This window comes from Lemur catta, unplaced genomic scaffold (assembly GCF_020740605.2).
Source record: "Lemur catta isolate mLemCat1 unplaced genomic scaffold, mLemCat1.pri scaffold_43_ctg1, whole genome shotgun sequence".
NCBI classification, from domain to species: Eukaryota; Metazoa; Chordata; class Mammalia; order Primates; family Lemuridae; genus Lemur; species Lemur catta.
This window is the reverse complement of record NW_025423850.1, coordinates 1,706,475-1,777,095: the sequence shown is the minus strand read 5'-3', so window position 1 is coordinate 1,777,095 and position 70,621 is coordinate 1,706,475. Positions and strand designations below refer to the sequence as shown.

At 48.1% G+C, this 70,621-nt stretch overlaps 2 protein-coding genes across 10 annotated transcripts; one reads left to right on the top strand and one right to left on the bottom strand.

The window, feature by feature from the left end:
* Positions 1–15,278: 15,278 nt before the first annotated feature.
* LOC123629800 lies at positions 15,279–21,091 on the top strand. The gene is made up of 8 exons (XM_045539184.1): positions 15,279–15,427; positions 16,335–16,386; positions 17,039–17,340; positions 18,269–18,320; positions 19,106–19,267; positions 19,783–19,934; positions 20,168–20,219; positions 21,061–21,091. The coding sequence occupies exons 3-6, from the start codon at positions 17,061–17,063 to the stop codon at positions 19,904–19,906; spliced, it is 618 nt and encodes a 205-aa protein (XP_045395140.1). The 5' UTR covers positions 15,279–15,427; positions 16,335–16,386; positions 17,039–17,060; the 3' UTR covers positions 19,907–19,934; positions 20,168–20,219; positions 21,061–21,091.
* A 5,248-nt stretch (positions 21,092–26,339) lies between these two features.
* LOC123629799 (neurotrypsin-like) lies at positions 26,340–59,152 on the bottom strand. 9 transcript variants are annotated; one of them, XR_006732267.1, is made up of 6 exons: positions 58,888–59,152; positions 55,086–57,988; positions 51,696–51,768; positions 47,173–47,784; positions 29,697–29,961; positions 26,340–26,500 (listed from the first exon to the last, which is right to left on the bottom strand). XR_006732267.1 is itself a non-coding variant. In XM_045539182.1 (4 exons), exons 1-4 carry the CDS (start codon positions 58,980–58,982, stop codon positions 51,750–51,752), a joined length of 399 nt encoding a protein of 132 aa, XP_045395138.1. In that variant the 5' UTR covers positions 58,983–59,150; the 3' UTR covers positions 51,526–51,749. The 9 variants fall into 9 exon arrangements, 1 of the variants encoding a protein (XP_045395138.1); XR_006732263.1 differs by lacking the exon at positions 26,340–26,500 and having other exon boundaries at positions 29,624–29,961; positions 55,086–55,164; positions 57,783–57,988; positions 58,888–59,150; XR_006732262.1 differs by lacking the exons at positions 26,340–26,500; positions 29,697–29,961 and adding an exon at positions 46,047–46,677 and having other exon boundaries at positions 55,086–55,164; positions 57,783–57,988; positions 58,888–59,150.
* Between the last annotated feature and the right edge of the window lie 11,469 nt (positions 59,153–70,621).

The following is a 70,621-nucleotide window of genomic DNA, read 5'->3' as shown; positions in this document are numbered from 1 at the left end:
GAGGACACAAGAGGCTGGAGAGGTCGTGGTTTGCCTGGACAGCAGCGAAACAGGCCTGTCTGAGGACTGGCAGTCCCTCTGCTAGGTAAAAGGAGCGCTCATTCCTATAGGCCTTTCCACGGGCAGAGTGACAAATTGTGATACAGTCCCCTAGAAAGTACAAAGACGTGTAGATTGTACTTGTGGTAACATACAGATTGTTTGAAGAAGGAAATTGCTGCTTTTGGCAGAGCCGTGCGGCCGGTGCCTTCTCCCGCTGGGCAGTCGTGCCGGCTGCAGAAGCCTCGTTGCTCCTTCCGTCTCTCCAGTGGATTAAGTGCTAACACAAGATGGCAGCTGCTTTTCAGAAAAAGTTAGAATGCTTCTAACATTTTAAAAAACATAACTGACACATATTGATTTTGTATTTACAGAATTACATAGTTTTATGTCATATTTTGTCTGCTGTTCTAAGAATGCTAAATGGGCTCCTAGTAAGTGAAAATTATGATTCATCTTCTAAATGTGGTGTTGTATTTTGTTTGATATCAATTTCAGAGCTGATGTTTTTGGAGACAAGTACGCTGATGAGAGAATGTGGAAGAGGCTTTTGTACAGTGTGCAAGAAAAATACTTAACAAAATTGAATAAGGTAAAAGCCTTTCCATTAATAAACTTTTCATCTGCGTGTTTTTACTCTCTAGCTCAGTAATATCACCTTTTAATATTTTCAGGAGCAATTTGGTCAAAGAATATTCTCTCTGCACCTGCCAACCTAAAACCGCCACTTACGGGTTTGCAGGTCACATCCCGTGGCTGCGGTGAAAGCTGCCCTCTGGCCAGGATGGTTTCCACAGCGATGAAAGGGACGGGAGACCAGCTCGACTGGGGGGGGCAGTCAAGGTTTCAGCCAGTGTTTGCCCTTAGAGCCACAGTCTCCCTGGGCTCCTTCGCTTAAAGGAGGAGGAACAGGCCTTTGTCCACTCTCTGTCAGCAACATGCCGGTTCTGTTGGGCCTGGGCCACATGTAACGGCATGATGAGAGCATCCTGGAATGTTGGCAGTTGCAGATGGGGCATCATGGAGCTGTGCAGTCAGGAGTCATTTTATTTCTGAAGCTAACTGAGCATGCCTCGATTGTAACATGCCTCGTTGTTATATTTGTTGCTTTGGTAAAAATAACTTGAAATAACTCTAATGTGGGCAACTGATGAAATACTATGTAGTTGTCCCTTACTAGAGTTTTTATTTAAATATTACCGAACATATTTGGGTATTCACTTTTTAATCATTCAAATATCTGAGTGCCTATTCTTTGCCAAGTGCTAGGATACAAAAATTAATCACAATTCTTGCCCTCAAGAAACCATCTTTCAAGGGAGACAATCAAAAGATAATGATAATCCTGTGAGGCTGATGCAGCGATTGAGAGATGCACAGGTCCCTGGCATAACAGAGAAGCGGGGCCTGCCCCACCCAGTGTCTCGGGGGGCCTCCAGGAGGAGGTGATGGCTGAGCTCAAACTTTCAAAGTATAAGTAAGAGTGAGCCAGCAAGGGAGTGAGGGGGAGGGAGTGGCAGGAGAGAAGGTTGAAGAAAGGCAGGAGCCAGCCAGTGGCCCTAATCGAGGATCTGGAACTTTTTCCTGTAGGTTACGGATTCTCAGTGCTGGCTGGGTGCTAGAGTCGCTGGGATGCATGGGAAACTGTAATCCCAGGCCCCACCTCTAGGGACGCCAACTTCACTGGGCTGAAGTGTGGTTTAAGCATCAGGCTTTTTACATGTTCTCTCCTGTGATTCTAATGCTCGGCCAAGACTGAGAATCACTTCAGTGGCGGGGTGGGGTCAGCTGGTGAGTGACGTGGTCAGGTTGTGACTTGACATCAGTCATGTAGCAGGTGGTTATGTTGAGGACAGATTGAAGGGAGGATAAGGCTAGGGGCCAGGATATCAGTTAAGGCATTTTTGAGTAATGCGAGTAAAAAATGACTGATTAAAGCTCAACAGGGGCCGGGCGTGGTGGCTCATGCCTGTAATCCCAGCACTCTGGGAGGCCAAGGCGGGAGGATCATTTGAGCTCAGGAGTTCGAGACCGGCCTGAGGAAGAACGAGACCCCGTCTCTACTAAAAAAAAAAAAAAAAAATAGAAATTAGCTGAACAACTAAAAATATAGAGAAAAAAAGATTAGCAGGGCATGATGGCGCATGCCTGTAGTCCCAGGAGTTTGAGGTCGCTGTGAGCTAGGCTGACGCCACGGCACTCTAGCCCGGCAACAGAGCGAGACTCTGCCTCAAAAAAAAAAAAAAAAAAACAGGGAGGAGGCGTCCCTGCCGTCTTCATTGCGGGCCCAGCCTGCTGGCAGGGTCTCCACAGGAAGAAACGTAACTAGACAAAAGAAAGTTCATGTCAAGAAGGCACAGCAACTAGGCACACGATGTCCCAGATATAAACCTACCTTTGCAGACATTTCAGAAAAACTGCTGCACATTCAGCAAACATGTTGCAGGATCCATTGAAGAGCTGCCTGGGGCCGTGGGGTCACCCAGGGTTATGGGTCCCTGTGTGCTGTGGGTCCTGCCTGCACCTGACAGGGTGTCTGGGGGGTTCTCTTCCTCCTTAGCTCCTCACTTGTCAGTGCACTTTGCACTGCCCTGTGACCTCTGTCTCTCTCTCTGTCTTTGTCTCTCTCTGTCTGTCACCCCCATGGCCAAGGCAGCCGAGCTGTGCCCAAAGCAGAGGAGGGGGTGTCCTGCCTCCTTTGCGAAGGGAGGCCACACGCCATTGGACCCCCCCTTGTGCTTCCCATCAGGCCCCACGGGGTGCTCAGGGGTCTCACCCCTCCTGCCTTCATCTTTGGTTCTTCCTCTCCCCAGTGGGCCCAGTGAGCTGCAGGAGGATGCAGGGACTGCAGGGCTGTCACAGGCACTGACGGAGCAGGGTTTCCCTCCTGGTGGTGCTGACCTGTCTGGCTGCCGAGAGCCGATCAGAAGCGCCGCCTCCCTGTCTGCCGAGCCTGAGGTCCAGTCTGTTCTGGATGGAGCAGGTGAGTCCTCCCGTGATGAAGCTGGTCAGTCTCACTGGCATCCCAGGTGGCCTCACTGTGCTCAGTCCTCTGCCTGGGCTGAGCAATGTCCCTGCAGGCTGACTCAGGAGACCCTGTTGGTTCCCGTCAGGTGCTTGGGCAGAGTTTCCTGCACAGAGGGGAGGTGGGTCTGAGAGCTTTGCCGTCTTCCCAGCACCTGGCCGTGTCTCTGCCAGCCTGGCCCCCACTGCCCTGTGCAGGCCGCAGATGCACAGGCAGGTCCCAGCCCCTGCAGCATGTGCACAGCAGGGTCTGCCTGAGTCTCCCCTGTGAGTGGCATCTCATGTCCCCTGCATGTCCTGGGCGGGGCCTCCACTCTGCAGGTGGAGCTGCAGCTCCATGAGACCCATTGGCAATCAACCAGGGGCTCCAAGGTCCTTGTCTCTCCCGCCCTGTCCCCAGGGTCTCTGCTCTCACCTTGGCTGTCCTGGGGCCCTTGGAAAGCTCCAGGCTCAGTCGCACAACCACCCCGCCAGGCCTGGGCTCCCGTGAGGAGGACGGGAGATGCTCAGACACAGGTCTCAGAAGGGAGCTGAGTGTGGGAGGGGACGGCCCTGCCAGGCATCACTAATCACGGGCCAGGAGAGGCCAGTTCTCCTCTGCAGTGGGGTCACAATCACAGAAGGCCACCTCCTGCGTGGCCTCCCTGCGATAGTGTGAACCGTGTGTGTGTGCAGTGCCCAGCCGGGCCCGGCAGCGGTGGCACAGGCGGTCTGCCCCGCCCACCCTCCCCCTGCAGGGAGAGCCCCGGCAGACACAGCACGAATGTCACCTAAATGACACGTGGATGTTTTAGCAAGGATTTTCTCCACGTAGCCATGCAACACCAGGCACGGAAGTCGGGAGTGTGATGGACGCTGTCCCTCGCCCTGTGCTGGGACAGCATCTCCGTCTCCGCAGCGTGGGTTGCGCAGGCTCCGCCCGGAGGGAGGAGGCTCTGGGCAGCAGCAGGAACGTGCCACATGCCCAGCCGTGCTGTAACTGTCCGCTGTGGGACCAGGCTGGGGAGACCTGGCTCTGCAGCCATTCAGGGGAGGGCGGGAAGAGGGTCCACGCAGCTCAGGGCCACCAGCAAGACCAGGCTGCGTGGACAGCCCCTCGGTCTGCGTCTGCAGTGGTGCAAATGGAACGTCCCCGCGGGAGGACAAGACTCCCCGGGGCAAGGGTGGGTTAGGGACACCTGTCTAACAGTCTATGGAGGAGGGTCCGGAATCCATGAGGGCCACACGGCTGGACACAGGAGAAACCTGACAATGATCACCCTTGACATTCGACACCATAGTGTGGTGACGCCCAGCTCAAATATTTGAATGACCTAAGGGAGCCGAGGGGAGATGAGCTTTGTGACAATCATGAGGCTAAATAAGTAAAAACGTGAAGGAGCCTTCAGGGCGTCAGGAGTTGGCCACATTCCCAGGAAGGTTCCAGACCACCACGACCGTGCAGGGAGGGAAAGGCAGGTGGGGAGGGAGTGAGTTCACCTCCAGGGACAGTAGAGAAGGGACCAGGTGACGTGCTGGGTCCTGGGGGAGATTCCTGCCTCAGTGCCCTTCAGTCCTGCCGAGTGTGCGACGCTCGTCCCTGGGCTTCACAGTTCCTTCCGCAGACAGGCGTGTCGGGGGGAGATGTTTCCCCAGGAGCCCAGCAGGAACTCTCACCAGCTCTTAGTGAGTGTCCCACTGGAGTGACGGTTCGCGGTGGCAAACTGTGCCTTCAGTCACTATGGGGGCCACCAGGCCAAGGGAGGAGCCTGTGCACAAAGACCTGGATGCTGGAAGGTCCCTGGTGCAGGGCTGGGGGGGACAGCCTGACCCCAGGGGACGATCTGCACAAGGACAATTTGGGGGGAAGTGATGTTGGGTGAGAATGTTGGGCCACAGTGAGCAGGACCACAAGGTGGGGGGGGTGACGTGCGTCGTGTCGTGGGCCGTGGAGAGGAAGGTCTTGGAGGCAGAGCAGGACGTGGTGAGAGGACTGTGGGGGCTGAGCCCGGTGAGGGACTGACAGTGTGGAGGTGGCAGCATCAGGGTCCCAGTCGGGAGGACACTGGGGAATCCAGGCGGTGATGATGAGAGTCTGACACAGTGTGAGCTCTCAGGAAGGTGACACAGAACACTTGGGGGTATCTAAGTTTGAGTGTCTTCCCCTTTTGCCAGCAGAACCAGGGAGCCCCTCGGCTTCTTGCCATTTTCTCATGCAGCCACCAGAGGGCAGTGTGGGACTGCTTATGACAATGCCATTGTTCCACTTCAATACTTTTTTTACAGGTTAGCATTCAGAATGACTTCTACTGTCTTAGAGAATTTTTTAAAAAATGTTTACTTGCTATTATGCTTTAAATCATTTGGAAATAATGAAAACTTCGTAGAAGAAACAAATATAAGTTTATCCCACTGACTGGAAGATCTCTTTACACATGTAGACATGTAAAATTATCAATCAATGAGTCAAGGTGGATCTTAACCAAACAAAATATTAAAAATTAACTCAATATGGATAAAATAATTAAATTTAAGAACTAAAACTAAAGGTCTTAGAAGAAAATGTAGGGGGAAATCTTTATGACCTTGGATTTGACAGTTTTGTAAACATGTCACCAAAAGCTTTAGCAGTAAAAGAAGAAAGAAAAAAACAGATAAATGGGGCGCCAACAAAATTAAAAACTTTCCTGTCTCAAAAGACACTCACAAGAGATTGTAAAGACAGCTCATGGGATAGCAGAAAATACTGGCAAATGATAAACCTATTAAGGATTTTATACCCAGAAAATATAATGAACTCTTATAATTCAAGTACAGAAACACAAACATCCAACTAAAATGGGCAAAGGAATTATATAGACATTTCTCCAAACAAGATACATGAATTGCAAAGAAGCACATGGTAGATGGTCAACAGCATTAGATATAAGGGAAACGTGGAAGAACCCAACAATGAGACCCCAGTCCATACCACTAGGACGGCTATAATTAAACAGCATCAATAGTTGTGTGAGTGCTTGATTGAGGTCAAAGCCTGGATGAATCCTCTGTGACGTGGGGCTTTGCCTCTGGGCTCTTGGCTCTGCACATATTTCATCTTCATTGGAATCATTACTTTTCTCTTTCTTCTCACACTCATTGCTTCTTCCTCTTCCTCCTCACGACAGCACCTTCCCTCAATGGCTTGGGACATGCTTCCCACCCAAATTGGTCTCACACTGACCATGGCATGGTTCCCACTGTCTCCCGTGGGGGCTGCCCTCGTGGTCTCAGGCTCCTCGGGGTCCTCTGTGCTGAGCTGACTTCTGCCAGTCCCGACTGCTTTCACCTCACCTGGATGGTTTAAGGGAAAGTCCAGGACTGCAGAGAACCAGAACCAATCTCTGCCCGGGCTATCTCCAAGGGGGAGAAAATCAGAGGGATGTTTCTAAAACAATGACCCACATGAGAGCTGAGGTTCCCCAGCAATTAAATCAGAGGGAGAAACCTAAAGGAGAATGGAGGAGCTAAAAGCCAGGCTGGGGAAGTGGGGTTCCCACTTGTGTCCCCTACCAGGTGGGACACCTTATGTGGAAAAGGGGACAGTTCCCAAAGGAAGGCCACCATGGACATGGACGTGGTCTGCTCTAGCTGAGTTGTTCCTGTGGCTATCAGAGTTCTGGGGACCTTTTCCCAGGATGTGCATTTAATGGTGGCCTTTTTTCTTACGTGAGAATCTCTAGGGATATTTCTCTGAAATAGATTCCTGGGCCTTATCTCCAGAGATGTTTTAACAAGTGTCCCAGTGACTCACATGCATGTTCTTTAGCTCTGTGTCTAGTAAAGTCCGGGATGCCTTTCAGATTCATGTTATTCTATTTAACCATCCCAAACCCTAGTGGTGACTGCTGCCCTATTTTCCACATGAGGATTATAGCCTCAAAGAGGGTAGAGAAATTCTCCTTTGAAGCATCCCTGGCCTGCGAGAAGGTGCATTTGAATCTCAGATCTGCTGAGCCGAGGCTGTGCTGCTGTTGCTTCTGCACTGACCCAGGATGGAATTTGGCTGGGACGGTGGTTGGGATGAGAGGTCTTTGGTAAAAGTGAATGACTCTTAGTGACGGGGAATGATTCACTTGATTAGTACTGACTGTTTACCGTAGCAGGTGCTTGTGGGGACACTGGAGACCTGTCATCACCAGGGCGGACAGAGTCCCTGGTCTGCTGAAGATCATCTTCCTACTGAAGAGATTATAGATAATCACCTAATATACTTCTTTTGTGATTCTGTTACATATAATTTATCCTTTGTGTTTCTTTGTCACCTGAGACCAGTCATTGATTGAAAACTGAGTATAAATAATAGAACTGGATCAGGCATAGTGGATCCAGCCTGTAATTTCAGCACTTTGGGAGGTCTAGGAGACAGATCACTTGAGGCCAAGAGTTCAAGACCAGCCTGGGCAACATAATACCACAGCATTTCTACAAATAATATTAACAATAATAATAATAAATGAGCTCTGGGTACTGGTGGGCACCCGTTGTCATGGCTACTCAGGAAGCTGATGCAGGAGGATCCCTTGAGCCCAGGAGTCTGGGGCTGCTGTGAGCTGTGTTCATGGCCCTGCACGCCAGCCTGGACGACACAGCAAGACCCTCTTCTTAAAGAACAAAATATAGGGCTAAGAACTATAGAACTGTGATAAAAGATATGTCCCAGGATGGAGACATCTGAGATGTTTTAACAGTGGAAATAGCCATGTTGGATCCCAAATCCCAGAAACAGAGATGTGAGTTCCTGGTGGTAGAGCTCGGTGCTTTGGACAGGGAAGCTGAGGCCCAGGCTTGTGAGGTGGCCCTGCTGCCAGCAAGGGGTGAGGGAGCTGGGGAGAATCTCTTAGTCCTTCTGGGCCTCAGTTTCCCCATCAGGAAGTGAAGGTTCCAACTGCACCTCTCCCAGGGACCTTCCTGCCGGGTTTGCTCTGAGTCTCTGTGGGCAGAGCTGTGGTAAAGGTGCCCTGCGACCCGCAGTGGAGACCTGACCTTGGTCCCTACTGTGACTATCTCCTGCAGGGCCCTGAGCTGAGGCCACACCCTGAGAACTCAGAACTGAGGGAGCAGATGGAGGAAGGGGAGCCGGCAGGTTGGGGGATGAGAATGACCCAAACAAGGACACGGGAACGGTGGTGCAGGTGGACACACACGGGGTGAGAATGAGGACAAATTGGGTTTAGAGATCAGGAGTCACTGAGAGACGCCTGTCATCACCCAAACCCTCCAGGGCCAGCCTGGACAGAGCAGTGGGGATGGGAGAGGAGCTCAGGGCACTGGGGTCCTAGGCACCTGGCCAAGGACACCCACAGGCTGGACTCAGAGCTGGTTCACACTGAGGGAAGCACCAACCCCAAGAGGAGGAAGAAGTGACCGTGAGACCCTGCCCAGCTCCAGCAGCCTCGTCCTTGGGGCTGCCCTGGCAGTGGACGCCCTCCAGGTCAGGGTGGGCTGAGCAGGAGAAGGGTGGACATGCTGCTCTAGGCCAGTGACCCGGGGACAGGGGACCCTTGCACATGAAGTAGTGACACTTGGCTATTCTCTGTGCCTTTCAGTTGAGAAAGGTCTGGTGGCAGCCCAGGGAATGGGTGGAGAGGTCACAGACACGTCATCCCCATGACGCAGTGAACAGGAAGGGAATTCCTGAGAGCAGTCCCGGTGTCACCAGACCCCCACAGGGGACTGTCCCTGAGTTCTGATACTGTAGGGCAGGGGTCTCTCTACAGAAGGAGACGTGCAGCTCCCTGGCAGGAAGGAGGGTGTCCCTCACAGAACACTCAGGGAAGGAGTGTAGACGGGGTGCTGGAGTCAGAAACCACTTTTATTCAGTCACTGACGACCACTGCGGGGAGCCCCCTGGTGCCGGGCCTGAGTGGGAACCGTGAACACGGAGTTGGTGAAACTGTGTCCCAGCATCCACGGAGCTCTCAGGCCGGTAGGCCGTGCATCGTGGCAAGTGTGGTCACGGTGAGGGAGGGTCCCATGGGGTGTGGGGGTGACCTCAGTGGCTGTCCTGGTCCCCCTTCTGTTTGTTTCCAACAGCTGGTGGGCCCTGGGTGACAACACTCCTGACCTCCCAGGACACCACCAGCATCTGCCTCCAGGTCGTGTCAAGGTCAACAGAGCCAAGGTCTCCAGGGGAACTGCTGACTCCGTCATGGCCACCTGGAGACACCATGAGGCCAGTTTAGTGGGACCCTTAAGTCCATGTCTGCCAGAAAGGTGACGCTGGTCCCTGTTCTTGTGGATAATTACATGTTTCCACACCTTCCTAATCTCCCATCACATCAAAATTAATTAAACGATGACTCTATTTTTAGAATTTCAGTAGCTCATAATTTACTCTCAGATCTCGCAGTAAAGAACGAGTGTGGAGGGAATAAAGCTGTTTCCGTGTTTGCAGGGGACACGCAGGGACTGGGGCTGGACTGGCTTTCTGCATTCACAGGCTCGGGGAACATCGTGACTCTTGTGCTCAGAGACACAGAAATGTCCCACACCCTTGTTTCACTGTCTGTCCACCCTGTCCCTGTGTGAAAAATCCGACATCTGTGCTCACCTAGGGACGCTGAGCTAAGTCAGTTGAGCTCAGCGAGGGCAGTTCCTGATCCCTGTGGGTAGTGTCCTGTGCTCGTCACACTGGGGGGCAGAGGACAGGAGCTCCGGTCCCCACTGAAAGGAGCTGAGAGTTGTCTGCTCTGAATTCAGCCAGGGGTGTGTGTAGGTGGGGAATCAACAGCTCACCCCCTCGCTCCCCTGCTGATGAGGAAGAGGATGATGAGGAGCAGTGACGGCCCTGGGCTTTATGCCCCTCCTCCTGATTCATGCCCACAGCATGTGGAGAACGTCCTGCAGGGAGGGTCCAAGCTTCCTTTGTCACAGTTGACTGTCACACATCCTCAGCATGGGTCCTCTCCATGTGTGTACGTCACAGATCATGTCTAGATTGTAGCAGCAAGAAGAGAAGCAGCACAGTGACGGACTGGAAATCCTTGCACGATGTCTGCTTGGGCAACGGGTCTCTACAAAGGTCAAGAACCTGCTCAGAAAGTGACGCTTTGCGGAACACACGGATGAGCCGGGTCCAGTGTCCTGTGGTGGGAGACAACTGACTGCATCTCGCAGCACCTGGTGACTTCAGGAGCAAAACCACTCTCCACTTGCCCCAAATGGTGGCCCTGTACACCAGATCAGAAGGTCTTTAATGCAGCAAATAAGCTGGGAAAATGGCTCTGCTTCTACGGCCAAGGAATGACATGGGTCTCCTGGGGATGACACAGCAGGAAGCAGATGGAACTTAGCACAGTGGCCACAATACAGCACATGAACTGGCTGCCTGCTGTGGAGCTGTGAGTGAGCTGCTTAGAGAAACAGAAATATTATCTTTTCAAAAACTGTGTTTGGTTGAAATGGGGACCCAGTGGCCACTGGGGCTTAACATACATCTCATAACTGACATCATCCACAGTGTAGTGTGGGGGTGTTTTAGGGTGGAGGGAGACACTGTCAAACGTGGCCGAGCAGTCCTCCTTCCTTCACTCTGACATGAATGCTCGGGGCCCACGATGACATGAGTTCCTCCCTCAACTCAGGCAGGTCCAGCAGGTGAACTGCAGAGACCTGGGCCACAGGGCGTCTCCCAGGTGTCAGGCTCACCAGACCTGGGTGGGACTGGAAGCCAAGAATGTGAGGAGGTGGCGCAGGGGTCCCTCTCCCCTGCCTGCCTGTCCCTCTCAGCTCAGCCTCACCTGCTGTGTCCCTAAACCACATTGCATGTGGTCACCATGGAGGCTCATCACCCCAGCCAGAGTCATGACCTTGACCTTCCCATGTTCAGTTAGTGGAACACAACCACAGCTCAACCGTTTCAGGTCAACACACAGAGCTACAGAACAAGGTTTCATAAAGGTGCTCTGGATCCTTGTCCTGTGCAGCATGTGAATGAAATGACCAAAAATGTAAAACCTGCCATGAGGTTGACAAGTCTTTTCAATAGAGATGGTCACGTCATGTATTCAAGCACCTGCACATGAACTAGTTTAATCACTGTGACGGCTGGGAAAGGGAACACAAGGAAGTAGAAAGAAATCCATTAGCAGCAAATATGAAGTTTAATGTTCAGTGAGAGGAAGTAACAACCCAAAGCACCCCACACACGGGAGGACATAGGTGGTGGGAGGTCACACGTGACGCAGGTACAAGGAGAGACACAGCCCCCTGTGAGACGACTGAAGCCAACGTAACCCTGGAATGCAGCAGGGACACTCAGACAGGACAGAATTTTGTTCTATACTTTCTAATGGATTTGGAGGGATGGGAGAAGATGCAGAGAAGAAAGTCACGAGAGATTTACATTTTTACATCGCAAAAGTTTGACGTTATTTAATTTAGGAAAAGTCGTAAGATCTGTTTTCATGGTAAAGAAATGGTTGGGTGACTACACAACCATGAAGGAAATAAAACTGGGGGGGAAACTGTTCCTACCTAGATATTTCCATACAGACATGGGAATGGACAAGAGGAAACGTGCTGAGATTTACTGAGAAATGAAGGGGTCTGTGGCATGAGCACGTGTCGGGGGTGTCCCCATCAGTGGTGTCCCCTTTAGGCCAGACCACCTGGCTTGTGCATCGGCATGGCCCAGGCACCTGGGGGGTAGGGCTCCTAACATTCCGTGCACCCGCACAGAATTCTGTTATGGCGACTGAAGACCGTTACGTGGCTCGCTGAGCTCCACTGGCTCACTTTTCTTGGGCTCTGAGCTATAGTCAGTGACTTCAGCTCTGAGCTCCGGTGTCCTGAGCCTGATTGACTACAAAGTGAAGGACTGTTGAGTGCTGTGGGGTGTGGATCACGTTTTTCCAATAGTAAGTGAAGAAGTCCAGTGTTGGTCCTCCCTCAGTCCTGATGAAACCTATTGGATTTGATTTGTTCACCCACCGTGTGTTTGGGTTTCTTCTCCCCAGTCCCTGGCTGTGCCTCTCCTGCCACAGCGGCCAGCATGGCAGGGTCCCTCTGCTCTCTGTCCAGGCAGAGGGCACAGATCGACATCTGGGAACAAAACAGGGAACTGCGCTCCCAGCTGGTGGAGGCTAAACAGCAGGTTCTGGACCTCAGGGAGAAACTGAACATTTCCGAATCAAGTGCTTTCTCCCTGGCCAACCAGCTGCGGAAATACAGTAAGTTCTGTAGGTTCACCATGTTCAGTGACAGATGGTTGTGTGTATTCTCTCTGAGGAAATAAAGTTTCTAGACTTGGTGCTTCTCTTCCCTTTATCAAAATAAATTTCATCCTGCTATATTCCCAAGAAGGGAAAAGGGGGTATTTTAACCCTGTTTTTCTGAGGATGGAGAAACTGAGGCACACAGAGTTTGGCCATGATTCCAGGTGAGGAGTAGGGTGGGGCATGAGGTAAAATGTCAGTTATTTATTTCTGCAGCTTCCAAGGAAGTGCCTGTGATTTGGGCATAAGCTACACCTGTTTTTCTTAGGAGCCTGTGTACTGCACAAAATCCTGCAGTCACATAACGTCACTGTGGTTGTAATTTCTGGGACTGATGAGCTTCCGTTCAATTGTGGTGAGGCCCAACAGGAAAGCACTGAGCTGCCCCCTGGGGAAGGTTGGGATGGACACAGCCCCTGCTTCAGAGGAGCTTCCAGAGGAGCGTGCTCCTAATGGCAGTTGTGACAATCCTTAGTGACCCTGTCCAGGGGGCTGACCCTGGTGGGAGAGAAGCTCTGCATCCTGGGACACCAGTTCTACTTTGAGTCCAAGAAAGTGATTTGAAACTTAGCTGGAAGGTAGATGGTGCTTCTGGTTATGTCAGGGACACTTTCCCACCTCTGTGTGTCCCCTGAGCTGGGGAACCTTCAGGGACACAGGACAGCCAGCAGGTGCACGTGGACCATGATGGCCTGATCTAGCAGATGTTGGCCCACGTGTGAACAAGGGATGAGGAGGACAGCAGCAGCCCCTGTGACAAGCAAAGCAGTGTGTGGGATGGGCCCCCACCCCCACCCCAGTGCGCCTGGCCACTGCCAGCCCTTGTCCTGCCCAGAAAGAGAAGCCTGAGCGACTGAGGGGTCCTGGGAGCAGGGCACGCGCACAGCAGCAGGATTGGAAGGAACCTCGCAACTCTGAGGCTGAGCTTGCATCCTTTTCCTCCAAATTATTTTCCAATAAATGAGAGGATTATTTTTAATCAAAAGGAATTAAAGAGAAGATTAAAAATTGAAGCCTGTTATGGAGGTGAAGAGATGAGTTCTGGGAAAGGACAAACTGTGTTTTATTAACACCTTTCCATCTAATCATAACATAAGCATGTGAAATACTGTGAAGAGGAAGAACATGGAAGAAGGCTGAAGACCACGTGTACAGCAGGGACCCTGGGAATGTCTCCGGGCACCAATGCAAGTTGTTTGTCTATGGTGTGCCTCAGTTTCCTCCTCTGTTTACATGGTGCTATTGTATCACCTATTAATTGGAGTTGCAATGATACATTCATTAATTCCTGTGTCGCTTTTACAGCAGAGCCTGACAAGAGGAGCCACTGTGAGCTCGCAGGTCTCTCACTTCCAGTGTGACCCGAGCCTCACTAGCGTGTGGGAATTTTCTCTCGGGTCCTCGTGGTCTAATGCCTGATGTCTCCCACAGGCGCATCCGGATGCGATTTCCACCTGTGAGAGGCTGGTGCACTCTTTGCATTCCCAGCACGAGAGACCCACAAATCGTGGGGTCCTCAGGGCCTTCCTAGCTGTGCAGGTGTCACTGCATCGTGCCCAGTTCAGTGATTTCCGTCACAGGCTGCAGCTTGGTCATGAGGCCCGTGATCAGAGTCAGACCTTGGGGGAGAGAACTCCGACTGTCCTAAATCCCAATTCGATTTTTGCCAAGTACCTTTATGTGCCTTTCAGCTTCTCCTTCCTCATCTTGCAATAGGAATTCTCAATGCCATGGAGACGGGAGGGTGAGAATTAAAGGTGTAGAAATCCCCACATAAGACCTGGGACTGCGGACACTTTGGTCCCTTGGAGGGACCCTGCCACCTCCCCTGTGGGCAGTGGCCACAGCTTCCCACTGAGGCCAGCGTGTGTATCTTTCTCAGAGTGTGGCAAGTTCAGGGATGTCCTGGAGTCCGTGCTGGGGGTGAGGCTGGACTTCTGGGAGGAGGAGTGGGCAGAGATGCCGACCCTGGAGGACGAGCTCAGGTAAGGCTGCTGTGTGTGGGGCAGACAGGGGGACGTGTGAGTCTCTGATGTGGGCAGCTCAGCTGGGACATCTAAGAGCCCACCTTGCCAGGGCAATGGCAGGAATGCACGAGGCCGGCATGTTTTTCACAGATATTAATAAAACAAGATGAAAACAAAACTAAGGATGTATTCTGGCCCACAACTGTGACTCAGAGCCAGGTTTTCTCCTTCCAAACAAGAAGTTGTTAGGGTGAAAGTCACGCAACATAAAGGTAACCAAAGGACAGTGACAACTCAGCAGCATTGAGTGTAGTCACACTGCGCATTCAGGTGATGGAAACACTAAAAGCCCTGACTCCACACTGTGCAATATATCCCTGTGACAACACTGCACTTGGACCCGTCACAGACATACAATTAAAACTTTACAGTGTTGTGCAGTCATTGTCCCATTCACTCTGAATCACACTCACCCTGACTGAATGTGGCTTCTGAGACTGTCACCCAAAGAACATTGTCCCCTTGGCCTGGTCATCCTGTGTCTTTCATGCTTTCAACTGGCCCCAGCTGGAGCTGGCACATTGCTTCCTGTGGCTGCGTGTCCAGTCGCAGCAGAACGTGCTGGGTGTGTCTTCACGTGGAAAAGGCCTTGGCCACAGTGAGGGACTGAGGGACACCGTTGTGAAGCCCATTCAGGAAGACACCTGGCTCCTCTACAGAAGGAAACAGGAAGGGAGCATCAAGGATCTCACAGGGACACTCTGTGATGCACGGGAGGCTTTCCCTGCACATTCTTCTCTCTCTTTGCCACAAGCAGGTCACCAAATACGTGCTAGAATTGCACTTGGAAGGCTTCCTGGGGACACCTTCACAGAACTGTCTGCTACTGTGCATATACTCTATTGTCAACTGTGCCTTTTCATATTTGCTTTTGTTCCCACCATAGGGAAGCCAACAGGCTCATTGACCAGCAGGCCCGAGAGCTGACCCGATTGAGGCAGGTGTTGTGAGAGGGGAGAGATGGCTCATTTCTCCTCAAGCAGCACCTGCAGGCCATCCTCCTCCAGGACAATCCTGACAGCTGCCAGGGCCAGGACCTCCGTGAGCACCTGGCAGAGGGGCACAGGCTGGCAGAGCACCTCGCCCGCACGCTCAGCCCAGGTGAGTGGCCACAGGCCCTCAGGACTCTGAGCTGCTCCCAGGTGCCAGCTCGCAAGACACTCCACTCACAATGTGGCTCTTCACCCAGCTGTCCTGGTTTGCACGTCACATTTATGGCCAAGACAGGATCAGGGCTGGCCAGCGGGAGCAGAGGACAGAATACTCAGGGTGGAGGTCCCAATGTCCCCACTCTGTCCTTCCTCCTGATGCACCGTGGCCTTGAACTTATCAATTCTTTTTTCATGGGTTTTGCTTTTGTGTGTTGTGTCCAAGGACCCAAATCTAGGTGACCAATCCCAAGGATTTGTTCTGTAAAATTGCATTCAGTCAAAAGGCCACACTCAAGGATCTGGAAAGACACATGTGGCCCCAAGGTTCCCCACTCCTCAGTGGACCTTATACATATGTAATTAGCTTCATACTTAAGAATGTCTTTTTTGAGCTACCTTAAATCGCATTGTGTATTAATTTGAAATTCCAGCTCTTCATTGCTGATATTTAACTCATCAATTGATTGCATATATTAGCTCTGTATCCTGCAACCTTGCTACCAATGGCTTATTCATTCCAGAAGCATTTTGTTGGTGCCCTCATTGCTAATTCTTTGGGATTTTTTAATATAGACATTAGCTTTTATTTCCTTTCTTTGTCTTATTGAAACAATTAGACCTTCCAGTGTGATGCTCAGTAGGAGTACACTTCTGAGGGTTTGGGCACTTCTGTGACTGCAACTGCCTATTGTTTTATTTCTCAAATTTCTGCAGACTCATACTCCAGCAATTGGTCAATTATGCCTTAGGTTTTCTTACCATAGAAACGGTCCACATGTAGAGATATCTGCTGGTGTTTGTAGGGGTAGTGTGGAGCTACTCAATGTCTGACTGGACATTTCTGAATTTCTATGCAGAAAACCACAAAGATCAGGAGGAGGAGAAGGAAGAAGAACCACCAGCCCCCAGGTAGCAATGAGCAAGCACGGCCTGGAGGAGGGTGGGTAAAATATGGGAGGGCCCAGTTGCACTGGTCAAGGTGTCAAAGTAGCCACAAATTTCACAGCAAAGGTGCGTGAAAACTGTTTGTTCTTTGATGACATTCTCACAACCAGTGAAAAATTCCTTCCATTAACAAGGTTGTTCACTGTCTTCAAGGCATTTCCCATTAACTAGGAGAAAAAGTCAGTCTTAAGAATTTCTACAATCACAGATTCTACCTGTTCTCCCTCCCATGGCTGAACTCAGTATGAGATGCCCATCTGCTTTCTGTGTGGTTGGCCTTCAAATGTTGGAAGTGACTCCGTAGCAGGGGATATGAGCAGACTGAAATATTTGCACCATGTCACCGTATTGCTAGACAGGGTCCTAGAAGGCACAAGAGCTCCTGACCTACACTGTCAGGAGCCTGTGCCCACTGTGCTGCTGCGGGAACAGTCAACACGGTCCACGCAGGAGGCTGAGCCACTGCGTGGTTCTCTGTGTGTGCTGCCTGCCAACACGGTACCAAGGGGACAGTGTCCCCTTCCTCACCATCTCCTTACGTGGCCAGTGCACAGAGCACTTGCTCCTCTCTCACTCCTGCCCTCGAGGCTCCCACATTCTTCCTTTATCATAACAGGATAGCTTTCTTTCTCTTCAAAATGAAAGCCCCTTGCACTCTGTGGCCAGTCCTTCATGCCTGTCATCAGCACCGCCTTGGATCTGGTGTCCAGTCCCTCTTGGTTGGTCCTATTCTTTATCCCACGAGGTTGAGCAGTGTGGAACAGGAGGAGAAGGTGAATGGAGTCCTGCAGAGCCAGTTGGGTGAAGGCCACCTGACTTCTGCCAGTCACCGTGACCTGTGTGACACCGACCAGCCTCCCTGCACCGGTGCCATCCTGTTTGATGAGCAGGGAGTCTCCAGGGCACTGGATGCAGCTAGTGAGTGCTCTGTTATAAGGGAACGACTCCACATTGTCCTGTGGGTAGGCTCTGTGCCTGCTGGGCTCCATGGCAGGTTCAGGGTGGTGAACACAGGGCTCACAGAGTAGGGAGACTGAAGAAATTGTGACAAACCACAGCCACCACTGACGCATGTGCACACAGGTGTCTGCAGGAGTCCATTCTTTGCAGATGGGATGTCTGTTGTCTCCTGCAATGTCCTTTCTAAATGCTGATCCGAACAGCGTACTCTGAGCATTAGTGACTGTCTGACTGGGTGGATATTCTTGCCTATGTCTTTGGAGATAGTGTTGACTCCTCAACTCTAGACCATGGTCTCTCTCTTCTCTATGTTGACCTGTCCTTGATAAATGGCCGTCTATCCACCAGAATACAAACACCTCTTGAATGAGTCTGGAATTATCCCTGAAAACAGGGCAGGGCCCTTGACACCCTCCGTATCCTTGAATGAAAAGTATCCTGTTCTCTAAGTAGCAGCAAAGATCTTTCCTATTTGAGGGTATGGAGATTGCACCCATCACCTGATCTCAGTGGATCATCCCATCTGTACCCATAGCAACCACAGCAGCTGATGACTAAAGACGGCGTCTTGTAGCCACATGTCTAGAGCCACTAGGCAAGCTCTTCCTGTTCACTGGGAAAATATGTTTCATTGTTTGCCCAGACACAGGACAGAGGACAGTGTGACACTAATGGACCAATTCAGGGACAGTCTGCCCAGGGACTCAGAACAGGAAGCCTAGCCGCTTCTCAGAAGACATAGCCTGAGGCCTTCTGGAATATTCTCCAGGGAAAACTGATCTCACACCAGCAGTACTTTCCTCCATGCATTACACAGGCCCCTGGGTTTGTGTTGACCATGAGGCAAGTACCTGTGGTGACTGGTCCTGTCTGACTGTATTTGCAGCAACTCGAGGTGACAGCAACACACAGGAAGGACAAGAGCCCATGGAGACCAGGTGAGCATGACAGTCATGAGCTATGAGCGCCACAGCACCCCCTGGAGATCTCGCTCCAGGGAGCAACAGAGGGTGCAGCCTAGATCCCCTCACCCGGCCTGCCTGGCAAGATGCGTCTGTCGACCTGGTGGTTCTTACACTGGTTTCCACTTCCCACCAATTTCTCCAGTTTAATAAGCTGGAGTCCTGTGACCCCAGATGAGCTAACCAGTCTCAGGTGTCCCTGCACTCAGGGTGACCACCTCCCTCTCCCATGGGAGGTGACCAGGAGGACAGGCGCAGCTTCTCTCTGCAAGGGTGGCCTTAGGTTGTTGGCAGGGATTCCACAGCAGGTAGTATACGGAGACAAGAAAGAAAAAGAAAAATGTCACATCATTTCCCAGTACTGAGAGAACAAGGCCTAGAAGGCCCGAGATCTCCTAAAGGCCACGCTGCCTCAGGTGCGTCTATTCCCTGCAGCTGGGCAGGGAGAGCGGGACTCAAACGCACAGCAGCTGCGGCATGTGCTGCGGGTCGCTGCGCTGCGTGTCCTGATTGCCCCGTGCAGGGGAGGGCGGTGTCTGTCCTCATCACTGTGCCCTGTGGCCGGTGCACTGAGCGCCTGCCACTACCTCAGACCCCACGGCAGCCGCCCTGAGCCGCAGTCCGAGGAGGGCTGTCTTCCTGTTTCAGGGGTGGCCTCGCCGCCTCTGGGACCTCTGCCTGTGTCCCCTGATCAGGACCAGCCGGGGATGCCGCGGTGCCCGATCTCTCTCAGCTTAACCTACTCTCCTGTGCACCCCCAGGCTCAGCGGGGAGGAGGAGGAGGCGAATCCCACCCAGCAGACCTCACTGCATGAGCAGCGTGTCACCCTCTCCAGTGGCCAGGACCTCTCTGAGTCCCGCTGCCCTTCCCGCTGTCCTGCTGCCCGATGCAGGAGACGACTGCTCCTGCCCGGGTCCAGCTGGTGAGTGTGTCTGGTATAAAGTAGATGAGTCCCAGTGTCCTCCCAGGGAGCCTCCACGTTCTCTGTGCCCCGCACCTGTCACCAGGTAGAGAGATGCCAGCAGACTCTGGAAACACACTGATGTGGATGAGGGTGGCTGCCTGAGCGTTAGGCACAGACGTCAGGGGTGTCAGGCAGCCAGGTGACTCCCGAATCCCAGGCCAAACACTTACCCAGGGGACACAACGACAAGGTCACAGTGGGCACCACAGAGCTAGGCAGAGTGGGGAGACTGCAGAAACTGTCACCGACTCTCAGCCACCGCTGATGGCCATGCACGGCAGGGGTCTGCACGAGCCCGTTCTTTCATGTTGGGACTTGGGACCTGTCCTGCAGGGTCTGATAATTGTTACAAAAGCACCAGTGACTGTCCCAGTAGGTTGGTGTCTTGCCTGTGTCTGTGCAAATGGTACCGTAGTTCCTGGATTCCAGGCACAATCTCTCTGTCCACTCTAATTCAACTGCTCCTTGCCCAGGGTGTGTCGGAATACCAGAGGAAATACACCTGTCATGGCCACATGTGGAGTTGTCCTTGATATCAAGAGAGACGGGACACATAGCTGGAGAAATCCAGAAAAAACCCGTGCAAGTGTCCTGTGACCTTGAGACCGAAATATAACTTTTCCCAGTAAGTTCAGAGCTCACCATGACAACGATCCGCCATGTTGGGGGCATTTTACAAGATGGATCAATACGTGGTCCCTCCCTACTTCGTCAACGTCTGCAGACGAGATGGGCACAGCTCTCTAAGGGTGTCTGAGGTCACATGGGTCATCTGTCTCCAGGCACAGATGGGCCCAGCGTGTGTCACGGTGGGAATGGCACTATTTAATGTCTGGACATTTCTCAATTTGTTTGCAGAGAACTATGAAGAGGAGGAAGACGAAGAAGATCTAGAATCACTGGCCTCCAGGTGACAATGAATTATCAGGGGCTAGAAGCAAGAGTACGACATGCCAGGGCAGGGTGGTGTCTAAGGACAGAATGTGAGGCCAAAGTCACCAAGATTTCACGCTCGAGGCAAACCCAGCCCACTGGTTGTACTGATGCCTTCACTGCCCCGGAGGTGGCAGAGCCTTGCAGCAAGGGTGTCACCTCCCCCATGGTCCGTCTCCTTCGTGGCCCTAGTAGCGTGAGTCTGACCAAGGGAACTGACCAGTCTCAGGGTGTCTTGCCCTTGGATAGATCACGTGGTCTACTGCATGAGGCTGAGACCAGCAGGGTGTGCCTGTCTGCTGTCCACACTGTGGCCTTGGGTCATTGACAGGAATGTCCTCGCAAACAGTCTCCCCATGGCACAAGTTTGGAACAGCAGACCTAGAACACACAAGATCTCAGAGAGTCTATAGGGCCTCAGGCCCCATGTTCCCTGCACTGCTGCATGTGAAATTCACCGTCATCTGTCCCCAGGGTTGACCCAAGGTTATGGGTCCCTGTGTGCTGTGGGTCCTGCCTGCACCTGACAGGGCATCTGGGGTCTCTTCCTCCTTAGCTCCTCATCTTGTCAGTGCACTTTGCACTGCCATGTGGTCTCTGTCTCTTTCTCTCTTTCTCTCTGTCTCTCTGTCTCTGTTTCTCGCCCCCATGGCCAAGGCAGCTGAGCTGTGCCCAAGGCCGAGGAGGGGGTGTCCTGCCTCCTTTGCGAAGGGAGGCCACACGCCATTGAACCCTCCCTTGTGCTTCCCATCAGGCCCCGCGGGGTGCTCAGGGGTCTCACCCCTCCTGCCTTCATCTTTGGTTCTTCCTCTCCCCAGTGTGCCCAGTGAGCTGCAGGAGGACGCAGGGACCACAGGGCTGTCACAGGCACTGACGGAGCAGGGTTTCCCTCCTGGTGGTGCTGACCTGTCTGACTGCCGAGAGCTGATCAGAAGCGCCACCTCCCTGTCTGCCGAGCCTGAGGCCGAGTCTGTTCTGGATGGAGCGGGTGAGTCCTCCCGTGAGAAAGCTGGTCAGTCTCACTGGCGTCCCAGGTGGCCTCGCTCTGCTCAGTCCTCTGCCTGGGCTGAGTGATGTCCCTGCAGGCTGACCCTGGAGACATCGTTGGTTCCTGTCAGGTGCTTGGGCAGAATTTTCTGAACAGAGGGGAGGTGGGTCTGGGAGCTTTGCCATCTGCCCAGTGCCTGGCCGTGTCTCCACCAGCCTGGGCACCTGGGATTTTTGCTTCCCCAGGCTCACACCTGACTGGTGACATCTCCTTTATATACTCAATGTGTTGCCAGAGTCACTGGGTGGTCTCACTGACCCACAGGGACATCAGAAGTGGGTGTTCTGGGAGGACGTAGCAGAGAGAGCACTAGGATTGTTCCCACTGAAGCCTCTTCTCCTTTCAACTCCCACGCAGGAGGCCTGTCCCCAAGGGCCTTGGAGTGGAGACTTGAGCCCCTGCGTGTCACAGGTGCAAGCTGCAAACACACAGCTGCAGCCAAGCGCCCTGGTGACTGACTGTCTGCAGCTCCAGCTGGACCAGCAGTGGGGTCGTGGCTGTGGCTTTGCCACATGGAGCCTCCCCTGCGACCCCTGGATCCTCGCAGCCAGCGCTGACTCTGGGCACCAGTGGCTGCTCCTCCCAGGTGGGCAGGACAGGGGAGCAGGAGGCTCTGATGTTGGGGTTGCTGTCACCGTGCAGGGGTGGAGAGGACTTTGGGGCCCAATTGTTCAATGAAAGCTGTGACCATGTCATGTCTAGTCCTTATATCTTTCGGTGATTTATCACTTACATAGTGATTTCACATGGATTTTTTTTAACAGTGTTGATCCTGGGCCCACAGGTCAATTTGCTCACATATCCAGGTTTTATTCCGTTTCTTTAATCTTCTTTTTGAAGCAAAGCACAACCTTTTTTTAGAAACTGTCCAAATCAGTCTCCCCTGTGACTGCCCCTCTAGTTCATCACCTGCAGGCATGGCAGGGCCATGTCCTCAGTTTCCTTCTCAGAAGGACCCACTTTGCTCAGACTGTCTTAACACAGCCCTCCCAGGCCCCACATCCTGTCCTGCCCCTCCTTGCTCTCTGTCCCCTCTATCTCCTCCTGGAGCCTGTGGCCTGGGCCTCCTCTGTCAGGCCATGCCGTCATCTGAGAGGTGACAAGCCCCAGGTACCCAGGATGAGACGAGAGTCACGAGAGGTCAGGAGCCCCAGGCTGGCCCCATGGGGAGGGCTCCTGAGAAGTGCCCAGTGCTCACAGGATGCGAATCCCAGACCCCTGTCCTGGTAACTTGTATCATCTGAGCCTCTGCCCTTCCCTCTGGTCTGTCTTCTAGTTCTTGGATTCCCAGGAGCCCAGCCAAGACTCCCCGCACTGGCCCAGACGATCTCTCCCCTGCTCGCTGGCCCGAGTGCCCTGAAACCGAGGATGAGCGAGAGAAAGTTGCTGTTCAGCAAGTGGAGAGTCACGTGCAGTTTCTCAGGCCTGCAGCTGTGGGTGCAGAGGTAACCCCACCTGCGGTCTCACACACACACACTCCTGCTGCTCTCTGTGCAAGCGGACAGCTCCTCTCCCGCTGCTCTTTCTCTGCCACGTGTGTTCCCTCCAACAGCCGCTGTAACCTCCGTCTGGTCTCGATGGTCAAGTTGATCATTGACTTTGCAAGGCCAGCCAGGTCCCTGGAATGCGCCTGCCAGGACTCAAGAGTTTTCCTTCTTTTCCATCCTTGGCGACCTGTAGCTCCCTAGGAGCAGCCTCTGCTGTGACTCCCTCCAACTTCTGAATGAGAACAGTTAAAAGTGAGCACATTTATTGCTCATGGCAAAAAGTAACTTAGAACCTGGTCCCAGGCAGGAGACCTGCAGTGGCCTTGTCAGCTTTGTGTTCAGCCCCAGAGGTGCAGGGCTGTGTGACGAGGGTGGCGTTTGCAGGGACTCAGTGTCCAGGCACTGTGGACTCATTTGAGCCGACATTAGCTGAAGGACACTGAAGGGACCCTAAAGTGACGTCAGTGCAGAAGTAGTTGCACAGGGCGGGACATCAATCCTCATAGACCATGGGGTCCTTAGACATCTGCTCTCTGTCCATTTCCTTCCCGTTTCTACCTCCACAAGTCCAGGCAAGAGTCCCTGCTCTCTCTGTGCAATTCCATTTGGAATCTCTCCTTCTTCCTTTCTTTGCCGACCCTCTCTAGGAAAATACTTTTGCTGTTTCTAAATCCTGATCCCTGTCCCACCCAGCGTGACCCACAGCCTGCAGTGGCTTGTTCATTTCTCCATTGGACCCTTTCTCTCCTCCTTCCAAACAGTGTGGAAAGGGCCTCAGGCCGGGGTTCTAGTTCCGGGGTTGTCAGCAACAGGTCACGTGGCTTTAGTGGAGTCTCAGCCCTTCGGCACCACGCTCTCCTCGTAGTCCAAGGGGGACGGGACGTGGAGGAGTCCGAGGTCCCTGCTGGCTCTCACAGCCGGGCTCTTCCCACAGCCGCCCCCCCCTCCCTGAAAGTCTGGGGCGTGGGGGTATAAGAGGGCCTGTTACTCTGCCAGGGCCCCTCCCCCTGCAGTGTCTGTCTCTGAGTCTGGTGGTTGACACTGAGCATGTCCCCCACCAGGAGGCAGGAAAAGCCATCACTTTTCTGCAAACAAGGGAAGAAAGTGGCTGATAGAACCAGGTCCTGGTAGGGCAGGGACAGGGTCCCTATATCCTGCCCCTCAGGGTGACCTTAAGTTCAGGGAGGTTTCCTTCTCCCCTGTGGCTGTCACTGTCCACTTCAGCCCAGCCTCCTGCAGGAGCCCAGTGTGGCCCTGGGTCCGTCCCCCTCAGCCACCCCTCCCGACTCAGCCACCAGTAGGACTTCACAGACTCTCACTGGATTTTTTTTTCTTTTTGCAGATACCAAGTACTGCTGGAACTATGAAAAAACTAAAAGTGTTTCAGAAAAAGTACCATTTCTACCTGAAAAAAAAAAAAAAACTAGGCCGGGCGTGGTGGCTCACACCTGTAATCCTAGCACTCTGGGAGGCCGAGGCGGGTGGATCGCTCAAGGTCAGGAGTTCAAGACCAGCCTGAGCAAGAGTGAGACCCCGTCTCTACTAAAAATAGAAAAAAATTATCTGGCCAACTAAAAAAATATATATAGAAAAAATTAGCCGGGCATGGTGGCGCATGCCTATAGTCCCAGCTACTCGGGAGGCTGAGGCAGGAGGATCGCTTAAGCCCAGGAGTTTGAGGTTGCTGTGAGCTAGGCTGATGCCACGGCACTCACTCTAGCCTGGGCAACAGAGTGAGACTCTGTCTCAAAAAAAAAAAAAAAAAAAAACTATAACAGTTGACATAGATAATATTCAGAATAAATATTTTAATTTCCCTATTTATTTCTGTACAGTACCCTTTCCCATATTTTACCCTGTATTTATCATAAAGAGAAAGCATAATATTTTATGTTAAAATATTTTCTTTGACCTCAAATAAAGTTATTTAAAATAAATTAAAATGTGCTCGTGAGCCTATTGTGCTAGTCCCTGTCACCCCCGTCCTAGCTTATTCCAGCTGCTGCGACAAAACCCATGAACCGGGGGCTTATGAGCAAATGAAATTCGTTCTCTCCCAGGTCGGAGGCTGACAGGTCCAAGGGGCACCAGCAGGCTCGCTGTCTGACGAGGACCCCTTTCCTGATTCGTCCATGGCCCTTTCTCTTTGTGTCCCCACGTGCTAGAAGGCAGCTCTCTGGGGTCTTCTATGTGGGCCCTCATCCCATTCAAGAGGGCTCTGCCCTTAGGAACGAATCATTCCCTAAAGGTCCCATCTTCTATTGATATTACCATGACACTGCAGGTTAGGATTTCAACGTAAGAAATGGGGGGACCTGGGCCTTCTGACCATAGCACCCCCGTGTGGCATCCTGAGATGGAGGGGGAGCCAGAGGGGAATGGGCAGGGAGGGTTTGGGCCTAGGAGGGGGGAGGAAGAGGAGGAAGGGGAATGTGAGCTGAACAACAGGTGATTCTCTTCCCTGGCCCCTGCATGGCAGCCCGTCTCTCTAGGTCACCCCTGGATCCCACTCTCTGCTCACAGCTCACCCTGGTCCTTCCCCCTGCAGCCTCTGTCTTCCCACAAGAGCAGCATCTCACCCCGCCTCCTTTCCCTGATTCTGGGGACTCTTCCACGGGGACTCCCCAGGCTTAGGGCACATTCTACATGATGCACAGAACTGTCCCTTTGCACCACCCACCTCCCCAGACCCCCACTGGCCACACCCTTACCTTGTGGTTCTGGAGAGTCCAAAGCACAAGAATGTCCCCCATGAAAGGGACATGCAGCCTGGAGCCCTTGAGGTCACACCATCCCACTGCTGAGCCTGACTCCAGCCGCAGATGTATTGGTTTATATTCTGGAGATGAGAAATCTGACATGGGTCTCACTGCACTAAAATCAAAGTGTCAGCAGTGCTGTGTTGCTTTCTGGAATCTCTGCAGGGGGATTCTGTTTTCTTGCCTTGAATTTGGGTACCAAAAATGCCTGCCTTTGCACAAGATGGAGAAACATTTTCCATATGGCTTTTTTTAAAAAATCATTTCCTGTCAATTAGCTAGAGGTGTAATAGCCATTCGGCATACACTGGTTGTCACTATGAAAAGTATTCCCCTGAGGATGTGTATTCTTATAGTCCCAACTTAAAGCACAAATAGAACTTGGACATTCTAGTATATCCCTTAGTACACAAACTTTTGGAGATATCACGTGCATCAATCTCTCTGACAGATGCGGGATAATAGTTTGTGCTTCAAGACAAGAACCAAATTGTTATGTAGCTGGTGGAAAAGAGTCACGTGCTTCAGGAGCAAATAGAAAAACTGACATCTTACCATGAAGATCAGAAAGGCTGACTGTCATTTGCTCTCCAATTTGTCATGGACTTAGACTATACAAAACCCAGCTGGCCAGTCCAGGGCTCCATTTTGCATCTGCTCACGTGTCTGGAGAGGTGCTCGGTAGGAGCTTAGAACTCTGTGATGTCTGTGATGTCATCAACCACAGCAATAACAACTGCAATAGTTAGATTGGCTTGACTCATTTATTCATCAAAAGTTATTGGTAAAAAAAAACCCCAAAAACCAAACAGAACCGCCTCCCCCCAAAGTCATCCAGAGTCTCCAAACTTCTTCCTCCCACTCTGATCCTCCTCTCCTGTGTGCTTCCCTCTCTTGGATCCTCTTGGGCTCCCAATGGTCATTCGGAAATGAAATGTCAGGCCAGAGCACAAAGTCAGGAGGCCTGCACACGGGTTATTATTGCACATTAATGATCTAAAACCAGACACACCCACACACAGTCACTGATAAGTGGATTTTCAATGCGCTTAATTTATCTACACAATTTACCTCCTTGTAAAGGAAACCCATATACACTGGTGGAGGGAATGTAAAGTAGTACAGCCACTATGGAAAGCACAACGGAGATTTCTCAAAAAACTAAAAATGGAATTATCATTTGATCCAGCAATGTCACTACTGGGTACCTCCCCACAGGAAAAGGAATCAATGTGTCATAGGGACGCCTGCTTGCGCACGCTTATTGCAGCGCTGTTCACAGCAGCGAGGACATGGAACCAACCTCAGTGTCCATCAGTGAATGAGTGGATGGAGAAAATGTGGTGTGTGTGTACACAACACAATACTACTCAGTCACAAAGAGAAGGAAATCATGTCATTTGCAGCAACATGGATGGAACTGGAAGTCATTATGTTAAGTGAAATAAGCCAGGCACAAAAAGACAAATATTATGTGTTCTCACTTATAGGCGGGAGATAAAAATTTTGAATACCTGGAGGTAGTGAGTAGAAAAATAGATAACAGACTCCAAGCATTGGAGGGGGATGGGGAAGGATGAAGAGAAGTGAGTTAAAGGGTACTAACGTACAGTAAGATAGAAGGCATAAATTCAGTGTTTGATGGCAGATTAGGATGACTGTACTCAACAAAAGTGTACTGTCCTTGGATGACACACACCCTGAATACCCTGACTGGACTATTACATGTTATGTACATGACACAAAATTTCTCATGTACCCCATAACTTTGAACAAATAAAAAACCTACCTTCTTTGTCACTTTATTTCAGTCTAAGGGGTGGGAATGAGAGCAGGGTCATTATGTGAGTAGTTCTTACTTTTGTGACAACCCTGAATAATTTTTATGGTGGGGCCCGTGTGCCCAAGTGCCTACCCAAAGTTAGACAGTCCACTGCGGCCTGGCCACATGGTTAATTGGCCCATATCTCCAATTCAGCCCCCTTTCTTTTCCCTTGCCCCTTGTCTAAAGCGCCTGACCTTCACCCCCAAAACTGATCAGGTCCTGCTGAAAGCCAAGTGTTTCTATTTCAAAGTGGAAAAAGTTGAAGGTGATCAATCATTAATTAGGCTAATAATTATTTAGGTAAAACAATACAAATGTTCCTTATGAAAATGTTGGTAGAGAAGACTAGGGAAAAGAGCGAGTTGATAGGTGGAGAAAATATTTTGGTAAACACTGTACTATCTGAAATTTATGAACCACCTTTGCTTATGGGGCATGAAAAACATTTCATCTATTGCCCTAACTTGCCTAAATCTTCTTTCAACCAAGCTGTGATATAAATGAATGAATGAATGCATCATCCCTTCTAACCCCACACGACACATGCTGGGCATGTATAGGATCGGTTGCTATTATCCTTATATAGTGGAGAGAGAAACAAAGAGACTAATTTGCTAAGGGACTTTGCCTGAGGAGGTGGCAGAACCATTACTCCTTGAGGATATTTTTTCAGCCTTAATTTCCCCTCTCCCTTTCTGCTCCTGTACGGAGAGGATACAGAAGAGCCCCTTACAACCCCCAGTAGGGGGTTAGTGCTGGTTCAGTTGCCTATTTCTGAATAACAAGCCACCCCAACGTGTAGTGGCTTCGAGCAGCAGCTATTTATTCCTTCTTGTGCTCCTGTGGGTAGACCAGGCTCTGCCAGGCAGTTCTTTTGCCCCATGTGTACGTGTGTGGTTGAGGGATGTGCAGCGGGGAGTCTGACTCTGGGGGACCCTTTGTAGGCTTCCACCTTTAGATCTTCCTGTCTGGGGCTCCGTGCCTGTGCACCCCCATCTTCAGCAGTCTAGGCTGACTTTCCTTGCAGCGTGGAGACTAGCCAGACCTCACCGGGGAGTGTGCCAAGAGAGACAGCTCCGGTGTGCGAGGGCTTCCCAAGCCTCTGTTTGCATCCCACTTGGTAATGTCCGTGGGGCAAAGCAAGCCCAGAGACAATGTTTGCGGGTGGGGGAAGGCGTTGCACAGGTGCATGAGCACGGGGAGGTGGTTTGCTTGGGGCCTGCCGACTAGATTAATGTGAGACCGGGAGGTGGGGGCTGTTAGGGCTGACACAGTCCATTGCTCGTGTCTATTTTGGGTAAAGAGAGGTGGAGCACGTACACTATTGTGTAGGTGGAGAACACAACCGGTTTAGCAGCCAGGGATGCTGGTGGTAAAACGTACAGTTGTGGCAGTAACCTATACTATTTTTGCCAGTGTCTGACTATGCACAGGGTGAGACAAGATGTTGCCTAGACTCTCCGCTGGGTCTTGCTGCGCTGGGGAGGGAGGGCGCTTACACTGAGGGAAATGGTGCCTGCTCATGCACAGAGGCAGCCGGCTGAGCTAGAGGCTGGATGTCCCTTTGATGGCAGACTTATGTTGTTTCCACCTGCTCCTTTTTCTAGCAAAATTAACAGAATTCAGGCTGCATTTGGACAATTGGAACAATGTAGAGCACAGGGTACAGGAGGCCATTTTTAAAACCTTGTGTTAAATTTATTACGATTATCAGCGTGGCCCTCCGTAGCGGTGTTCCAGCAGAACTGCAGCTCCTCTGAGCCACTTCCCAAAGCACCAGAATGGGTTCCCAGAATGTGATTTCTTTCCCCACTCTGTCCCTCTCCCTCCCCAAAGGCATTTTCCTGGGCAGTTGTGCCCCAGGATCCCATAAGACACTCTCTGATTTTGACTTCCATTGTTCTTCTGACATGCACTGTCTGTCCATACTTTTGAGACATTTCCTTTTCTCTTGCATACAATTTGTGATATGCCCACATCTGGGGTTTCAGCAAGGGTGGTTGCTCTAGGGCAGCGTGTGTTGGCAATGCCACCAGGAGGGGCTGCATGGAACAGAGCTGAGAGGACCGCCCGGCATCACCAGGGTCCCAGGAACCCTGAATCCTCACCCTGCCTTTGCCAGGACGCACTGTGTACATTTAGAGGATGAGTTTAATTTCTCTGGCTTTGAATTTTTTCATCCTCACCAGGATCTGAAACCAAGAAATCTCTACTGTCTCTTCTCTATAATTTTAAGATAATCAAAATTCTCTTCACTGTTGGTTGACCTTTACCGGCTTAGGATTTTTTATTTTAACCAAATTCAATACGAGGTTAAGAAATTCATAGTTCTCACCAAACTCCAAGTAGAGAAAGTTATGTCTTGAGACCACTGGGCTGGGCGTGAGTCTGGAGGCCCGACCTGGGCGAGCCCATGTCCTCCTGGCCAGCGGCCCGTCAGCAGCGTCCGCGCAGAGACGAGGAAAGAAGAGGCAGCTCTGGTGCCTAAGAGCGTGGCAGGCCAAGTCCATTGCAAATAAAGGGTTTCCAGGAGGATACAAAACCTCTCACTTCCTGACACACGGGCAGTTCAGTGAGTGAAATCCTTGCTAATCCAAACCCTGTTAATGTGGAAAAGAAATTAAAAAAGAAAGGAGAGAAGGGAAATGAAGATGATCAAATAGTACAAAACAGAGAAAATAATGAAGCTGATTAAAGTGAGTTTGTGCCACGAGAGTTTGTTGGTTTTTATCTGTATCAAGAAAAGATTTTATTATGCCACTGTGTGTGCATGTGATGGTCACTGCACAGAATTCTTGCCTCCCAGGGACTCACCCTGCTGCTCCTGGAAAGTCGCCTAGAGACAAGAATGTGCTTCTCCTTGCAGCGGGAGCTCTGCTGACGCTTCCCAGTTTAATCAGTTTCTCTGCTGGAGCCAGAGTTATCTCTTATTGACTCAGTAACAATTAACTTTTTAACATAAGCATAGCCTTCAACCACAAATATGCCACAGTTTCAACACGTGATGTGTCAGCCCTTGAGTACTTGTTGACTAGGGACTTTTATCTTGCCAGGCCTCCCAAGAGCTTAACAATTCAGTGCATAACAAGTATCAGAAAATTTATTACTGTGCATTTGGCTTTTGTGTATGGCGAGTAAAGAATGGGTCATGGGAATGGCACGTCTCAGAGTAAGTTACATCTGGAAACCACCATTAACAGCCATTTATTTTTATACTTTCTAATCGTAAAATTAATATATTCTCATTAAAGAATATTGGGAAAACTAGAAAGGAGAAAAATAATCACAGTTCCCTTATCCAATGGCAGAGACTATTATATTTCAGCATTTTCACCCCAGCATTTGCTTTTGTGCAATTATACCTCCTCCTCACTGTCCCCCCCCTCGCCTACTTATTGTTAGGCATTGTTACTTATTCTATGTGTGTTACCCAGATAAAGCTGGGTCGTTCTGTCCTGCTCTTTGTGACTTTGATAAAACCAACTCCAAACTTCTCTTCCTACATCCTATGGGAAGTTCAGGGACCTCCTTAGGATTTCTGGCTTGGATTTCTCACTTCTACTGAAATGTCAGTTTCAACTTTTTGTCTTGTGAATATTTTTTAATCTTTCACACTACTTTGATCCAAGTGAGGGACTAGATGCGTCTCCGCAGTTCTCTTTGTGTGTGAACATCTGTCTCCTCATTGCTCTTTAGAGCAGGAACAATGTGGTTTTGGGAATTGACTCCAGATCCAGCCTAAGCCAGTCAGATAATTCCATTCTTCTGCTAGGAATTATTTTAGGAACCCAGGTTTAAGCCAATCAGTGTGTGGCATTTCCCTGGTGACAGTTCCTAGTTCAGGGACAAGTGCATATACTAAATGATTCCAATCAGAATGAAGAGGGGAGTTTAATTTCACAGTTAGATAAGAGACTTTCTCTCCCACTTGTCGTGACTATTGTCTCAGTTGGCAGCTCCCTGCATCTGTAAGAATAAAGGTCTCCAAAGGAGGAGGACAGAGTGCGAGAATCGCAAAGCCCAAACTTCTGCATCTCCACTTCCGTGAGCCAACAAAGTCCTTTATCGCTTAAGCCCTTTTGAGACAAACTTTCTGTTACTTGCTGCCAAAGCATGTTAACTCTTATGTAATCTTTCCTTTTCTGTCCCTACACCCAACAATATTCACACAAGTTAGCTAGGTACTAGTGTAGAACAGGACTGAAACAACATTTTAGTTAATTCTGTGATGGCTTGCTTAATTTATAGCTAATAGCCAAAGTCCGCTTTTGTATACAAGGCCTGCTTGCCTAACTTATAGCTAACAGCCAAAGTCCGCTTTTGTATACAAGGCCTGCTTGCCTAACTTATAGCTAACAGCCAAAGTCCGCTTTTGTATACAAGGCCTGCTTGCTTAATTTATAGCTAATAGCCAAAGTCCGCTTTTGTATACAAGGCTTGCTTGCTTAATTTATAGCTAATAGCCAAAGTCCGCTTTTGTATACAAGGCTTGCTTGCTTAATTTATAGCTAATAGCCAAAGTCCGCTTTTGTATACAAGGCTTGCTTGCTTAATTTATAGCTAATAGCCAAAGTCCGCTTTTGTATACAAGGCTTGCTTGCTTAAACGCTTGGTTGCGATAGAGAGCTAAAAAAAAAAAATATATATATATAAAAGACCTGTACTCCCGCTGCGCGGGGTCCCTGCCCATAGAAAGAGACCACTGCGTTGGTGCTCGGGGCTTGGACCCTAGTTCGAACTAGTCAATAAACTCCTTTGCCTTTTACAGCCTCAGTGACTCTGTCATTCTGTTCCCGGGGCCGAGGGAATCTGGCTCTAACATTTTGGGGGCTCGTCCGGGATCCCAAATCCCCCGGAACAGAATCCGGATCCGAGGAGGAGTTGGAACTCTTGAAATCCGTACGGTGTAGGTGATTGGGCCCTGGAAAGAGACCGGCAGAAGACTTAGGCGGACGCGCTGGTGGGTCGCTGGTCGGGAGTGACAGGAGACGTCCGTCACCCCCACGGTTGGTTTTGCTTTTTTTTTGGTTTCCAGTCAGTGGGAGGCACTCCCGAGAGGGGAGATGAGTCCGGGGCCACTCGGCAGTCAGTGGGAGGCACTCCCGAGAGGGGAGGTAAGTCCGGGGCCACTCGGCAGTCAGTGGGAGGCACTCCCGAGAGGGGAGATGAGTCCGGGGCCACTCGGCAGTCAGTGGGAGGCACTCCCGAGAGGGGAGATAAGTCCGGGGCCACTCGGCAGTCAGTGGGAGGCACTCCTGAGAGGGGAGATAAGTCCGGGGCCACTTGATGGAAACGGTGTTTGGAAAGGCGAAACCAGGTGGATCCGTTTGACGAGGAATCCAAACGGTAGCCGGCTAAGTTGTGTGTTGCGGGAGGCACCCCCGAGCGGGGATAAGTCCGGGGCCGCTGTTTGTCATTCTGTCTTTGTTTGTTCCCCCGTTGTCGTTACTTTGTCATCTCGTCTGTGTTTTTCGCTTCTATGACGCGCCTGGTCTTGGAAGGTGCAGTGTTCTGGGTGCAGCTCTTCCTCCTCTGTTCACTAGCCCTGGTGTTTGGTGTCGGTCTATACACTGTAGCACCCCAGTCTTGGAGTACTCCACAGAAGTGTGCATTTACATTCTTCTACTGGGTCGTAGTGGGAGTCCTAGCGTGGCTCCGGATCGACCCTCCCTTCTAAGAGGTAAAGTCTGTCTGTCTGACTGAGTGAATGAAGTGTGACTGTATGAGGTTCCACGGCCACGGCTACGGAATCTGAGTGGGTCCTAACCTGCGTTTCTGTGGCGACGTCGTACGGCATAACGGTGATTCACTCCCCTAAAAAGGAGTGACCGGGCCCGGGCTTTATACGGGTACACCTTAGCCAAGATGCGCCTAAGTTCCCGCGAGGGACGCAGCCAGGCGGACACCTGAAAGAACTCCCTCCCCTGATACCCTTGTGAGCATGGGTCAGACTCAGACAACGCCTCTATCTATCCTCATTGATCATTTCAAAATTGTTAAGGAAAGGGCACACAGTCTTTCCTTGGATATAAAGAAAAATAAATTTATCACTTTGTGTGAGGCAGAGTGGCCAGCCTTCGGGGTAGGATGGCCACAGGAAGGAACATTTGATGCTGAGCTTATTAAAAAAATAAAAGGGATAGTCTTTGGTCATCACGGTCATCTGGACCAAACCCCCTATATTATAGTCTGGCAAGACTTGGTCCAGGATCCGCCACCTTGGCTAAGGGCCCTCCTGCCAGCATCAAGGAAGAGGACACAAGCCCTAGTTACCAAAGAGATAAAGAAGAGTGGGGTGCAGGATCCTCAGCCCACAGGGTCACCTGTGCTGCCAGACTCTAATCTATATCCAGATTTAATAGACCTAGAGTGGCATACACCCCCACCTTATGATCCCAGGGTGGCCCAGGGGGCCCAGGCAGCTCCTGCGGCTCCCGCAGCCCAGGGGAAGACGGGGCCTCCGACGGGGGGGCCGGCGTATGGCACTAGACAACGGACTGGACAAACTCCAGATCTTGAACCAATGAGGGCGCTTCCCTTGAGGGCCGTGGGACCCCCGGGAGTGGATGGGGAGCAGGCACATCAGTACTGCCCCTTCTCCACCAGTGATCTTTATAATTGGAAATCTCAAAATGCAAATTTCTCTGATAATCCGAGAGATCTAATTAACCTTTTAGATTCTGTCCTTTTCACTCATCAGCCCACATGGGATGACTGCCAACAGTTACTTAAGGTTCTCTTTACCACGGAGGAGAGGGAGTGAATCCAGGGGGAGGCTCGAAAGTTAGTTCCTGGAGAGGACGGCAGGCCTACTGTCAACCCTCGGGTCATCGACCAGACCTTTCCCCTTGAACGGCCGCCCTGGGACTACAATGAGGCTGAAGGTAGGGAGCGTCTCCGGGTCTACCGCCAGACTCTGATGGCCGGTCTCCGGGCGGCGGCACGGAAGCCGACCAATTTGGCTAAGGTAGGGGATGTTCGGCAGGGGCCCGAGGAGAGTCCAGCGGCTTATCTAGAAAGGATTATGGAGGCTTTCAGACAGTACACTCCCATAGATCCCACTGCAGAAGAGAGCAAGGCTGCAGTAATGATGGCTTTTGTTAACCAGGCAGCCCCGGACATTAGGCGTAAAGTGCAAAAAAATAGAAAGGCTGAGTGAGAAAACTTTGAAAGACCTGCTGGAAGTTGCGGAAAAAGTCTATAACTATAGGGAGACACCGGAAGAAAAGTTAGAAAGAATGAGACAGGAAGATAGGAAGTTCCAGGCCGGTGAGGCACGTAAGGCAAATAAGGAGATGGCTAAGATCCTACTTGCAGCCATGGGAAGGGGACAGTCAGGGGCAGATGGCAAAGAACGACCCCGGAGGGAAAGACTAGGCAAGGATCAGTGCTCCCACTGCAAGGAGCATGGACATTGGGCTAGAGAATGTCCCAAGAAAAAGGGGGGCCCAGGGAGCAGAGCATCGCCTAAGAGAGTCTTACTAGCAGGGCAAGGAGAAGATAGTGAATAGGGAAGACGGGGTTCGGTGCCCCTCCCCGAGCCCAGGGTAACTTTGCAAGTGGAGGGGAACCCAGTTAGCTTCCTGGTGGACACAGGGGCAGAATACTCGGTGATTACCAAAACTACTGGAAAACTATCCAATAAGACTAGCTGGGTATAGGGGGCGACTGGAATTAAGCCCTACCAATGGACCACTCAACGAAAGTTAGATTTGAGCTCGGGGCAAGTGAGTCATGCTTTTATGGTCATTCCAGAATGCCCCACCCCATTATTAGGAAGGGACATACTCACAAAATTAAAGGCCCGTATCTACTTTGAAGAAGAAGGAATAATAATAACTGATAATAAAGGCAATCTTATCAGTAGCCCCCGGGTTACTCAAATCTTGACCTTGGCTCAGGCAGACGAGTACCGACTGTATCAGCCCATGAAGATCAATCAGGAAGGGGAAATGAGCTACTGGCTTCATGAGTTTCCTGAAGCCTGGGCTGAGACAGGGGGAGCAGGATGGGCAAAGCATCGGCCGCCTCTCTATATTGAACTGAAACCAGGAGCTGAACCAGCCCGGGTCAGGCAATATCCTATGCCCCAGGAGGCCAAGATGGGCATAATGCCCCACATTCGAAGGCTTCTAGATGCTGGAATCCTCCGAAAGTGCCAGTCAGCTTGGAACACTCCGTTGTTGCCAGTGAGGAAACCGGGTGGGAAAGATTATCGGCCTGTGCAGGACCTCAGGGAGGTCAACGCGCGGGTCCTAGACATCCACCCTACGGTTCCCAACCCTTATACCCTGCTAAGCACCCTTCCCCCGACACAAACCTGGTACACTGTCCTGGATTTAAAGGATGCTTTCTTCAGTTTGGCAGTAGCCCCGCACAGCCAGGAAATATTTGCCTTTGAATGGCAAGATGAGGAAAGGGGAATTCAGGGGCAACTGACCTGGACAAGGCTGCCTCAAGGGTTTAAGAACTTACCCACCTTGTTCAATGAGGCCCTTCATGATGATTTGGGTGAATACCGTGCCAACCACCCAAAAGTGACTTTGCTGCAGTATGTAGATGATCTGCTACTAGCTGCCCCAACCCCACAGACCTGCTTGAAAGGCACTAAGGACCTGCTTAGGGTGCTAAGTGAACGGGGATATAGGGCCAGTGCTAAAAAGGCCCAGATCTGCAAAGAAGAAGTCACTTATCTAGGATATAAAATAAAAGGAGGTCAGCGATGGCTGACTGAGGCAATGAAACAGACTGTGTTAGGGATTCCCACCCCAACTTCATGTCAAGAAGTGCGAGAATTCCTGGGGTCAGTAGGGTACTGCCGTCTCTGGATCCCAGGTTTTGCAGAAAAAGCTCGGCCCTTATATGAAGGCTATAAAATGGGCCAGAAATGGGAATGGACTATGCAAATGAAAGACGCCTTCCGGGCCCTAAAAAAAGCTATGTTAAAGGCCCCGGCCTTGGCGCTCCCTGACCTCACAAAGGAGTTCCACCTGTTTATAGATGAGAGAAAAGGAATAGCCAAGGGAGTGCTTACACAGACATTAGGACCTTAGAAACGGCCAGTAGCGTACCTGTCCAAAAAGCTAGACCCGGTGGCAGCAGGGTGGCCTGCGTGCCTGCGAATCATTGCAGCTACTGCTTTGCTGGTCAAAGATGCCGACAAGCTCACCCTGGGCCAGCATCTGCACATCACCACCCCTCACGCCATAGAGGGGATCTTGAAGCAGCCGCCAGGACGATGGATCACAAACGCGAGGCTGACTCACTACCAGGGGCTTCTGTTAGACGCCCCTTGCATCGGATTCCGGACTCCTGCCATCCTGAACCCAGCCACGCTTCTGCCAGATCCGGTGCCAACAATGCCTGAACACAGCTGCCTTGAGATCCTGGCCGAGACCCAGATGGCCCGGAGTGACCTGCAAGACCGCCCCCTCACAAACAGCGACCTGATCTGGTTCACGGATGGGAGCAGCTTCGTCCGGGACGGACACAGGTATGCAGGGGCGGCCATAGTAGATGAGCAAGGCAGGCTTATCTGGGCCACACGCCTTCCACAGGGGACCTCGGCCCAGAAGGCTGAACTGGTTGCATTGACAGAAGCCCTTCGTCGGGCCCAGGGGAAGAGGCTGACGGTGTATACTGACAGCCGCTATGCCTTCGGGACAGTGCATATACATGGAGCTCTCTATAGGGAAAGGGGCTTCATTACAGCTGAAGGCAAGGAAATTAAGCACAAATCGGAGATACTCCAATTACTGGAAGCCATCCTGCTACCCAAGGCAGTGGCTGTAGTCCATACCCCGGGGCACCAGAGGGGGGACTCCCTTGAGACCAAGGGCAACCGGGCCGCGGACATTGAGGCAAAAAGGGCTGCGGAAGGGCTGGTACTAACCGATGTTCTGCATCTAAGCTTGCCGCCCCCTGGGATGGGAAAGATGCCCCCCCAACCGGACTATTCCAGCACGGACATAAGGTGGGCCACAGAAAAGCTGCAGGCGACGCCGAACAAGGACGGCTGGTTCCAAGACGGAGAACATCGCCTGATAGTCCCTGAGGCCTTAGGGAATCACCTACTAGGGCACTTGCACCAGACAACGCATCTTGGCAAAAAGAAGATGTTACAGCTGCTGGCCACGGCACGACTCAGATTCAAATCACAAGAGAAGACGGCAGAGGACATTGTCAAAAACTGCCGTGTCTGCCAGGTTATGCAGCCGGGGAAGGTCAGAGGGACCCATACAGGTACCAGGGAACGGGGGAGGCAACCTGGGTTGTTTTGGGAAATAGATTTTACAGAGATAAGACCAGGGAAATATGGGTACAAATACTTACTGGTCATGGTAGATACCTTCTCAGGGTGGGTAAAAGCCTTTCCTACTAAAGGAAAAACTGCTTTAATAGTGGCAAAAAAAAATATTAGAGGAAATAGTTCCCAGGTATGGGCTGCCAGAGAGCATAGGGTCTGACAATAGACCAGCCTTCACAAGTCAAGTTAGTCAGAGACTAGCCCGGGCACTGGGGACAGATTGAAAATTACATTGTGCATATAATCCCCAGAGCTCAGGGCAGGTAAAAAGAATGAACAGAACCCTGAAGGAGACTTTGACTAAATTGGTCCTAGAGACTGGCGGAGACTGGGTGACCCTCCTTCCCTTCGCCCTGTTCCAAGCACGGAACACCCCCTATCATTTAGGCCTAACCCCCTTTGAGATTGTGTATGGTGCTCCTCCACCAGTAGTGCCAAAAATAACTTTTGGGGCTGCGCCTAAAGCCCCAAAAGAGGTGCTACAGGCTGTGCAGGCTCTACAGCGAGTCCAGGGCCAGATTTGGCCTGCGCTCCAAGCTTTTTACCAGACAACCCAAGAGGGGAAGAGAGAGGATACTGGGCACCTTTACCAGCCGGGAGACTGGATATGGGTGAAAAGGCATAATAACAAAACCCTAGAGCCCAGGTGGAAGGGACCTTTTCAGATTATTCTTATCACCCCCACTGCCCTAAAGGTTGATGGTGTGGCAACCTGGATACACCACTCTCACGTGAGACCTGCCAGCAAGGATGAACAAGAGCAGCAGCAAGATCAGTGGAGGGCCTCAGCAGATCCAAAAAATCCCCTGAAGACCAGACTGACTCGTGTGGCCCAGTGATAGAAGTGCCTGGAACAAAGATGCTTGTGGATTTAGAACAAGAAAAATGAGACGCACATGCGGGGGAATTGAGTCCCTCTACTGTGCATCCTGGAGATGTGTGACCACCAATGATAAAGAGTGGAAATGGCAGGTCCAATCTCTTCTCATCGAAATGTCTTTTGTCCGGCCGTGCTCACGAACCAGAAAAATCCCTAAGCTCACTGTCTGAGGTGGTGCTGCAAAACCGGAGGGGACTGGACCTTATATTCCTCCAACAAGGAGGGCTATGTGCGGCCCTTGGAGAAGAGTGCTGCTTTTACGCTGACCACACTGGAATAGTTAGAGATACTATGGCTAAAGTCAGAGAGGGACTAGCAAAGCGAAAGCGTGAGCGTGAACAAAGAGAAGGATGGTTTGAGTCATGGTTCAATAGCTCCCCTTGGCTAACTACTTTGCTTTCCACTATACTAGGACCCCTAATTGTAATCCTGCTCATTCTCACTCTCGGGCCATGTATCCTAAATAGGCTGGTTGCCTTTGTAAAAGAACGGGTTAACACTGTACAATTAATGGTTTTGCGACAGCAGTACCAGAGCTTAGAAATAAAAGACATAAGAGGCCCATAAACCAAATACGAGCAGGAGTGCTCGTATAAACAAAGAAAAGGGGGGAAAATGTAGAACAGGACTGAAACAACATTTTAGTTAATTCTGTGATGGCTTGCTTAATTTATAGCTAATAGCCAAAGTCCGCTTTTGTATACAAGGCCTGCTTGCCTAACTTATAGCTAACAGCCAAAGTCCGCTTTTGTATACAAGGCCTGCTTGCTTAATTTATAGCTAATAGCCAAAGTCCGCTTTTGTATACAAGGCCTGCTTGCCTAACTTATAGCTAACAGCCAAAGTCCGCTTTTGTATACAAGGCTTGCTTGCTTAAACGCTTGGTTGCGATAGAGAGCTAAAAAAAAAAAATATATATATATAAAAGACCTGTACTCCCGCTGCGCGGGGTCCCTGCCCATAGAAAGAGACCACTGCGTTGGTGCTCGGGGCTTGGACCCTAGTTCGAACTAGTCAATAAACTCCTTTGCCTTTTACAGCCTCAGTGACTCTGTCATTCTGTTCCCGGGGCCGAGGGAATCTGGCTCTAACACTAGAAATTTTCTCGAGCTGGGGGTTTATATCTCAGAACCATAAAGCACAAAATTTGACATTGAATATTGGATCTAACACTGTTCTGTAGTCATTTCTGTCCACATTTTTGGTTATTTCCTAAGATGGAAGTCAGTTGATGATTTCAAGCGCTTTTTGCTTCAAAGCGCCCGCTGACGACGGTGTGGAGAGGAGATGCCGGGGGTGTTGCGGGGCAGGATCCGGACATGGAGAAGCTGCATGTGGAAAAGCCCTGTCGGGCCACAGTCCTGGAGACAAGACGCAGAGGGAGCGGTGAGCCTGTAGGCGCGTGTGGCTCGGAGTCCCCAGGGGCCACAAGCTCCGAGTGGCTGTCTGTCCACAGGGAAAGGAGCTGGGGGAGATGGCTTTATTTCATGTTGTGGCCTTACTATATTCCAGATACCACGGGAAGCTTGGGGACAAAGATTGCAGATTTCCTATCGCCCCTGCTCTGGAGAGGTTCATGGCTGAGGTGAGCGGCAGGCACCTGGCAGAGCAAGGGCGGAGCTGAGCCGTCAGCTGTGTGATCTCCGGGTCACCCAGGCCCCCGGTCAGTCACAACCAGGGGTCAGCAGCCGCCCCGTGTGTTAAAACCCCTTCGGCCCTGGTGTCACGTGGGGTTTTTCTGAGTCCTGTTTGCTCTGCTTAAGATCCACGTTTATCCCGGGTTAAAATCATTCTGAGATGAGTCAGGGCCACCCCCGACGCCCCACCCCTGCTTGTCTGCAGTAGGTCCAGGTAGACATCCGCTGTGTTGTCACTTTCCTGCTTAACGCCCTTCGGTGACGCCCTTCCTCCCCCTCACCCCACACAACCATGTGGGTAGGTCGGTGGGTTCAAGTGTTTTGTGTGGCTCCTCCCTGACCCTGGAATTCTGCAGACCCCACCCCTCTCTCTGCTTCCCCCTCCTGTGACCCCTCGGGCCAACCCTGCGCCCCCTGGCTGTCCCCAGGGCACTCGCCACGGCGGCAGGCCCTCGGCTCTCGTGCTGGCGGAAGTGACCTGCGCCTGTCTGGCGACCCTCTGTGTTTCTTCTGCACAAATCACATCCCACCGGCTGTGCTCGCTGAGGCGTGTTTGCGTGCTTGAGCTACTCTTCCAGGCAATGAATATCTTTTTTATCCTCACCCGTGAATGTGCGCTGGGCTGGGTGGGGGACAGAAACAGAGAGTAATGGAGGGATAACTAGAACGCCTGTGAGGGAGAAGAATGCGACACACAGCAGGGGACAGAGCCTGTGCACTTGGAGAAACAATGGAGTGAAGGGGAGACCCGGCGCCAGAAGCAGGAGAAAAGCAAAGGGAGAAGAGGGAGCTGAGCAGAGAGGAAGGGCGGGGACGGGGAGGGTGCGGCCGCCAGAAGCAGAAGTCGTCCGCGCGGGGAGATGCTGCAGACTGAGAGGGGGGGTTAAGGAGTGACAGGAGCAGAGGGGGACCCAGAGCAGGCAAGGAGCTCAGCAGGCTGAGGGAGGCCGAGTTCAGGGTACGGCAGAGCAGGGGAAGAGGGACCAGGACAGGGAAAGCGCAGGGGGACAGAGACACGGAAGAGAGAGGCAGAAACACACGGAGTTAGCGGACAATTCAAACTTGGGAAGAAGGAATGACAGGAAGTGGGACAGACACTGCAACAGAGCGGGGGCCGGACACCCCGTAGGAGAAAGAGAACGATGAGCAGACGTGGGGAGTGGGAAAACGCAGAAATGGAGAAAGAGGGAGCGAAGGAGAGAGAGACATATAAGGAGAGAAAAAGAAAAAGAAACGAACTGGACAACGTACACGTGGACTCCAGCAAGACTCAGACGAGGCCTGAGAGAGCAGATCCCCAGGGGTGAGGAGTCCACATCTTTGCAGGGCACTGAGCAGAGGCTGTGTCACCATGAAGCTCTGGGGACATCACGCGGGTGCTGAGATGTGTGCCATCCAGCCCATGGACACGGGGACAGGAAAGACCCTACACCGAGCTTCTCTTTCACCCCAACTACTGAAGAGGGGCTTGGGCTGTGTATCCCTGGTGGGGGAGTGACCGTCTCCAACACTGGAAATGATAACTGATGACCGTGGAGCTCACTGTGGGAAGGACCGGTTTAGTGCTACCCTCTGTCCTGCTAGGGGCCTCCAGGACTTCTCTCCTGAGCTGCACCCCGACTGACAGGAAAGGTGCCCCTGGGCATGTTTTAGAGACCAGAAAACAGAGGCTGGAGACTAAAAACTTTACCCACGGTGACGCGGATTATCAGTGGGAGAGTGAGATTCTAAAACAAGATCTACTGAACTCTCAAATGTATGCTTTTTCCAGGGGTAAATAAAATGTGAAGCTGGATAAGAAGAGAACCTCAAAAACAATTTGAGAAGTAAGAATAGAATAAGTAAGGAAAGATGAAGCTTGGACCAGATGGGTCTCTGACTAAGGATTTGTATCAGTAGGGAACAGAAGCCACCTTTATGTCTGTTACTCAGAAAGGGATTGAATACAGGGAATTACACGCTCACACAATCGTTAGGAGGTTTGGAGGGGTGAGCATCAGCCCAGGGTTTCAGGAATGACTCTCAGCACTTCACAGAACGGACTCATTCTTAGGCAGCCATTGGAGCCAGAACTTTAATCCCCAAATCAGGAGTTTCCTGCCACCTCCCAAACTGCCTCTCAACCTCTCAAAGTGGGAGAATTAACACTGGAACACACAATCTTAAAGCTGCTTCTGCTTCGACTGCCTCTAAAATCCCAGGAACTTAGAGAGTGCTAGCTGCAGGGGACTCCAGGCAATGCAGTTTTTAGTCTTCCAGACTCTCCTGTATGGGAAGACCCTCCGGAAGGATGTAGCCAGCCAGTCAGCCCCACCCACCACCGGCCGGTCCCAGGTACTCGGGTAAACAGATGAGGGCATTTGTATTTATTCCAGAGGCAAAACCTGCTGACTGTCTGCCATGATTTCTCTCAAATTCTTCCTTTTTGTGCCGTTTTAAAGTTATTCTGCTTATATAGGGGAGAAACCTGCTCTTCTGTTCCTCAAGTGCTTTCTTTGGAAATTAAGATCCTTCTTTTATAGCAAAAAGGCTATGTCCCGGGCTTGCAGTCTGGTGCAAGGTCTTGGGGAGCCGGGAAGAGTCAGGGTTGGTGAGCCCCTAGACAGCCGGACCCCGCTGAGCACTAGCGCAGGTGGGCCGTGGCCACGGGAAACACCATCAGGCCAAGGGGAGGCTCCAGCATCTGCACTTGGGTCTTGGAGGTTGTTCCTGGAAGACCTTTACACAGCTTTCTGGCCTCTCCTCTTCACTCCACATTTTGCCAGGATCCCTGGAGGAGAAATGACTTCCTTTCCATGTTCCATGAAGTGACTTTGTCACAAGCAACTCTTGCCAGCCCTCCTCCCCATCTCCAATGCCCCCAGGGCTCACAGGACCAAGGTCCCCCATGGCCTGTCTATCCCTGGTAAGTGTCAATCATATTGTACAAACAATTGACAAACATAGGACATTTTATCAGACCCCATTTCCTTATTTCCAGTAGTATAAGAAAATTGAAGTCAAGGCTAGTTTCTGCATAGACAGGATGAACTTTAGGCAGGTGGATTTTGTCAGGCTCCATCTCACGAGGCTAAGCTTTCACTGGACCCTGCTTCACAGAGGCCCTGAGCAGGGGAGAATGCAGTTACTGGGACGGAGGGAGCAATCCCTCCCATACATTTGCAATCCCTAAAGGTTTGTAACCTATTAGGCTGTGGTTGTGCTGAGAATAAAACACAGTTTCAGTTCCATATAGAGCTGGCAAAACATTCAGGAAGCACAGTTTTCCAAGAGCTGAACTAATTATGCAACTGCGGCACAGCTCAGTTCGAGCTTCCTGTGGTCGTGGAGAAATGGACCGTAAGAAGCAGAATATTTTGTGACGGTTGGGGGCTGGCAGCAGAGTGGGCAGCTCACAGGAGGTGGGTCGCGACCCTTTAGCACAATCTGCTGAACAGGCTACATGAGCAACACAAAGACAGTCTCCACTGGCCTGTTAATCATGAGATGATTCTGGCTGGACTTGCATCTGCAGATACTTTCGAGAGGGATGTGGGAGCTGGGAGATCTGTGGCTCCAAAAGTTTACAAGAGCAGAAGACTCTCTGCCCGTGTGATCCATAGACGGGGCACGCAGGACGCAGCCAACGATGGGCAGAGCTGACAAAGGGGGGAGCAGGTGCAGAGTCACCGAATGATAGGCCACCTACAGCCTGTGACTTTGTCAACAAGATTGAAACTATAAAACAGTTTTGCATTGAAATTGCTCACTTTCAGACTGGTTTGGGTTTAACTGTAAAGGATAAACCTTGTTCCTGCTCTTTTGTGCATCAGAGATTTAGTTCGGGTGTAAATACCTTTGCTAGTACAGTCTCCCTAAAGGGACACAGTGTAAGAGTGGTCAGAGGTCAGACAGAAAAATCTCAAACTCATGGCTCTGCTACTTAATTGCGGTAGAACTGGGACAGGTTACTCAACTTCTCTAGGCTATAGTTTCCTCAATGAAAAAAAAAATCCTTCCTTAAAGGACAACTGTGAGAATAAGACAAAGTAAGGAACCAGGCAGGAGTTCTAGATAAGAAAATCTCTCATGCTAATAGTTGCTATGGTTACCAGACTTCTGAAAACCCGCCAGATACTGGGAATTCAGAGGCCCAGGGCTGGCTAAGGTATGGGATCAGGAGTTCAGCTCAACACAGTTTTAGAGTTCTAGCCGGGCATGGGATACAGTCAACAGGTGAAGTTCTACTGCTTCGGCTGAGACTCTGAGCTCTTCAGTAAAGAGCTCAAGGGGTGAATTCTGGAGCAGGGGTACCTCCTTTTCTCCACATTGCTTCCTTCTCGGGTCTCTCTCTCTCTTTCTCTCTGTCTCCTTCCCTCTCTCTCTCTCTCTCTCTCCCCCCACATACATATAGGTCTTTGCTTGTTAACAGTACAGTTGACCCTTGAACAATGCTAGGGGTAGGGGCACCAGCACTCCCCACACACAGTCAGAAATTCATGTGTAACTTTTGATGCCCCCAAAACAACTGATAGCCTACTGTTAACTAGAAGCCTTACTGATAACATAGGTGATTAACTATTTTGCATGTTATATGTATTATATACTGTATTCTTACAATTAAGTAAACTAGAGAAAAGAAAATGTTATTAATAAAATCATAAGGAGGGGAAAATATGTTTAGTATTCATTCAGTGGGAGTGGATCATCCTAAGGTCTGCATCCTCATGGCTTCACACTGAGCAGGCTGAGGAGGAGGAAGAGGAGGGTGAATCTTGCTGTCTCAGCGGTGGCAGAGGTGGAAGGAAATCTGCATGTGAGTGGTTCCTTGCAGTTCAGACCTGTGTTGTTCACGGGTCAACTATTAATCCGACCCAATCCTACCATCTTTATTCCCTTCCAGGTGTACCAGGCGCCATCACTGTGTGAACTTGTATTTGAGCGTGGTGTGTATGGGGGACTTGTCCTCGCTGTGTCAGTTCTCCAGGAAGTACACAGCAAGATGGGGTAAAGAGAGTGGAAGGCTCGTGGTGGGAGTAACGTGTGGGGAAGATAAAGGGGAGACAGTAGTCTGGATAGGGTGACCGCAGGTGGTGACACATACGGGACACTCTATCAATCCAAGGGGAAGCTCCAGAGCCAGCTGCCCTTCAAGGCAGCCCTACGGTGGGCAGGAGTAGCCAGGCCTGAGTACCCTGCCCTGCTCGGTGACTGGCTGGGGCTGCCTGGACGAGCGTGGCCTCGGCTCGCGTGGCTGCCCGGCAGCTGTCCGCTCCCTGAGCTCGTCCCGCCGCCCCGCATGCTCCTCCCCAGAGGGAGACAGGGCGCCCCTGACTGAGTGAGTCTTAGACCTGAGAGCTCCACGTGCTCACAGCTCCGTAGTGAAGACCATGACTCTGTCATAGCCTCTAGCACGTGCTCAGCAGTGTTTAAAATGATTTTCTTTAAGCCTCAAGACAACTTCAGAGATAATTTTTATTTTCTACATTTGAAAGGTGAGAAAACATAAGAGGTTAAGTTACTTTTTCCAAGTTCAACCAAAGGCTAGAAATAGCAGAGCCAGGGGATTTGAAGGTATGCAATGAAACAATCGTCCACGTAGAGTAGAAACTTGTCTTATATTCTTACAAAAACAGAGGGCACGCATTCAGCTTACCTAGAGAATGTAGGGATTTTGCCCTGGTCACAGTGGGGGGAGCAGGTAGGAGGAGAAGGGGGAGACAGGCTTTTGGACTAATCACGTGAATATGTGACACAGGTCAGGACAACGTCTGGCTGTAGAAGGACAGTTCATAACCGCTGCCTCCAGAATGTTGACCTGGACAGTCCACTCATATTAACATTCAGAAAGTAAGCACAGAGGAAAAGTATATGGTGGAGAGGGAGTGAGAGCGATTGCTCTAAAAGAAAAAAGATGGACTACATTTTGAAATAAAACTGGTAAAATTATTATCTGCAGAGTTAACAGTAATAAATAAAATGACAAGAATTAGAACCCAAAACTTTAAACACAACTTTGAGTGTCAAAAATATCTTCTCCAGATGCCTTATTTAATATGAATTTGCTGATCAGTTCGATTACCTTTCTGCAGTCAGTTGGGGCGTATTTCTACGGATAATGAAGATGAAAACAATGAGTCTTCCTTACGTCAGCCAGGATCTGCCCCACCGGACTCGTGGGACACGTTGCAGCCTCTGCCTCCATTCCCGATCCAGGTGGACAGGCCCAATTCTACCTCCAGGTTAGTTGGGCTTGCACTTGGGTTTCAAAAAGTGATAAAAATTTATAGTTCACTTTGAATTTGATAAGATTCCGGGTAGTGTCTTCAGAATTCCATTTCATTAGCCTGTCCAAGGACTTCCAGATTCTCAACAGTCCTTACCAAACCAGGAACTGAAAGGCCAGCCCTTTTTTCATACATTTACAGAGCAAACAGAACCTGTGTCGGTTTATCAACGAGACGGGAAAGGAAGTTTCTCTCTCAGGAAGCTCAAGGCGGAATTTTGATAGATCCTTAGAGTGCAAAGGGTGGTCATTGAAATTTTAATCTCTTCACACGATTTCATACAGCTTTACATACACATCCAATACTGAGAACCCACAGACACCGTGATCTCTTTCTTCCCAGTGGAGGGTATTTGTTTAAACCTCCTTCCCAGAAGAGCTGGGTTGCTGGACTGGCTGGGGCTGCCTGGGCTCACGTGGCTGCCCGGCAGCTGTCCACTCCCTGAGCTCGTCCCGCCGCACCGCACGCTCCTCCCCAGAGCGAGATAGGGTCGCCCCTGACAGTGCTCAGGCCCCAGGGAAAGAGGGACAACGTGACAATGGACGAGCTGAGCAGTGCTTCTCAGCGCCTCAGAACTCAAGGTTGATTTGAAAGATGGCTTCCGATCTGGGGTTGTCGTGCAATATTTGTGACATACTTATACTAAAAAAATATTGGTTGTCTGTCTGAAATTCAAATTTTTTACTTTGCATTTTATCTAAACATCATCTGTATTTACTTACATTTTGAAAGTCTGCATCGTCTCTGGCAGCCCTGCTCTAAGCACGGTCTCCAGAGCTGCAGAGCAGAGCTAAGGTGCCCATTTATTAATGTATGAGCTAGACAGTAAGGCAGAGTCCAGTAACCAAGCCATGGGGTCAGCTGGAGAGAACAAACAATGACAGATTAAAGGAAGAGATTTTGAGTTGTCGGAAGCAATAGAAGTTATTGACTGATCGGAACATGCACTGTGCAATATGATGGCATTTGATGAAGGTAGGACAGTTGCTAGAAAGGAGTGTCTAAGAGGTAGTACTGTTATTACTCCTATTTTTATTTTATTTTGTATATTTTTTAAGCCAGTCGATACTCTATTGAATGGGTGAAGAAACTGAGGCACTCGGAGAGCGGGTGACCCACCCCTGGAAACACCGGCTGTGGAGTGAGGGTTTGAACCGTAGTCCGCCTCCTGCTGCTGCGCCTTGCAGCCTTGGTTCTCTCTTCAGGACAGCTTTGCGCTTTTATTTACTTATAAAAATTTTAGGTGCTTAAGGACATCAGAAACTCCCTTCTGAAGACAATTCCTCCATGCACAGGTTAGGGACGATCCGAAAAGCCAGACTTATCAGATTCTCCTTTAATATTTGTTGATTAATAAAAGAAAGATATTGTTTTAGAAGAGGACGTTTTAAATAATAGTAATATGTGGCATGTTGGTTGTCTAAAAAAGCCAGAATTCATGAGTACTCTCCTATTAGTTGCAACGTCTTGTATTTCAGGAGCATCTGACTTCTAATCTATTCATGGGTTCATTAAGACCCTGGTTGAGCACGTGTGTGTCAAGCCCTGCACGAGACACTGGACGTGGTCATGGAAAGGTGCCGTGTGCATAGTCCCTGCTTTCTGGGAACCTGTCGTTCTCTTCCTGCCTTTTGTGTAGGGCTGGATTTTTCCTTTGTCCCTCCAGAGCCCACCAACCCTGTTATGTGGCCCAGAAGACCAGCCTCTTCCCCTGTCATCTTCTGAGATCTCTGCTTTTCGCTGGGCTTGGTCCGTAGCAGGGTGGAGAGAGGCTGAGCTTTCCTGCCTGTGCACTCTCTCAGAGACATTCGCTCCCCCTCCGGAGCCTCTGGTTCTGTTGGCAGCCCCTCTCCACAGCCAGAGCCCTGAGTTCTGGTAAGTGTCCCCGTCTCCTGGTCCCCAACAGGCTTAGAGGTGATAAGGGCCTCTGCTTGTCGCTTATCTCCGGGGTTTTGCTACAGGTTGTTGGTCTCCTTAATCCTGTCCTGGCTTTTCTAGATAGTCTGTCAACTTAAGTATTTTCGGTGACCCCTTTGAGTGCATCATCTCTTTCCCTGGGACCCTGACTAATGCGAGCATGGCAATCCCTCCTATGGCTACTGCTTTGCAGATTGTCCATAAATTCTGACCAAAACAATAAATAAATTTGATCCAAAGACAAAAACACTGAAGCAACGAAATACGCTTAGGAGAAAGTAAAACTACAGGCCAGGAGTAGTAGCTCATGCCTGTAATCCTAGCACTCTGGGAGACCCAGATGGGAGGATCACTTGAGGTCAGGAGTTCGAGACCCCATCTTTACCCAAAATAGAAAAAATTATCCAGGCATGGTGGCACATGCCTGTAGTCCCCAGCTACTTGGGAGGCTCAGAGAGGAGGATCGTTGAGCCCAGGATTTTGAGGTTGCAGTGAGCTGTGATGATGCCACTGCAGTTTACCCAGGGTGATAGAGTGAGACTCTGTCTCCAAAAAAAAAAAAAAAAAGAAAAGAAAAGAAAGAAAGAAAGAAAGAAAGAAACTAAAACTGCAATTGACATGCATGCTGACTGCGCACCAAGGAAAAGAGAGGCCGGCAGTGTCAGTACAGTGGACCCATGAACAACATGGGGGTTGGGGGTACTGACCCCATGCAGTTGAAAGTCCACGTATAACTTTTGACTCTCCCAGAATTTAACTACTAATAGCCTACTGTTGCCTGGAAGCCTAACCAATGACATAAACAGTCAATTAGCACATATTTTGTATGCTATATGCATTATGTACTGTGTTCTTACAGTAAAGTAAGCTAGAGAAAAGAAAATATTATTAAGAAAGTCAGAGCCTGGTGCAGTGTTGTGCACCTGTGGTCCCAGCTACTCAGGAGACTGAGGCGGGAGGATCGCTTGAGCGCAGGGTTCGGAGGTTACAGTGAGCTACGACGGTGCCACTGCACTCCAGCCTGGGCAACAGAGCAATAACTCATTTCTAAAAAAAAAATGTTACTAAGAAAATGATAAGGAAGAGAAAATATATTCACTGTGGAAGAGGTGGAGGTGGAAGAAGAGGCAGGAGAGGCAGGTGCAGTCAGGGTAAGTTTTATCGAGAAGAATCTGTGTAGAAGCGGAGCCACGCGGTTCAGGCTTGCACTGTTCAGGCTGCTTGTGTTGCACTGGTCAGCTACGCAGTGTGTTCCCGTTGCACTGACCAGGGCCCGCCCCACAAGGACTCGTGTGCATGATTTATCAACGCATCACGTACTCGCGTAGCCATGCAGAGAGCATCCCCTGCTAAACCACACGGTGCACACATTTTTGTAAATGTATCTTTTATATGCACGTATGCATTATCCACATCTCACATAAAGAAGAGCTAAAAGAACTGATTAGGTTTAGCAAGGAAGAAAGCCACTACCCAAGACAAATGACTGCTGTGTTTACTCAGACATTTCTCAGAGGACCAAGCATGCTTTGAGCTGCACTAAGAGATCTCATAAGGAATAAAGAAGGATGTTCTGGGGAAGAAGATTCTGCTTCTGTGGAAGGGAAAACTTTGTAACAGTGTGAGGTCCCAGAATAATTTTCCAGTTTAGCTGTGTGCTGTTTGTTCATAAGAATCACTTTGGATTTTGGTCGCATAATATATTCGATACTTAAAAGGAAATTCTATGAGCTCAATTACATGGCATAAGTAGCTTTTTAAAAAGGTTTGCTGGGTGGTCCCTGATAGCCTCTCGTAACGTAAGGCTTGCTTTTTTTTGTTTTTTATCTTTTTTGGTCATCTGTTAAGAGACTTAATGGGAAACGGCATCTCACTAGAAATGCATAGGAGTTAATAGTCTTTTGCATATTACGTGTTTGTGATATTAAACAAAAAATAACGTACAGTGTGTTCACATATATAAAAGTGGCGGAACACTGCCTGGCTTATAGCAACTGCTATGTAAGTGCCTGCTGGTATTATTGTTGTTGTCGTTGTTCTACTTTGATGACATCTTGTCACATCACAGTTCTAGTTCCAGCGGGTCAAGCGTCACTCCTCCAGCAGTGGCTGCGCTGCACCTGCCAACAGCACGGCCACCCCCAGCCTTTCCCTTCCCAGGGGTGGTATGTATTGGCTGTCAGTACCCCCATCCCTGTGGGAAGTCACATCTGGTCTCTACTTCTACAAAGACCCCGAAAAGATGGAAAAGGAAGGGCAGGACACTGCTGAAAAGGCGGTGACCAAGCAGGAGCTTCAGAGCATGGCCTGCCCGGCTCTCGAGTTTCTGCCCATCCGCCAGGCCCGGCTGCCGGTGCAGTGGGGCCAGCTGCAGCTCCGCCACCTGGGCCGCGACGGGGTGCAAGTAGCCCCAGATGGCCACACGGGATTCTCCCACAGAAGCTGCCTCCTGGGCAGATGACGGAGATGAGACTGAGGGGAAATCACCATCAGTCTCTGCATAAAAACAGAGTGCGACTCTGTGTCGGGCAATCACAGTGTGCCCTCGATCCCACGCAACCGCCGGTTACAAACACTGTCACCAGTAACTTTAAACTAGACCCGACTGTTCAAGCTATAAATTAGTTGTTAAAGCTTAGTTATTTAATAATTAAGTCAGACATTTCTAATTTTGTACTTTTTTATTTCCTCAAAATGTTTTCAAGTTGTTGTAAGATTCTGATTAACTTCTTGGTCATTTTCACAGAGCATAAGGCTTATTTTTATTTTTGGTTCATGTCAAAAGGTAACTAATATTGTCATTGCACTTATCATTTTTACATACATAACTCATTGCAGTGGAAAAGACCTGAGAGATTTCTTTCTTTCTTTTTTTTTTTTTTTTTGAAACAGAGTTTCGCTCTGTTGCATGGGCTAGAGTGCCGTGGCGTCAGCCTAGCTCACAGCAACCTCAGACTCCTGGGCTCGAGCGATCCTCCTGCCTCAGCCTCCTGAGTAGCTGGGACTATAGACATGCGCCACCATGCCCGGCTAATTTTTTTCTATATATATTTTTTAGTAGGCCAGATAATTTCTTTCTATTTTTTTTAGTAGAGACGGGGTCTCGCTCTTGCTCAGGCTGGTCTTGAACTCCTGACCTTGAGTGATCCACCTGCCTCAGCCTCCCAGAGTGGTAGGATTACAGGCGTGAGCCACCGCGCCCGGCCGAGATTTCTAAATAGAAGAAAACTCTGAGGTCGTCCCTCCCATATTGTAGAAACATTGCTTCTTTTAGATATGAATCCATATTTTTATCAGTTTGAAAGCAAAATATGATGTAATTGCCCACCTTTGACATGACTTTAACCAGGAAGCTTGTCCCTTTTTTAAGTCTTGAAAAAGTTCATCCATAGCAAGAAATCCTTCAAGAATAAAAATAAAACATCACTTTATTTAGGTTCAATTCAACCAGTACTTGTTGATCATTTATTATGTATTAGGCACAATTCTGGGCTCTGTAAATTCAGAGATGACTGAAGTGGCCCTGTCCTTAAGAAGTTCACTATTTCTTCCTGAAATGGGAAGCTAGACAAGGCATTCTAGAACAACGTGGGGAGTTCTTTAGCTGAAGCCTGGTATACAGAGTTCTGACAGAGCCCCAAAGGAGCCTGATGATTCCTTCTGAAGGGAGCTTGGTCTTATTTGGTTACATGCCTGTCCCCTTTAAGAGACTAGACTCTGCTTGAGGACAAGGACCATGGATTCATTGCTCTTTATTCCTACTGAAAGTACAGGGCTCAACTTATCTTTTTCATAGAAAAGAAAGAAAGAGACGGAGAAAGAGAGAGAGAGAGAGAAGTAGAAAGGAAGGAAGGAAGGATGTTATTTGCTAAATTGTGTATTCCCAAAATTCATATGTTGAAGTCCTAACCCCAGGTATCTCCTAACCCCAGGTATCTCAGAATGTGACTCTATTTGGGAATAGAATCCTTAAAGAGGTAATTAATATGAAAGAGGTCACAAAGGTGGGCCCTAATCCAATATGACTGATGTCCTAATAGGAAAAGGCAATCAGAACACAGATGGACACAGACACACACAGAGGGATGACCATGTGAAGACACAGGGAAGATGGACATTTACAGGCCAAGGAGACAGACAGACCTCAGAAGAAACCAAGCCTGCTAACATGTTGATCTCAAACTTCTAGCCTCCAGTACTGTGATACAATAAATTCTTGTTGTTTAATCCATTTGGTCCATGATATTGGTTATGGCAGCTCTAGTAAACTAATACAGAAAGAAGGAAAATAAGAGGTGATTCTTGAGTCAAACACCAAAGAGCAAATATGATTTTTCCAAACTGGAAAAGGAAAAAGGAATGATTAATTCTGTCCAGAATAGGAAAAGAATCAAGATTTCACAGAAGAGATGACATTTGAGCCAAGCATTGAGGGGTTGCCAGAATCTGTCACTTGGAGAAGGAGAAAAGAGGTTAAAGCATAAGAGGAAGAGGGACCTTTTCACAAAGAACCACACGCACTTGGAAAATGGGCCCAGCAGGCTGTCTGGGCTGTGAGTTTGAGGTGCAGGGGTAACAGGAGATGAGTTGGGCAAGTAGATTGAAACCGGACTGTGGAAGACCAATGGTCGACCACGAAGGGAGTTCGCATAGTAGAAAGAATTGATCAGGTCTTTAGATTAGAGACAGACACCAGGAAGGGAGGAAGGGAAGGGTGAAGAGAGAGCAGGAAGTTAAATAGCATCTGTCATAATGGTGCAGACAGAAGGGTAGGAGGTTCTGAAGTGGACAGGGAGCCATAGAATTGAAAAGTTGAAAGTCAGTGTAACATTGTGGGTAGAACCTCTACAAGTGATTGACCACAGCAGAAGCTGTGTCCAAAAATAATACTAAGATTCTGAGTTGGTAAAGAGAAGAGGACTATACCAGGGTCAGAAATACAAAGTCGGGAGCAGGTCTTGGCTATGGTTGATGGGAGGTGATGATTTGATTTGAGATGAGATGTATGACAAAATCAATGTGTGTTGCAGTAATTAGGAGAGATCTAGAAGGGAGAGCTTCACCCTGTGACAGGGGGATTTAATGGTATCTGGCCCCCCATCAAGCCACGGAGGCCACATCACATCAGAGCAGACCTCCCATGTCTGGCTGTGTCCCAGGCTGAGTTGTAAACCACTAATGGACACACTGTGCCTTCTGTGGCCCCAACCCTGCTGACTTCTGCCCTTGAGTTCCCACATATCACATTTGGCTGTCATCTCTTCTTACAACGATCCTTTCCCTGAGAAAGAATAGGCTCTGTAATGTGCAGTAACAAACACCCCCAAATCTCAATGGCTCAAAACAACGATGCTTCATTTCTTGTTCACATGACATGTCCATGTCATCATTGTCCTTCCTCTGGGTCCTGGCCATGGAGCCACTGTTCACAGTCATCATGGCACAGGGAAGAGAAAGCTTGGCAAAGCCTCCAGGGCACTTGAAACTTCCATCCCAGGGAGGCCCAAGGGGAAAGAGGCACCTGCCTGTGTGGACGCAGTCCAGACGGTGCATGTGAGGAGGCGGCCTTGACCTCCCAGCCCTCACAGTTGCTATGCCCTTCCCATGTTCCTTCCCAGGAGCATGGAAGCCCTCCGCAGCAGAGAACCCTGGCACATGCTACACTGACCCAGTGATCAAGGCGAAGGCGTCAGTGATCAGCTATGTTGGGAGTGTGACCCGAGAGGCCATGACAAGAAGGCATCTGACCTCTGTGGTCTCCCCCACAGACCCGCAGCCTTCGTCTACTCACAGGGACATCAGACTGAGCACATTCTACAACGCGCTTGCCCGGGATGCCTCAAAGCTGCCTAGGTCACCAAAACAAGGAAAGCCTGAGAAACTGTCATGGAACAGAGGAGGCTAAGAAGAGATGACAGCCAAATGTGATATGCAAGGGGCTCTGTGGAATCCTGGAGAGAAAATGGACATAAGGTGAAAACTAGTGAAATCATTCAGATAACGTGTGGAATTTAGTTAATAGTGATGCTAAGTAAGATCGGTCCCTTAAGTATGACAAAGGTAGCCTGGTAATGTAAGATGTGACCGCAGAGGGACTGGGAAAGGGGTGTGTGGGAACTCTATGTACTGTTCTTGAAACTTCTCCGTAAGTCAAAAGTATTCTTAAGAAAAAAAAAAGAGATGGCCGGGCACGGTGGCTCACGCCTGTAATCCTAGCACTCTGGGAGGCCGAGGTGGGAGGATCGCTCAAGGTCAGGAGTTCGAGAGCAGCCTGAGCAAGAGAGAGACCCTGTCTCTACTAAAAATAGAAAGAAATGATCTGGACAGCTAAAAATATATATTGAAAAAAATTAGCCAGGCATGGTGGCGCATGCCTGTAGTCCCAGCTACTCAGGAGACTGAGGCAGTAGGATCGCTTGAGCCCAGGAGTTTGAGGTTGCTGTGAGCGAGGCTGACGCCACGGCACTCTAGCCCGGCTGACAGAGCAAGACTCTGTCTCAAAAAAAAAAAAAAAGAAAAAAAAAAGAAGAACAGGGTCTATATAAATTAAACACAGGTCAAAAGACAGTGTGATTATCAGCGCAGTCTGTATTTAGTTTAGAAAATAAAATGAATGAAACAAATCCCTTCTATAATAATAGAACATGCCTAGTTTGTAACGCTGTATGTATATAAATAATTCTTTAATATGGAAAATCTGCTTCAAAGAACCTTTTACCTTAAAGAATTTTTCCCACCAATGATCCGCTTCTGCCGACGGTGCAGTAACCTCAGCCCACAGACAGACGCCAGGGGCCCTGAAGGAGGAAGGTCAGGAGTTAGACCCTCGCTGCTGATGGAGGGGTAAAGGCACAATAAGTGTTGTACTCCCCTGATGCTTCCTCCTCTATGTCAAAATCCCTTTCTCTGCAAATTGTAGGATAACTTTTCCTATAATGAAGATAAAAAGTGTCCTCATTCGACCAAATGGTAGCAAGTTGCAAACACATGGGAAATTTTATGAGGTTTTAGCTCCAAGGGGTTTTAGGGCTTCTGAGTTGTGTGACCCCGTCTAGTGCCTTGTCCTGGTCGTGTCCTGCTGCCAACTATAGAAGCTGTCCCGGAGTTCAGGAATGTCAAACAAAATAAGAGAATGGCAAAGGCAGTAAGGGTCTAAATGACTCACTTTCCAAATGCACCACTGTTCCAAGCCACAGATGAATATGTAACTCAAAGGAGCAAACATTCCCAGGCTAGAATTCCGATCTGAATTTACGTTTACTCGGGGTATTAACGTATGAAAAGGGTTTGCTAAGCCAATTTAAGTGGTCAACTGTATTGATGGGTAATACAGTCAAACTTCCCCAGGTAACAGACTTCTGTCAGGAACATACAAAAAAGAGTTCAATGAAAATGACATGCAAGGTGGTGTAAAAAAGAAGGGCAAATCTAACAGATATGACCAATTTTTAAAATAATTTTAGAAAGCAAGAGAATGTATATAGAGGTACTTTGCTTCTTTGGTTAAGTACGTGTGGATCAGGCACAGATACGCACTGTCTTTCCATTTGCGTAAGGACAGAAGGGTGGGCATCTTGCCAAGAACACGAGACCTCATGGGGACTAATGGTCCCCCATGATACTCAGGTAGAGGAGAGCCCAGTGGGGAATTAGCAGTCGTTATTTCTTGATGGAGAAAGAGGTCCGACAATGTGTGCCAAGATGACTAATTTGCCAAATGATCTCAGAGGCATGCTGTCAAATTGTAACTTCAGCTCTTAGAATATGAGTCCTCTAGATGACACTGCATATTATAGGATATTAGAAAAAAAACATAAGTTTCCAATAGTGCTCCAAGTTGGCTAAATGTATATGATGCCAAGAAAAGGAATGATGTAACAGTGAGCAAGCAAAACCTGAAGTTGACATCACTCTGAGACAAAGCACCAGATTGCAAGAGAATAAAATGTATTTAAACCCACAAACTGTTATAAAAAATAAATAAAAAGCAAAATGAAGTTCATTTATAAAAGGACCCCATCAGATGACCAATGACCAATGACTTGAGTTTGAATCACCTTATAGAAGTCACCAGTCAAGAGTGTGAATATCAAATCAATCGGTTCCTGAGCCAGTTTCTGTAATCTAGCTAGTGTAGCAGGAAATCTTTTTACTTGAGGTCTGGCAACATTGTTATAACCATGGAAAGGAGTCAAAATAAGTATTGCCACAACTCCAGAAAGGCATAAAAACAAACACATAAACAATGAAGAAACAAACCTACGGTAGCTCATCTTTTAGAATAGGTTTACATAGAAGTGTAGTAAAATATTTCACAGTTATTGAATTTTTATATTTTATAACTACTTCAGGGATTTGACATAATCCAAAGAATCAGTTATATTCAATTTGTAAGTGTAGTTTAAATTATTGAAGGGAACTTAATAATCAGAATGTAGAGAAAACTGTCTTACCAATTCCTATGTGTATGTATATGTATATGTAAAAAAATAAAGCACAAGGAGTTGTCAATGTTCTGTCTACACTCAAAAGCTCCTCAGATAGTGAAGAATCATATTAACAACATCCAGAATGCTCTAAAATGCTTAAAAGAAAAAAATGTTTTTAAACGTAAAAAAAAAACCAACATCCAATTCATTTATTGCATTCATTTATTGCACTGTCTTTGGCAGTTATTAAAAGGTTTTAGAAAAGAATAATACTCAAATACTTAGATGTACCTGATCTTAACAAAAGCCAATGGCACAAAAATATGAACTTTCAATGCAGACAAAGAGATGACTGTTCTTTTCAGCAAATGTAGCAAGACCTTATCCTTACAAAAAATTATTTTAAAAAAATTAGTAGGGCGTGGTGGTGCACACCTGTAGTCCCAGTGACTTTGAGAGATTCACGTGGAAGGATCGTGTAAGCCCAGAACTTGGAGGTTGCAGTGAGCTGTGATCACAGCACTGCACTCCGGCTTGGGTGACAGAGAGAGAGACCCTGTCTCAAAAAATAAAATAAAAAAAAAATATAACAGAATAAAATAAGAGTGAAGAAGTGCCTTTGTTGGATTCATCTCTCTATTTCCATTGCTTTCCTTTTTAAGACGGAAATATCAATTCTGGATCTTCAAGGACAGCTTTATTTCATCCAAAGAAGGGAATATAGGAACCGTTAAGAATGTACAAAGGGGGTGATCCCAGGGATCACAGTTTCTGGAAATCCGCTCCTAGCCCTGAGCATGCTCTCTCTGCAAGCCCCACCTGGGCAAGTTTGCCAAGAACCACTGCTCTAAATACTACCACCAGGAGCAGGCACTGACTGCATACGTTCTTGCTGCACGGGACTTATGTCACCAAAGCCCTCCTTGGAGTAACGAGGTGGGGGTCAGCATCCTGTGGCTTGCTTAGGGCCCCAGAAGGCGGCTCACCTTTCTTACTGTTACCTGACGCTTTCTTGCCAGAATAATCGCAAATAACGCCTGCATCCTCGCTGTGGCGGCAGTTGTGTCTTCCGATGTCCTGCTTGATGCAGTCAGCCAAGGACCTCTCATGTCCTGTGCACTTCACGTTGTCCACGTGGATGGGTCCTGCTCCTTCCCCAAAGTAAGCCACGCCTCGTGCTCTGGCGGGGCCCCTGCAAACAGAGCCTTCTTAGGCACACGGAGAGTCAGTCCATCACGCGTCTGAGCAAATCACAGCCTGTGCCCCCGTTCCACGTTCTCTAATTTTTGCATATTAAAATTAGCCTCTGCATGTGCTAAAAACCATTTATTTCATGACTGTCAAAAAAAGAAAAAAACCCTAGCCTGTAATCCTAGCACTCTGGGAGGCCGAGGCAGGAGGATTGCTCAAGGTCAGGAGTTCAAGACCAGCCTGAGCAAGAGTGAGACCAAGACCCCGTCTCTACTAAAAAAATAGAAAGAAATGATCTGGACAGCTAAAAATATGCAGAAAAAATTAGCCGGGCATGGTGGCGTATGCCTGTCGTCCCAGCTACTCGGGAGGCTGAGGCAGGAGGATCGCTTGAGCCCAGGAATCTGAGGTTGCTGTGAGCTAGGCTGATGCCACAGCACTGTACCCAGGGTGAGAAAGTGAGACTGTCTGAAAAAAAAAATTTTTAACTAAAAATAAGTAAATAATTTAACTTTAAAAAAAGAAAAAAATAGAAATGCTTAGTGATGGAAGATTCCTGTGCCCAAAAAGATGCTTCTAAAGTTTCTCTTAGAATTAAATCTTTTTTGTGTAAAACTCATTTAATGATATTAAATAATAATAAATGGTCATTGGATCAAATTTGCATTTGCATTGTATCAAATATTGTATCTTACGTGACATAAGGTTTCTCATGATAGAAAAATTTGCATAGACTCTACCTGTTACTTTGTTATAATTCTGAATCAAATCAACATGCTACCAGTATTTTCAGCTGAATAATATAAACGAATTTTAGATAAGAAGTAACTCATTAGAACAAGCACAAAAAAGTCAGAAATGGGCACCAGTAACCACCACAAAGAACGAAACTTTCCTTACTTAAAGCCAAGCTGCCGACAGACCACAGCTGCGTCCTTGTCACTCCATCCATCGTCGCAGATGGTTCCCCACTGGCCATGGATAAAAACCTCCATGCATCCCTCCTTCTTGTTTTCTCCATACACCAGTCAGAGAGGAAAACCTAGGCCGCCATTCGAGAGCATTAGAACAGCTGAAACAAGCATGAAGCATGAGAGACTCAAACTCCTGGGCTCAAGCGATCCTCCTGCCTCAGCCTCCCGAGTAGCTGGGACTACCAGCATGCGCCACCATGCCCGGCTAATTTTTTTCCATATATATTTTTAGCTGTCCAGATCATTTCTTTCTATTTTTAGTAGAGATGGGGTCTCGCTCTTGCTCAGGCTGGTCTCGAACTCCTGAGCTCAAGCGATCCTCCCACCTCGGCCTCCCAGAGTGCTAGGATTACAGGTGTGAGCCACTGCGCCTGGCCTTTACAAAATCTTAATATAAAATATTTGGGAAAGCTAAAAAATCTCTGGGTATACAGTATCTTTAATTATATATCTCAAATTGATTTCTAGCAGTTTTCTTTAATTTTTCCTGTAACATTGATATAATACACTATTTTTGGAAAATAATACTATCTCTTAGAAAAAAGACAAAATATAGCATAACTACAAATTAAAAGTCTAATTTTATACTGTAAAACTGAGTAAGAGGCAACCTCACTGGGAAAGAAATCTTTGCTAGGGCTTAACACTCTGAAGTTTAGAATCTGTGTCATGTTAAAGTGAGAAGTCCGGCCGGGCGCAGTGGCTCACACCTGTAATCCTAGCACTCTGGGAGGCCGAGGCGGGTGGATCGCTCAAGGTCAGGAGTTCAAGACCAGCCTGAGCAAGAGCGAGACCCCGTCTCTACTAAAACAATAGAAATAAATTATCTGGACAACTAAAAATATATATAGAAAAAATTAGCCAGGCATGGTGGCACATGCCTGTAGTCCCAGCTACTCGGGAGGCTGAGGCAGGAGGATCGCTTGAGCCCAGGAGTTTGAGGTTGCTGTAAGCTAGGCTGATGCCACAGCACTCACTCTAGCCCAGGCAACAGAGTGAGACTCTGTCTTAAAAATAAATAAATAAATAAAAATAAAAAATAAATAAAGTGAGAAGTCCACGTATTTACCCCCCAGAAATTGCCTCTCACTCACACAGGTGCTAACTGTATTCTTACCAGAACTACTTTTACTGGCTTAGAATTTTACTTTTGAGTATTCCACCTACTGCAGACGGAAAAGAGTGTGCTAAATGGGCTAAAGCTAATTTTGAGAAGAGTTGCATTCACATTTAAAGTCAAGTGCAGAAGTAAAAGTAAGTAGTAAAATCCTCTACTGTTTCTATTTTCTTTTTTCTTTTTTCTTTTTTTTTTTTTTGAGACAGAGTCTCACTCTGTTGCCCGGGCTAGAGTGAGTGCCGTGGCGTCAGCCTCACTCACAGCAACCTCAGACTCCTGGGCTCAAGCGATTCTCCTGCCTCAGCCTCCTGAGTAGCTGGGACTACAGGCATGCACCACCATGCCCGGATAATTTTTCTATATATAGTTTTGACTGTCTGTATAATTTCTTTCTATGTTTTAGTAGAGACGGAGTCTCGCTCTTGCTCAGGCTGGTCTCGAACTCCTGAGCTCAAACGATCCACCCACCTGGGCTGCCCAGAGTGCTAGGATTACAGGCGTGAGCCACCGCGCCCAGCCTCTACTGTTTCTTAAATGCTGTTATTTGTATCAGTAAACCACGATCTCCTTCTCTAGGCTTATCTTTTCAATATAAAGTATTTTTTAGTAAGTGGGAAAGTAACGATCTATTTGACTGAATAAATGGTCATATGATCATTTCCTCAAAGGATATTTCCTCAAAGGATATGTCCAAAGACATAATGTTCTTTGGACAAATGACTTGAGTTAATAGACACATTACTGAGATTAGAATAGAACCAAAGAGATTCATAATAGTGATCACATATTTTATTAATCATTATCACCTTCCGCTTTTTAAATTTTTAAAAAATACTTTTAGAGTCCTAGAATTAAAAAGAGTTTCAGGTGAACTGGAAAGGTCAGTTGTCCTAACCCTCCGATGTAGTTAACAACACAGGCCTGCAGAGAACTCAGATTACACGGTATTCTGTCACCAGATGTGGTGACAGAGCACATCTGAGCTGTCACCCCAAGACCCTAATACTTCCTCTCTGGGGCCGAGAGGGTCCATTTCTAGCAAACAGCTTCCTTCTCCCCAGCCACACGCAATCATTTATCACATAATCCTGGGGGGATCAAAAGAAGAATAGAGCAAGGGACAAGGAGAACAAATACAAAGAAAGAAAATTGGAACTCTAACCCACAAGGGATAGAATAAAAACGTGTATTTCTACTTGATATAATGCTAGATTAGTGCAGTGAGTCACCACAATCTCACCGTTCAGAGTACAACGAGGAATAACCATCCACTTTGACGAACTTAAAGTATGCAATATGCTTAATGCTGTGGGAATCAACAAGTTTTGTTACTTTATAATGTGAAGATTTCAGCTTCACGGTCCCAAAACAAATGGATACAAGAAGGGGCTGGTTCAATTCTGAGGCTAAAAGGCTACCTATGACATTTTAACATCCACTCACACACACACTCACACACACACACACACACACACACACACACACACATGGATGCATGTGTAGGTACATAACAGAGCTACAAGAGCATTTCTGGAAAGTCTTCCAAATGCCTCCTTCTGTATTTTTCAGGGGTATTTATTCTCCCCTACTTGTCAGACATTGAGAATCTGTCAAGAATGTTTAACTGTTCTTTGCCCGTAAAAGGTTCTGTATCCAGAATTATTGCAAGACGGTTAGAGGAGTTAGTGGCCTTTGATCCAACTACAAAGCTAAAAAAAAATTATAATTTGGGAGTAGCAAAGGTCCCTGATGGGTTTCTGGAATACAAGAGCATCTTAGAAAGATGGGTGGGCTATTAACTGCAAGGAATCCACTTAGAAGCCCCCTGACAATCTCGAGAGAGCAATGGCTGGCCAGGGACAACAACTGAATCCTTAGATGCAGGGCAGAGCTGGGGTGGCGGTGAGGAGATGGAATTTCTTTTTTTTTAATCCTGTCTCACATAGTTCATTAGAATTCAAAGTAAATAAAAACCAGAGCAGGGGACCAAGGAGTAGGGGGATGGATATTGCAGCTTCTTTAGTCCATACCTCGGATACATGTGATCCTAAACATTTTAGAAACTTCAGCTTCTAAGTAAAGAAACCCAATTTAGGGGTAGACATTTCATAGTTGGTGGAGAGACTCAAAAGATTGTTTTTTCTCTGCATAAAATTGACTGACAATTAGACAGTTGTGGGAAATAGACCCCCCCAAAAGCGCCATTGCACATTCTGGAGCAGCAGGTGGAGGTGCAGCAGCCACTGAATTAGGGATACCGAGAGCCAGGCCAGTCCTCACCCAGAGAAAGTCTGTGTCCCTCGCTGCCAGGGTAGCAGGCGACTCCAACGTCCTTGCGATGGCCACAGTCATGCCGCCCCCAGGGCTTCCTGGAACAGTTGAGGAAACTGGTTTCCTTTCCGGAGCAGGTGACATCGTCCAGCCATATGGGACCCATGCTTTCTGGGAAGTGGTTTGCGGAGGTTTGTTTGCCGTATCTGTGACAATAAAACAAACATGGCTGGTAGACTGCTGGCTTCAAGGAACCACCACACATAAAACAACCTCATGAAGTGTCATGACTTCAGAGGGTAAGTATTTGTTCCTTTCCTACCTTGGGGACAAAGTTCTAAGAGCTATGTTTGCTCCATCACACATGTTGGTCATCTTAAAAATTTTCTATTATTTCCCTGGGTAACTAATGAATAACTAAACCTCTTTCCCCATTCATTCTTGTGTTTTGTCTACAATGTAACCCGCCCATCAAAGAGAATGCAGACAAAGAGGAAAACCCTCAAATTCCTGACCATAGAAGTCACAGTGTGGACCAGACGGTGAGAACACGGAGCTCGTGTTGGCCACCTGAGCTCACTGATTCCATCTGCTTCTCCAGGCTTCTCTGCTAACTGACCTCTTCTCCGCTAGGAAAAGTGCGGATTAGTTCAGGGATGACTCAGGCACTGTTCCTAATCCGTGATGAAATTTGGATTTCGGCCCATTAATATCAGAATGACAATGTTCTTGGCTTTTCATAAGATTATAGAAACCCAACTTTTTATAAATTATATTTGCATTCCAGCTGACTTTATTTGTAACATTGCACTACCAAAAAACTAAATATGTTATAACAAATATATACGTTGCAGAATAGGAAAGATCTACAAAATAAAAATGGTAATTTAGTCTACAATCCTTTCATTCTCCCCCAATTTTGTTTTCTTTTGTCCCATAAAATCCAAACCTCCAGAAATCACTGAGTTTAAGGATATTTTAGGTATCTTTCAGTTTGAACAGTCTATGAAATCCAACTCTTACTCATAAGTTTTATGTCCATCATCTCCCTCAATTCATGTTCTTATTATTTCTGTGCTAAGAATACAAAGAGATCTTTCTCCCTGGCATGAGTTTTCTTAATTTCTTTCTATACAAGCATTTATTAAAGAACATTTTACTAAATTAAAACAATGAAACATTTAATAGACAGTTCTAAGGCTTTTTTTCCTATTTGCTAATTAGGCCTTAACTAGAAAAGTAATTCACCTAAATGTCCCATTGCTATCGTTTTTCACCATTCTTACATGAAATGCCCCAATCTGATTATCATCTGTCCTTATCAACCATATAACATACAACAGGAAGTCATTTTACTTTGGGATTGCATTTGTACAAAGAAACCTAAAAAGTTTATCCTTTTCTCATGCCCCCAAAAATTATTTTTCAAAAATTCCTCCCTAAACTACAAGTAAATGTAGCACATGCTTTTACTACCATCCAAAACAATCACTTAAAACTTCTAACACACATTATTGAGAACATTTTTAGAATCAGTAAGTTTGTATACTACTGTGTATGCAAGAAAAACCGAATGGATTTATGAAACTAAATAAAATATGGAGAAAAAAAATCAATGTCATTCGTTTTCATTAATAAGGAAAAAATGTGGATATAAATAGTAAACAATAGGATTTATGACTCTCTAAATCTATGAAATTGGAGTATAGTTAACAGTCTAATAGAGATTTACTTAAAATGACACGTATTAAGTAATTCTCATTAATTAAATGTCAATACACTGTATTTATTTGGCTGTTACGTCATAGCCCTTTACCCAATAAGCGCTCTGCCCAAGAATATTCAAGACATGGCACAATTACATGCATTTATATCTTCCTGATAGCATTATTGTAACAGGCAAAATTAAACTAAACTAAATATTCAATAAGTTATGGTATGAACCTTCTATGGATATTGTTATTAAAAATTATGACTACATAGCAATATAATGGTAAAAAATATGGATATAAAAATTACACGTCCACTACTAGCACTGATATAAAGTCATACACACAAATTATAATAATGATGGTGTAAGAATAAAACATTATGGATTTTTTAAAATTTTCTTTCTTTTCCAAACTTTCTCTGTTTTATGTTACTTTTATAAATTTTAAAATATACATTTAAACACAGCTTTACCTAGCTTGAATGAAGGCATATTTTTAAGATGGAATGAATATTTGCAAATAGCTCTATCTGAAGCTGCAATGAAACAATGTTGCCAATTTTCTTCAAGCTTCAAACAATTCCTTCAAGCATGACACAGAGACACGAAAAACAAGAAAGAATGGGCGTTCATTCAATATTTAACGGAAAGGCATCGTTTGCGGTTATGGGGACATACTTGGGTCTGCTCTGGAATGCACTGTGTGTGGCAGGGGATGAACGTCCCCAGGGTGACACTTGGCTTTTACGTGAGTGAGGGCAAAGGCGAGTTCTAGAGGGCATCTCATAACAAGAGGGCTGTTTTTCTCAAATAAAAGTGAGAATCACCATCACATTCTGAGAAAGGGAATAATGAAACACGAAAGCATTTGACACCGGACGTCTCTGCAACGTTAGACATGACGATGTCGAAACTAATGACATGCAACAGTATTGGAGCGTGAGAATAAAATCGAGCAAAGTCTTGCTGGAAGAGACACAGAGAGACCTAGAAGTCACCCTGGCTTCAACCAATTGTTCAAGACGAGGGGTGGTGGCGGGAAAGGTGAATGAGACAAACAGCAAGACATGATCACCCATCACCTTACAAACTGTCATGGCTTTTATTGTTGTGCTTCCCTAGATAGGCAGAGAGATGATAGCGAATATGCATTTGTAGTATTATAGAAATTCCAGGCCGGGCGCGGTGGCTCACGCCTGCAATCCTAGCACTCTGGGAGGCCCAGGCGGGAGGATCGCTCGAGGTCAGGAGTTTGATACCAGCCTGAGCAAGAGTGAGACCCCGTCTCTACTAAAAATAGAAAGAAATTATCTGGACAGCTAAAAATATATATAGAAAAAATTAGCCGGGCATGGTGGTGCATGCCTGTAGTCCCAGCTACTCTGGAGGCTGAGGCAGGAGGATCGACTGAGCCCAGGAGTTTGAGGTTGCTGTGAGCGAGTCTGACGCCATGGCACTCACTCTAGCCAGGGTGACAGAGTGAGACTCTGTCTCAAAAAAATATAAATAAATAAATAAATAAAATAAAAAAAAGAAAGAAATTCCAATAGAGATTACACAATAATATTTTTAAAGACAGAATCTGGCATTCAGCTGCCTCATCCCAGTGAGCCTTACTTAAATCCCAGCTGCCGACAAACCACATATGTGTTCAGCACCGTCCAGCCGTCGTCACAGACAGAGCCCCACTGTCCCTGGTGATACACCTCCAAGCGGCCCTCATGGCTGCCTTTGCCCCCTGTGAGTCTGATGGCCCCATCTGTGATGAGAAGGAGACACAGAGACTAAGCAAATCAACGCTCAAAAACAGGCAAAACAATGCTGTCATTTCATGAGAACTATCAGCAGCTCCAGGCCTCTTGTTAAACTTGTATCACATCTGTGCTTGGTGACCTGGGGTTACTGTATCGATGCTGAAGTGTGACAGTGTCCCTTTCTATGTGTACTCCTGTCCTCTGAGTAGAAAAATATATCCTGATATAATTCCGAAGTATCTATTTAAATTTTTCTGGACTAAGTAATATTTGTGACGTTTCCTATAACATTAGTCTTTGAAATCTAAGCAGCATGGGCCATTTAAATGTAAAAAGTAAGAACACATATTAACTTGGAGATGGTTCAAAATTTCAACTGCAAATAAAAAATATTAAAATAAGATGACAGAAGAAACTATTCTGGATAAAGGACAGTCTGTCGGGTCAATGCATTTATTATTCCTTAGGCGTCCATGAGTCATAAACACTGGAACGCACATCTTGCCTTTGTTCTTTTATTGATGACACAGATCTGAATTGGAATCTTATTAACTGAATAATTAAAAGAACTTCGAAGCAGATACACAGGACAATAAATTTAAATTTTAAAAATGTAGATTTAAAAGCCATTTTCCATCCCAAATAATCCAAATAGTCCTCCTATCAAACATATATATAATCTTGGGTAAAAGTCAGACTTCTCATGAATCTCTGGGATCATTTAAAGCAAATAAAGGTCTCTTAGCAACAGAACCATTTACGAACATAACACTGCACTGTCTGCAAGGCACGCGACGAGTATTACCTCATCGGACCATCACAGCAACGCTACAAGGCTATCTTCATTTGAAAGAGGGGGAAATTGTGACTCAAGAAGATCATGTGCTCTGGTTTAAAATCTGGCATAAATTATCTATTTTTATTGACTACCAATGTGTTAATCTGCTAATAAAAACAAAGGCATGTAGAGAATTGTCAATAAAAATATAAATTTAGTATTTTGTAGGCTCCAAGAAGTTATTTTTTTAATTTTTATTAAAGAAAGATTTAAACAAAAAAATTTTATTCAAGTTCTTTTTGCCATAAAAACAATGGATTTGTGATAACTCAACTTCTCTCGACTGTTCATTTCCTTCTTCTCACCCCCAACATGTAATCACACACACACACACACACACACACACACACACACCAGTCTGCACTCAGACACGCCCTTCTCCTACCCCCTGACATGTTTCCACAGTTGTGCTACAATCTGGAATAGTCTAAAAACTGAGCAAAGCTAATTGGTTTCTTTAATAGTGTGCTTTCGTCAGCAATCGCATCACTATGGTTTTACCAGCTTTAAACACCTTCTGAGAGTCAAGCCAAGGTAACAGCCGAATGGACTAAAGACGTAATCTTTACATCTACTGCCTGAAATTTATCACTGCACACTGATTTCATTACTGAACCCTACATTGCAACAAAGTCTCGTGTCCTGATCAAGTTTTACAGGACTGTAGAGCCTTAAATTGCACAATTCAGAAATATCTGTGAATAAGGAGATAGTATTTTGATATACGATTTGTGTTCATTTTTTTTTTTTTTTAGTTTGATTTGGGGGATTGATGTGTGTGCCCACGTGGTGATACCATCTAAACTGAGGGTGAGGGGCGCCGGGGCAAGCCCCAGCGGTGCCGGGGCAGGGGTCCGCGCACGAATGGGGCCAAGTCCTTGCCTGTGACGGGGGTGCAGGATACTCCCACGTCCTCTCCGTGGGCACAGTCGTGCTGTCCCCAGGAGCTCCTCGCACACTGCTCGACGGAGAGCTCGTTCCCCATGCAGCGCACTTCGTCCAGCACCACGGGGCCGGAACCTTCGCCAAAATACACCCCACTCCACGCTTTGGCGACGCCACTGTGGGAACACAGGATTCCGGATTAGACATCGGAAGTTGGTCTGGCGCATTTCTGTGGCCCCTGGTAAAAGCACAGTTATTAATCCTACTTGCCAACTCACTTCAAAGCTCATGCACGACTTTCTGTGTCTCTTTTTTGTTTGTTTGGTGTTCTTCTTCTCATTTTCAGCCCTTACACACGTTTCAGAGATCATTAGGGATGCCCCAATGTGTACCCTCCTTTTCTCCATTAATAATGGAACCTTGGCCGGGCACGGTGGCTCATGCCTGTCATCCTAGCACTCTGGGAGGCCGAGGCAGGAGGATCGCTCGAGGTCGGGAGTTTGAGATCAGCCTGAGCAAGAGCGAGACCCCGTCTCTACTAAAAATAGAAAGAAATTATATGGACAGCTAAAAATATATACAGAAAAAATTAGCCAGGCATGGTGGCTCATGCCTGTAGTCCCAGCTACTCAGGAGGCTGAGGCAGGAGGATTGCTTGAGCCCAGGAGTTTGAGGTTGCTGTGAGCTAGGCTGATGCCACGGCACTCACTCTAGCCCGGGCAACAAAGCGAGACTCTGTCTCAAAAAAAAAAAAAAAGGAACCTCAGATTTTCAGGAGGACAATGGCTATCTGGAATAAAGACCATTTCTCCCAGCCTCCCTCCCCTCCTTCTTTTTTTTCTTCAATGTATTTTTTGTTGTAAATTGTCAAGATAGTTGTAATGTTATGGGAAAAGGGCAACTAAAATAAGGGGAAGAGATATAGGATCAGTGAAAAAACAAACTAAAAATATAGATGCTGTAGTCTAAAAATGACAAGGCTGACAAGGGCTGAAAATGCAATTTCTGCAGTCATTCATCATTTTGACAGGCGGTTACCATCACTGGAATCTGAGGTTCTAGTGGTGTCACTTCCAACTGTGGAAGAAGTAAATTTACTACGGATAAACTTGAGTGAAGAGACGTTTTTGTTAGAAATAGAGGTGGCTGCAACAGAACTGAAAATCACAGCGACTTAAACAAGTTTAGACCAGAGGTAGCTGCCGGCTCGAGGGCAGTAATTAGGGCCCCAAGCTCGTTCTCGCTTGCTCTACTGTCATCCTTAGGGTGGCACCTTCTGGCCCAATGTAGCTCCTCAAGCTCCAGCCACCCCCTCTGCCCTGCAGTCAGCGAGGAGGCGGCAGTGGGACAAGGACAGGACACTTCCTACAGTGATACGTGACACTCCTACCTAAACATCACTGGCCCAAACTCAGTCATCTAACATAGGTGCAAAGTTTGATTTGGGGATGATGAAAAATTCTGGAGAGGGACAGTGGTAATAGTTGTACAGCAATGTGAATATACCTAATGTACTATAAACTTAAAAATTGTCACAACGGTAAATTTTGTGTTACATATTTTTTACCTCAAACTCCTGGGCTCAAGCGATCCTCCTGCCTCGGCACCACCCCAGTAGCTGGGACTACAGGCCAGCACCACCACACCCAGCTAATTATTTTCTATTTTTAGCAGAGATAGTGTCTGTTGCTCAGGCTGGTCTCGAACTCCTGACCTCAAGCGATCCTCCTGCCTCAGCCTCCCGAGTAGCTGGGACTACAGGCATGTGACACCATGCCCGGCTGATTTTTTTCTATATATTTTTAGTTGTCCAGACCATTTCTTTCTATTTTTGGTAGAGACGGGGTCTTGCTCTTGCTCAGGCTGGTCTCGAACTCCTGACCTCAAGTGATCCTCCTGCCTCGGCCTCCCAGAGTGCTGGGATTACAGCGTGAGCCACGGCGCCCGGCCAGACTCTGAGGTTTAAATCTGGGCTACTCTGGGGAACTGACTGAAACCTCCCAGGTGTGGACGCCACAGCTGGACACAGGGATGATCAGGGCTGACCCGCAGGGCGGTAGGAACTAAGCTGACATGATGCACGAGCTCAGTGAACACCGGTTCCTGTTCCTCTCCCGGCACCGCCAAGCAGCTCCCCCTCTGCCCTGGCCCCCAACAGCTGATGAACAACACATCCTTCACAGGATGCAATTTACCTAAATACTGCCTGGTATTTAGTTTAAACAGACACCAGAGTTTTTACTTTCCCTGTTCCCCAAAAGGCAAGAGCTGGGGAGTGGGGAGGGAGGAAGAATCAGTCAGCATCTTAACCTTTTCTGGTTTTAGTGCTGCAAATCTGTTTTATTTATTTATTCATTTTAACGTAATTTTAGGAAGAATATTTATGGAGGTAATTTGTAGCCTATAAAACACTGGACAAACATACACGTTATTTTTATTACAGATTATAAGGTGATGGCCCAAAAGTTAAGCTGAGACTTGCATTACTCAACTTCAGATTCTCAGTGAACACATACATAATCAGAGGCAAACCTTTGCAAGTATTTTAATGCCTGCAAAGTATTTTACCAAAAAAAAAAAAAAAAAAACCACAAGGTTGTAGTGGCCAAAACAAAACTTTTTGTGCAAAGAAATTATTCATTTTCCTATTAACAGTGTCACTCTGCCTCCCACTAACTGTGACTTCGGGGCCACTGGGTGACCTCAGGGGGCCGAACTTCCTTACCTATCAAACAAGGTCTCTTTCCTGCTCAAGAATTCCATATACCAGGCTATCTTTATTGTAAAGTTTATAAAATACTTTTTTAATTTTCATGAACAGTAAAATACATGAGCAAAAAAAAATTTTTTAAAGAGCAATTTATACCAGAAAAAAATTTATTCTAACTACTCAATAATATGGTTGTACATGATCATTTTATGGCCAAAAAAAAAAAAAACCTCAGGGGAAAGAAATGTCCAAAATTTTAAAATTCCTGTGTAAATTATGGCACGTCCACACAATACAATATGATGTCACAGGACTCAGCCATGCTTTTAAGTGTTTTGAAAGACACGGGGAAATGCTTTTAATGTTAAGCAAAC

Bases quoted from the DNA above. Each gene is read 5' to 3' on its own strand.
- LOC123629800 (XM_045539184.1), top strand. From the start codon at position 17,061: ATGAAAGCCCCTTGCACTCTGTGGCCAGTCCTTCATGCCTGTCATCAG. The intron at 18,321-19,105 runs GTGAGCATGACA...GTGCACCCCCAG, and splicing joins CAAGAGCCCATGGAGACCAG to GCTCAGCGGGGAGGAGGAGG. The intron at 19,268-19,782 runs GTGAGTGTGTCT...CTCCTTGCCCAG, and splicing joins CTCCTGCCCGGGTCCAGCTG to GGTGTGTCGGAATACCAGAG.
- LOC123629799 (XM_045539182.1), bottom strand. From the start codon at position 58,982: ATGGAGGTTTTTATCCATGGCCAGTGGGGAACCATCTGCGACGATGGA. The intron at 57,989-58,887 runs GTAAGGAAAGTT...CTCTGTTTGCAG, and splicing joins TGTCGGCAGCTTGGCTTTAA to GGGCCCCGCCAGAGCACGAG. The intron at 55,165-57,782 runs GTGAGCCGCCTT...TTCCTCCTTCAG, and splicing joins GTCAGGTAACAGTAAGAAAG to GGCCCCTGGCGTCTGTCTGT.